Genomic DNA, 72,089 nt, shown 5'->3' with positions numbered 1-72,089 from the left:
GTAGGTGAAGGAGATGAAAAGTGAAGCCTTTGGGTCCAAGAATAAAGATCTTGAAGTGCTAAAGGAGAAGGTCCAAACGGCTCATCAAACCGATCAACGGAGCCCAAGGTATTGAAGGTTGAAGCTTTAGTGGTTTGCAGATTCTTGCCGGACAGGGCAGCGGGAGACAGATGGTCCAAGTTGAAATTGAAGTACAAATGTGTAGAGCTCAATTGACGGAGCCTATCCGTCTTTTCGGATTGCGGATCGAAGCCATGGTTTGCAAGATATTATCATTTAAAACTTTTCCGGGGGCCAAGTCCTAGCCCACTTGGCCGCATTGGAGAATGTTCCATCTGGCATCTTTTGAGCACCAAGGAAGTTCTGGAGCAGTGTGTGCATCATAAGGAGTTATCACAAGTCGACTCCACGTCAATCGCACACTTGGACGACCAGATGCGGGGAGATGAAGTTGGGAGCCGTGGGCAGTAAGAGGTGTCCAGATGATTTTCCAAGTTTTTGGTCGCCTTGGATTGCGGGCCTGGAAAAGTCGAGAAGCGGTGAGGACTATGTTGAAGCAAGTCGGCAATCAAAATTTCCATCCGGGCTTTGCGGCTCATCAATATGATCTTGGAGCAGAGAATGGAAGCCTCGTAAAGGCAGGCCAAAAAGAGCTTGTGTTAAAAAAGTAATGGGGTTTTTTCTTTGAAGCCTTTTAAGGCCGAGTTTTGTGGAGCCACCATGTGGCAGTGCTAAAATCCCACATGCTCAAGGGGATGTGCCGGGAGCGCGGTATATCATCAAGAGCGTGGGCTCATTGGGGGACACAAGAGAGGAGAGAGAGGGGAGCTCTCTGCCCATGGCAATGGCATGCGTGGGCTGGTGCTACGCGTGGCGCTAAATGGAATCCTGGTAAAGGCAGGCCAAAAAGAGCTTGTGTTAAAAAAGTAAAGGGGTTTTCTCTTTGAAGCCTTTTAAGGCCGGAGTTCTGTGGAGCCGCCATGTGGCAACGCTAAAATCCCACATGCGCAAGGGAATGTGCCGGGAGCGCGGTATATCATCAAGAGCGTGGGCTCATTAGGGGACACAAGAGGGGAGAGAGAGGGGAGATCTCCTCCCATGGCGATGGCGTGCGTGGGCTGGCGGCGATTTTGGCGCAGTCGGTGGTGAAGGGAAGTGGCGTGCCCGCGACCGCCTGGTGGTTGGCATTTGGTTGATGATGTGGTAGTCGGTAAGGGGTTGTGCCCGCGCCCGCAAAGGGCCAAAAATTTTGAGGAGAAGGGGTGTACCCCCCCCCCCCCCTCAATAGCAACATTGCTATTGCATCGACAGGGGAGGGTTCTCGGGGAGGGTTCTCGTTGTTAAGAGGTGCTGACAAGGGGGAGTTAAAGAGCAAGCCAAGGCAAGAGATGCCCAAGGGATATCCGGTCGGCCAAAGGGAAGGGACAAAAACCCAAGGTGTAGCATGCAAGTGTGTCCAAAAATAAAATATGCCAAGTAGTGGCAATGCAAGCAAATTCTAAATAGAGCTCCAAATGAAGTGCACGACATGGAAGCTCACCCCATTTTTCTTTTTTGGGTCTCCTAGACACACCCTTATAAAAGGAGGTTTATGTTCATTTTTTTGGGGTCTTTGGACCAAGTGGCTTTTTTGCCTGTGTGGGTGATTGGAAGCTTGAAGCTTGTGTGTTGTTAAGCTTGCCATTGAAGTTGCAGACATTGATTGTACTACTCCCTATGCAATAATACCACTCATTTTGCCCCAATCTCTTGTGTTGCTTCTCCCCATTCCCTCCTTTTCTCTCGCTCTTCGTGTGTTGTCCATTGCTTGTAGAGGGTTTGCCTGCAGCTTGAAAGGTGCTACCAAGAGGGCATATTTGGAGTGTTTTGTGAGTCAGAAAGGGTGAGTTGAGCGGTGTGGCTGCATTTGTGCTGTGGAGTGTTTTTTGCAAGGTGTGAGGTAGTTTTTTTGTATGCTAGAGTGGAGTTGTTAGTGAAAATTAGCCAGCTTGAAGGTGTTATTTGAGAGGTTAGGGGTGTTGTGGAATCCTTGGGCTATAGAGAGGAACATATTTTGTGTGTTGGGTGTGTTCCCTATTCCACTTCTCCATCTTATGGTGCCCCCAGTGAGGAGATGTCTGATGCTCCAATTTGCGGTTGAGAGTGGTGTTTTATTGCCAACAAAGCAGTTGGCTGACAGTCGAGACGTTTGATGGTCAGGTTTGGAGCTGATAGAGATGGTGGAGCAAGGTTTTGGCCCCATATTCATAGGCGTCAAAGATCCCGAGGATTGGTTAGCTCATTTTGAATTATGGTTGTTGTCGATGCGTATGTCGACGAATTCAGAAAGGTTGCAGACGGTGCCGTTGTTGATGCAAGGTGGAGCCAAGGTGTGGTTCGATGGCTTAGAGAGCAGTGATCGAGAATCATGGCAAAGGTTGTAGAGTCAGTTTCTGGAGCGGTTTTGAGAGGTGATTATGGTAGGAAAATCCAGTGCAAGGCTGAAGGCGGTACACCAGGATGTAAGTAAAGATTTATCTATTTTCATTGAGCAGTTTGAAGCTTGTTGAAAGCAGTTAGAGATTGCTACTGGGGTCAAAAGCAATAAATCTTTGAATCTGTCAAAGCTATTAGAGTGCTTGCATCCGAGGGTTAGAGAAAAGGTCGAAGATGGTGCAAATACCTATGAAGACATGGTCTATCTGGCAAAGATAAGAGCAGAAAGGTGAAGTGGAAGTTGGAGTTGGGAGTGTTAAAGGCAGTAGATTATATGCCTGTTGCGGAGGTAGAAAAATGCTCTTGGGTCCAACCAAAGGTGATTCCAGTTGTGCAAAATGCAAGGCTTGCGGAGGTAAGACCTACTATTGGTTATTTTCCTTGGAGGTTTCCAGTTTGTAAAGTGCATGTGCTGAGGGTGGAAGAGTTTTTCAACGAGGAGAAGCTCCATGTCGAGGTGAACCAAGATGCAAAAGTGGTAGCAGATGTGGAGGTTCCAGTACGGATTGAAGAGGTAAAACATGGTCTTGTTGAGAGTTTGTATGAAAAGGTAGTAAAATGCAATTGAGATGCAGATACCAAGGGTTCAGAAGCTGATGGAGAAAGTTTGCAAAATGATGAAGATGGTCAAGCTTTTGTGGAGCAGCAAGTGGATGCAGATGCTGATATGGAGTCGGTATATGGTGCCGATGCCGATGATGATACAAGCTTGATTTGCTGGGATACAAGCGAGGAGAATAGTGCCGATGAGTCCACATCCCAGGACGAAGAGATGGAATCTGATGAACCTGAATTGGTAAAGGTAAAGCTGCCCTCTTATATGTTTGATGATATGGTAATAGCCCATGTGCTAGAAGAGCAGGGAACAGAGTGAACCGAGATGCTTGATGAAAGACAAATGGTGCATTCTAGGCCTACAGATGATGATATGCAAGTAAAGGTAGTGTGTGGTGCCATGCTTATGGCTGTGCTGATGAAAGTAGAGATGGAAGGTGCCATGGTGGTGAAACATGTGCAAAATTTTTCCAGGAGAGATGAAACGGCCGTGTCTATGGATGAAATGGAGATGGATGTGGTAGAGAATGAGTTTCTCTCTTCCATAGAGGCAGCGGTAGAAGAGGTGATTGAAGAGCAGTTGGTTGAAGTTGATGAGAAGATGGTGTTGGTCAACCTTGAAGGGTTGGTTGACAAGGAAGGGCTCGATGATGCTAGAATTGAGTGTGTGACCAAAGAGGAGGTTGTGATGCCAAAGATGGAGGAGATTCCGATGCAGCGGACAATGTTGCAAAAAAGGGACGACACTTTCGGGAAGATTGTTTTAAAAATCCTTTAAACAAGGGTAAAACGGTAGTAAACGTAGTCCAAGTGATACCTAGAAGCTCATCCGAGAGTGAACCGATTGTTCCAATCAAGGTAATCACTAGAGCTCAGGATAAGAAAAAGAAACATAAATCCTCAAATGATTTGGAGAACACAAAAGCTGCATCTCAAAAGACAAAAAGAAGCAGAAGCAAAAGGTATGAGATGAGAAAACAGAAACAATGAGCTAAAATCAAGGAGAAAGCAAAAACGTTGTTCCAGGAAAAGGTGGAAGAACCTGGAAGTGAAATCAAAGAAACAACCGTGAAATTTGGAGGATAAACTTTGGTTGATAAAATTTTTGAGCCTATTAATGCAGCCTTGGAAGCTTACTAAGTAGGACTTAAAGCATGCCAAAACATGGAAAACAAATGGAAAAACTATCCCTCTCTAGACATAGAAGCATCTAAGCTTGAAGCTTATTAAAATTTGGTAAGAATCACGCAAGAAATGCTGGAAAAACAAAAACCCAAGCTTGAAAGTATCACAAAACTTGAAGAGCTTGTGTTAAGAGAAACTAAAGAAAAATCTGAAATGGTGGTAGAACCCCACCTAGAAACAAAAGAACGAAAACTTATAGTGTCGGACAGCAAAGATGCCTTAGACGGAATTCCATTCGTAGAGGAAGACTGGCCACGACACTTATGGGAAAAAGTTAGAGAGATCAATGATGGGATCTTAACTCTAAAGTCATCTCCTATAGAGGAAGTTTGATTAGACAACCTACCTCCTGATATGGACGTGGACGTACAATCCTTGTATGGGGATTGCGGATCTGAAGCTTCAAGAATGTCAAAACCATTGACCTTAAAAACATTACCCTCTTACTTGGGAGATAACAAAGATGAATCTATAGTGTGTAGGACCACTCAAGTAAAAAGATCAGAGTAGACCCTAGAAGTAGACAACATTCACTCAATCATGTCTACACCCATTCAATGCACTCTTACCTTGGGAGAATTGTTAAAACTCAGACCATATTTATCGAATGATCTATAGAAAACCCTAGAGAATGTGGGGATAACAGGGATAATCTCAAAAAAATTGAAAAAATTTAAATACGAAATGGACAACAAAGAGATTTGATATGTTCCAATGAACAAAGTCAAAGAATACTGTGAAGGGGAAGAAGGAAATACCACCCTTCCAGTGAAATATAATGACATTGAAACCATGGCAATACTGGATAGTGGAACAGGCATAGCCATAGCCACGAAAGCAGTATGGGAATCCTGGGGACAACCAGCCATTAGACAAAATCGAATGAAATTGCAATTGGCTGATGGACACATTGAAAGACCTTAGGACTGCTTGAAAAAGTGATAGTTAATTCTTGTGGGATTGAATATCAACACACTTTTTCCATAGTAGATTTTGGGAAGAAACTTAACTACGAAATCATATTGAGAAGACCTTTCATGCGACAGGTACAGCTTATCCAAGATTGGGGAAACAACTATCTGTACTTGAAGCAAGTGGGATCTATAACAAGGGTAAATCTAAAGGATCTCACTTATAGAGATGTCATGAAAACGCCCATACAAGAGTTTGATTCAGTCTCTTTGGATGAAACTAAGCTTCGATATTGGATAAACAAGGACACTCCTATTTGGATGTGCGGAGCTTCAGAAAACGGGAGCTTAAAATGAGAAGAACGTTTCTTAGAAAAGGGATTTCACAGACGAAGCCTATGTACCTGAACCCTTTCCATAGAATTTTTTTGAGCCATTTGAGTGGACTACAATTTTAGTGACAATGGATGTATGTGTGAGTACATCGATACCTATTCAATTTTGCAATGAGGACGGCTATGATATAATTTCGATACAAATGATCTCAACCCTCCACATTGAAGATGAAATTGAGGAACCCAAGGACTTGATGAAAGCTCAACAAGTCTTTTCAGACCTCTACTACGATGCAACAGATGAGCTAGACGAACACTCACATACCTCAGAAGATTCGTGGTCAGAAAAAGAACATGTGAGAGCTAAGTTACTTATGAAAGGAGGGGAGGAAAAGTTTTTTGACTTTCCTAACCAGAAACCTAGAAGAAAAAAATGGTATAGACACAAAAGAGACGCCAAAAGCGTGAAAGCTAGACCTATGCCATTAGTCTCCAGTAGAACACAATTCCTGATGCAGATAGAGGCACATGATTGTGTCAAAGACAAAATCACTAGTAGATATCCTTCAAATGAAAAACCAAAAATATTTAAAAAAACAAGAAAAATGAGGAAGGATACTCAAGCAAAACCAAAGAAACTAGAAAAGGAGCCAACCATGACAAGAGTTGAGCGGAAAAAGAAATATCAAGAGTTGAAAAAAGCTCTAAATGAGATATATACAACTAAAATGGAAACCACTGAAGAGGATAGTAAAGATGTAATGAGTGTTCCATCCCATTACAAGAAATGTACTCTCCAAGATAGAAAAATCATAGTCGAACAACCTACTAGGGAGTTACAAAAACAGGATGAGTCTTACGCAGGGCCTGAAAATGCTAAAAAGATAGATCTGGCTGAACCAAGAGAAGAGCCTAGACCTGCTTACATTGCAAATGACCTAACAGAAGAAGAAGAAGAGATTTTGCAAAGATTACTAAAACAATACCGTGATATCTTTGCTTGGTCATACCCATGAGAGATGATGCGAAACTAATTAGACAAAGGCCATACACATACAATGAAACATTTGCCAGGAAAATCAAAGAAGAGATTGAAAAACTAAAGGAATCCGAATTCATTTATAAAACTGAACACACAGATTGGGTGTCTCCAATTGTGGTAGTACCCAAGAAGAATGGAAAATTACGTGTTTGTGTCAATCTCAAAAAGTGAATGCAACTACCATTAGAGACAACTTTCCTCTTCCAATCACTGAGCATGTTCTAGAACGAGTTGTAGGAAAAGAAGCTTAGAGCTTATTAGATGGCTTTTCGTGATACAATCAACTTTTGGTTGACCAAAAGGATCAGCATAAAACTACTTTTGCAACAGAATGGGGTATTTTTGCCTATTGGGTCATGCCATTTGGGTTAACTAATGCTCCAGGAACTTTTTAAAGATTGATGAGCCATACTTTTAAGAATATCTTAGGAAATTCTTGGAAGTATATATGGATGATCTATGCGTACATTCATGAATCCAGGCTGATCATTTTGAACACCTCAAAAAGGTATTCGAAAAATGTAGACTTTATAGAGTTTGCCTAAATCCTGAATAAATCCTGAAAAGTGCACATTCATGGGTAGACAAGGAAAAATTCTGGGACATATAGTGTCTAAAAAGGCATAGCTACTGATATGGAGAAAATTCATGTCATTGCTAATTTTCCTAGACCAACAACAGTCAAGGGGGTACAAGCCTTCATGGGACATTGTGGATATTACAGACGGTTCATCTACATGTACACTATAATTGCAAAACCCATGTATAGCTTGATTACACACTTTGAGTGGACCGAGGTATGTGAAGAATCCTTCATGAAGATTAAGCAAGCTCCCACCTCTGTTCCAATATTTAAAGCACCAGCTTGGGATAAGGTATTCCACATCCATTGATGCTTCCAATTTGGTTGTACACTAGCTCAACCAGGAGACAGAAAAATTGACTTTCCTATTTCTTATGCTAGCCGACAGTTGAACATGGTAGAAAATAATTATACCATTACCAAAATGGAAGATTAGGAATGATCTATGCCATTAAAAAGCATAGAAATTATCTATTAGCCAACAAGTTTGTGTTCTTTGTAGACCATCAAGCTTTGTTGTACTTGGTCAACAAGCCATGCAACATAGGAAGAATAGTGAGATGGTTCATCATTCTTCTGGAATTTGATTTCACTGTGGTTGTAAAAAAAGGCACTACACATCAAAGAACAGATCATTTGTCAAGGATTGTTTCAAGAGAATCACCTAAAGGGGTACATGATGATCTACCAGATACCTATTTGTTCTTCGTGGAAATGATACCTCGATGGTCGGAAAACATAATGTCATTGATGACAATAGCTCAAGTGGATTCACAAATACCACTTTCTATTACGATTGGATTAATTGAGCAATTGGCTATGTATCAATTACAAGCTAGTACGCTATACAAAATAAATTTAGATGGAATATTTCTCTTATGCATTAATCCTGAAGAGAAAAACCAGTACCTAAGTCAAGCGCATGTTACCATAGTAGGACTTTACTTTGCGGAAGACCAAACTATGCAAATAATCTTAATACTTGCAGTTCTTTTGTAAAGGATTGTCCTCAATGTCAAAAACAAACACCCATACCTCATGTAACATTGTTTCAAATGTCGCCTCCTCCTAAGTGGAGTAACTATCTAATCAGTTACTTATCACGCCGAACATTTCCTGAGGATATGAGTAAACACCATCAAAGAGCAATTGAAACTGAAGCAAGAGACTATGCTCTTATTGAAAACCAAATGTATCAGAAAGGTAATGATCAGCATTTGCGTCTTTGTTGTGCAAGTGAAGACGAGTATATTCTGATTATAGAACAAGCACATGCTAGATTAGCTGCATGTCACTTTTCTAGTGTGACCACCGTAAGAGCAATCTTGATGGCATGCATATGGTGACCACCACTTTTTGTAGATGCCAAAGAATACGTTCGAAGGTGTGATGCTTGTCAACGAGAAAAAATGCCAACACGACTAGATAGCATGCCCTTAAGACCAATGATGGGGACAAGAGCTTTCGCAAAATGGGGTATAGATTTTTTTGGGCCAATACAACCACTTGCTTATAGAACCCAAGTTCAATATATCATTGTAGCTACGGATTACTTAACCAAGTGGGCTGAGGCTAAAGCAACTCAAAAGAATGATGCAAGAACCACTGCCGCATTCTTATATGAGTATGTATTCACGAGATATGGACTGCCAATAGAAATTTTCAGTGATCAGGGAACTCATTTCCTCAATGAGATAATCAAGTATTTGCTTAATGAGTTTATGGTTATCCATAACAAATCAACTCCCTATGACCCACAAGCAAATGGACAAGCTGAGCATATGAAAAAAATTCTTAGCTCGGTATTGACTAAAGTAGTTAGTTCAGGAAGGACACACTAGAAAATGAATCTCCATGCTGCTCTATGCGCTTATCGAGTTTCATTCAAAACAGCTTTACATGCTACACCCTTTAACATTGTTTATGGTCTTAATGCCATACTGCCAATATAATTTCTATTGCCGACACTAAGGGTAGCTAAAAATCTTGAGTGGACTGGACATGAATTTTCAGAAAGACTTGAAGATTTGGAAAAGCTAGATGAGCAAATGCTAATTGCCATAGCTCACATCTATGCACAAAAGAAAAAACAAAAACAGTTTTTTGATTCCCATCTAATTACAAAAATCTTCAAGAAAGGGAACCTAGTTTTAGTGTATTCCCTTAAGCAACACATTCCCAAGTTTAAGAAAAAGGGAAACGGACCATTTATCATTGAAGATGTATCTCCAAGTGGAGCAGTAAAGTTATCCACTCTAGATGGTGAACCAATGGCTAATTGGATTAATGGATGTCGTTTAAAGAAATACAATCTGTCACTAACCAATGAATTGCTAGAAAGAATGCATACAGCTAAGCAAAGGAGAATCAAACGACATCAAGTTATTAATGAAGCCCAAGAGGAAGCTTGGCTTCAGGTACTCAAACAAAAAGCTACTCTTAAGAATCAACAGATACCGATTCCCATCAACACTCTGGAAATGGATGACCGACAATGGTAATTGCCTAAAGATACCATATCAAAAGATGATGAATGGTTAGACGGAATGAACCTGCGCATCAAAGTAGAGCTCAACAATCATAGCACAAATTCTTTGGTCAACACAAGAGCTAGAGTAAATGCAATCAGTTATTTCACGTACAAGAAAGCAACAAGTCAAGCATTGACGACGGGAATAGCAACTATCAAAGGATGCAACAAGAACCCAACACCAACATTAGGAGTACTCAACTTGAACGTGATAGTACATGGATGTTCATGTCCTCATCAGTTTGTATTCTTACCGGATGAACACATGAATGAGACGATGATTCTTGGAATTCATTGGATGCGAACATACAAGGTAGTACTAGATTGGGATACAAATCAACTTAAGCTATCACCGAAAGGCGGACAACTCATTGTTCCAATTGCACCAAGCAAGGAGGAATGGAAAGGGAGTAATCAACAAAATAAAACCCAAAGCAATCAATCTTCTCCATCCTCTCAACAAGCATATGCTACAAGTAGCATGCAAGGAGTCACGCAAATTTGGGTACCAAAAGCACAGCTTAAGGACAAGCCGAATCAAGTTTGGGTGCCCAAAACATCACCGACAAAACCAAAGGAGGTTCCAAAGGTCAAAACACAAACAAGAGCATCTCCAAAGAAGGAACCTAACATGAAATGGGTTTGGAAGAAAAAGGAGCACTTATCTTCTCCACAAACATTAAAACCAATCAAGCAATGGAGAGTTAAGTCACAGAAGACTCCACCACACCATTCAACACCAAGCAAACCAACTTACCAATGGCGAGAAAAAGCTCGACAATAGTCAAAAGTGCTACCAAAAACTCAATCAATGAGTGTGCTGGAGAAACCTGATGGTACAATCAAGCAGAGAGCACATAAGCTACAAGATTTTCTCTTTGGAAGATAGCAGCAGCAAACCTCGACATTTGTAACCCTTGAGTTAATTACTCAAGACCCAACTCTTGCACATCATGATGGTTTGAACTACATTGATCTTCAAAGCATGGTAGAGCCAACCACGGCTATACATAAGACATGATTGTTCAACCCATGCATGCAGTCGTCCCGGAGTACGCCATCTAGGAGGGGTGGAAGGATACTAATGAATTAAGGGCAATGTTTGAAGAGGGAGGAAAAAAGTTTGATGTTAACGTGTGATTTTTTACAAAATTACCTAATAATACCCTTTTAATTCATTATCAAGGGAAAATTCACTGATAATATCTTTTCGATGAGTGTAAATAATATATATACTATCAGAAAATCATCAAAAAATAGTCCTTTTTAGTTATTTTTCATCATTTTTCTCGATATGGAGACTTAAAAATGGAGAAATCCAAAAAAAAACAACAAAGTTGTGTTTTTCAATGAATTTTCTTAATTATTGGATTTACACTTTACTTTTTTAGCGCATTTTGTTATTTTCTTTAATTTTTTTCAATAAACAAGTCAAAAATTACTCATAAATAGCAAAGAAGCTCAGATGAAAAAACAAAAGACACGATGATGCTCAGAAAGACAAGGCAGACAAGCACAAAAATTTTCAATGAAATCGGAAGATGGAAGCGGGAAGCCTAAATTAGGCGGCCAGACCTACTTTTGCAAGATTCTTGCAGAATGAGCTACAAGAATCCGATTTGACTCCACAGACAGCTTGCATACGAGGTTCATATACAATGTATATGATTGGTTAAGTGAAATCAATCAAGCAAAGCCCTCGAAAAGCAAAAAATGGCACGAAGGCTACAAAGCGTCAAATTCGACATACGGGGTCAAACTGATTCCAAATGGGCCAAAATTAGATGAGGTTCTTCACGACTATGTTATGGACAAGTCCAAAGCCTCAAAATTGACTGACCAACTCAACAGGTAGTGTAGTCACAGAAATCGGGAATTTCAGAGTCGACAAAGCACAAAGTGATTCCGGCAAGACCAAACTTGTCCAAATTCAATTTAGGACTTGTTTTAGGTGTATAGAATGTGTTTAGGTCAAAAATTTTAAGTTTTGCAAGAAAATTGTGACTGTTGAAAATAATCGCGATGTCGTGCAGCTCCGCTTCCATGCTAAGAAATATGCCAAGAAGATGCAGATCAAGCTTATTGAAAGCCTACTTGATTAATGGTCAGTGATGAGGGCTTGTTAACAGGCGAAGTTTAATGATTAATGTATGCTAGATGCGGATTAAAAGAGCATGCCTTAATGATGCCAAAAATGAGTATGCTTGAAGTGAACACAGATGGGATATTATGATCTAGAACTGCAATGCTTAAAGTGCTCTATCGGCCTGTCTTTACAGCTCGTTGATTGGAGCTACGGTCAAGAAGTTATGGCAGTTTGAAGTTCAAGTCGATTGCAAATCTGTACCAGATTGGGCAATTGCAGCTGAGGTGACAGAATTGAAGTGAATGCGTCGGGATGAAGTGCTCACTTTTTGGAGAGTGTCGGTCTTTTTAGATCAATGATTGGAGTTACGGTTGCCAAGTTATTGGCCATTAAAGATTCACCGGGGGCCGGTTCCATACTAGTCGGGTCGGCTCGGGCGGATTTCCATCTGGGAATTTTTGACTTCGACCAAGTTTGTGAATGATATTCTATGCAGAACAATGATTGCAAGATAGACCCAGCCTAGTTGCGGCAAGGAAGCTCTAGAGAAAATAATCATATGCAAAAGGAATGCCTTTCTCCAAAGCCACTCACCTGTACTTGCGTCTTGAGGGCAGGAGATATTGATGGGAAAAATGAAATCCCGATGATATTGTCAGATTAGGTCTAATGGGAGTCTTGATGCCGGCATGTAAGATAAATATGGTTATGTATGTACGAAAGCACAAAAAGTTTGTTGAGCTCTTTGTCCGGAATGTCGTCTCCTAGAGCATGTTGATTGCGGGATTTACCCAATAGGCAGTGGATGAGAGAATTTTGGATAAGATTATTGCCTTGGCCGGCATGTATGCCAAATGTGATTCCCTTAATATAACTCATATAGCCGCCCGCATGAGGTTCAATGGCCACCCTACTTTAAAAGGGTAGTGTGAACAAAATAGGGGAGAGCCCATGGCATAGAGAAGGGTCAACGGCGGCAGCGCGCAGGGAAGCAAAGGAGGGAAGGAAGAGTCGCTCCAGGCTGTAGAGAGATTGCCTTAGCACGGCCAAGAAGAGAAAATTGTCTAGCTCGCCATGGCGCTAAGTTGCGGCACCAGTCGAGGCGGATTTCACGCTGGTCCGAAAACGTCGAGTGCCACATCATAACGGTCATTCGCGTGCCACATCAGTGGCTCTGGCACTACTGAGATGAGTTATTAAAAGAGGGGTTTTTTAGGGAATAGCGGAAGGAGATAAAAAAAGAAGAGATTACAAGGAGATTCGAGAAAACAAAAGCCAAGGAGAAGGGAAGCTCGAGGGCACAAAGCCAAGGGGAGAGGAAGCTCGAGGGCACAAAATCCAAGGAGAAGGGGAGCTCGAAAAGAACCAAGGAGAAAGGAAGGAAAAGAGTAGGGTAACAAGAGGAGGGCAGGGCGATGTGGAGAAGAGAAGGCGAACAAGGGAAGGCTCTTTCTCTCTCTCGACCTTGGCTACCAAAGCAAGTAAGGAAGGATAAAGCCACTCTCTCTCTCGTCCTCCGAGAGCTAGCAAAGCAAGAGAATAAGCAAGGGAGGACTCAAGGATTGTTTTTGTTGGGAAAAAGGGGAAAGGAGGCATTCTCTCTCTCGATCTCCAATCAAAGCAAGAAGAAGAAGGTTGAACTAGAAAAGAGAAACTACCAAGGGCATACAGAGCCTGACGACAATCAAAGTAAATTGATTAGAGGAGACGATGAAATTTGTGAGCAAAAATTAAGCCAATGCAAAGCACACAGAGCAGAAAGCTACAGGACAGTTGGTAAGAATTGAAGCACGATGATCGACATAGTGAACTTAAATGATGTTTGCAGAATCTTGAATGTAGATGAGGCAGATAAAGCGATAGGAGGAAATTTCCATCATCGTCATCAGCTAAAGTTTGATTAATCATTATGTTAAGCTCGGTGTCATTAACGGCCCGGTTAATCTTGTAAAAGGGGAGCTTAAACTCCTAGTTATCAAATGATCCGAGTGACGGTGCTCCTAAAAACCTGCCTTGGCTAAGGATTAAGTTGTACTCAAGAGTTAATCAATTAATTGATGATTACGGTGATTTCCAGATTCAGTTGCATCTGATGTTCTTGTTCTCTCTCTTTCACACCTCCCACAGCCAGAGGCCCGGCGCCTACCCGGATCACGTAGCAAACACATATCCCCCGACATCTTTGGTGAACCCGACGCGAAACGAGCTGGGGTGGGAGGTAAAGATGGAGAATTTAGAGTAGATGATGAAGATGATTGCAGAATTAAGTGCAAATGGTTTTGATAATTCAACAGTTCCAGATTTTTCAAAGATCTCTTCTTGAAATAAAGACCGTGAAGAAGAAAAATCAATTTGATGAAGCTTTGGATGCAGCTTTAGATGCACTATACGACGAGAGACGACTCTTTGATGGATATGATCCAGAGGGCTACCTAGAGTGCTATGAACTGAAGACCAAGGTAAGAGGGATACTAGAAGAATTGATGATCAAATATTTTGAGCAGTTAGTGAGTTCAGATGTGAAGGAGAAGATTCAAGAGGTTACCAGAGCTTGCAACGATGATTGGGAGTATTTCAAAGAAGCTATTGTGCAAGTACGTTATGAACAGCATGAAAGCTATCAAGAACAGAGTTCAAGTCTACCAGACTACGCAGATATTTGAGGACAAGTACAATCAAAGTTGGAAGCTCTGATTGATGAGTTTATTGACCAGGATGCTACCTTCTTACAAGCTAACGATGAAGACATAGTTGAAGCTGTGTATGCAAAGTAGGGTTTTGCAGATGTTGTGCATGAAGTAGAAGTCTTTGAGGGTGAGGCTTTACAGCTTCAGGATATGCAGATTCAAATCGTGCTAACGAAAGATATGTCCTGCTACATTCTTTTCGACTTTAAGAACTTCAAAGACTAGTCCTATTACATTCTCCCCTTATCAAAATTAACTCTGTCCTCAGAGTTGGTTTAAAGAGAGGAAAATTCTCTTTGCAAAACACTAAGATCAACCCATGATGCATCCTCTACTGGATAGTTCTGCCACTTAACCAAAACTTCCACAATGTCTCTATTTCTCAGATGTTTAAAACGCCCATCTAGTACTAAGTCTGGTTCTACAGTAAATGGTCCGTCATCTTTCAACTTAGAGTTGTCCTCTAAAACATGATGCACATTAGGAACATACTTTTTCAATAAACTCACATAGAATACATGATGTGCTTTAACATGAGAAGGAAATTCCAATTTGTAAGCTAATGAACCAATGCGCTTCAAAATTTTAAATGGACCAACAAATCGTGGAGACAATCTTCTATCATTTCCAAGAATCAAATGAGACTTCTCAGGAATAACCTTTAAAAAACCATATCACCAGTTTCATACTCCACAACACGATGTTTCTTGTCATAATACAGTTTATGTCTCTTTTGAGATTCTCTAATATTCCCCCTGATTTTGGCCGACTCGCTATCCATTTTCTCAAGCATCTCACGTGACAGTTCTACCTTATTCCTCGAATTAAGAAAATGAATAGGTGTAGGATAGTTATAGCCATACATTGCTTCAAACGGAGTCATCCTAATAGATGAATGATATGAACTGTTGTATGCAAATTCAACCAAAGGCAAATATTCATTCCAATTAGATTGGTTTTCATTGACATACATTCGTAACATGTCTTCTAAAATACGATTCACTCTCTCCGTTTCCGCATCGGTTTGAGGATGGAAAGCATTAGACATACGTAACTGGGTACCTATAGAGTCAAAAGTCGCTCTCCAGAAATGAGAAGTGAACTTAGAATCTCTGTCAGACACTATGCTCTTGGGCATGCCATGCAAATGAAATATCTCTTTCATAAACAAGTATGCAATGGTCAATGCAGTATCAGTTATTTTTACAGGAAAGAAGTGAGCTTGTGTTGTGAGTCTATCTACCACCAAAAAGATCGAATCATACCCTCCACGAGTAGTAGGAAGTCTAATGATAAAGTCCATGGATATACACTCCCACTTCTGTAAAGGAATGTCTAAGGGTTGAAGGTCACCAGGCATCCTCTTATGCTCAATCTTAACTTGTTGACATTGAAAGCACTCACACACATAATTCTTAACATCCAATTTCATACGCGGCCAAAAGAATACGGTTTTAATCTTTTCATATGTCTTATTTAATCCAGGATGACCAGAAAAAAGGTGAATTATGACACTCATGCAGAATTTGACTCTTAAAAGAAGAATTTGCAGGAATACACAAGCGGTCATAACAATACAGATTTCCCTTATACAAGTGATATCTGTTTTCATACATCTCACCAATATTCTCACGCAAGAATTTCAAAATAGACATATAAAAGGAATCATTTTCAACTTCAGTATGTATCTCATCAATCAAATTGGATCGCACAACAGTCAACAAATTACACATGGGCCTACGACTCAATGCATCTGCAACTTTATTTTCTTTTTCACACAAATACTTCAAATCAAAGTCATACTCAGCCAGCAATTCAATCCATCTTCTTTGTTTGTTATTTAACAATGGCTGAGTGAAAATATACTTCAAGTTTTGATGATCAGTACACAATTCAAATTTTACACCAAACAAGAGATGACGCCAATGCTTCAATGCATGAACAACAGCAAGCAATTCTAGATCATGTGTTGCATAGTTCAATTCATGTCGTCTTAATTTCCTAAACTCATATGCAACCACTCTTCCTTCTTGTGTCAAAACACAACCTAATTGTTAACCACTAGCGTCACAGGACACAACAAATGGTTTGCCCATCTCAGGAACTTTTAAAACATAATTTTCCGCTATTTTAGCCTTCAAGGTCTCAAAAGCAGTCTCACAGCTAGAAGTCCACACAAAACCCTTGTCTTTCTTGGTCAATTCGGTCAAAGGACTTGCTATCTTAGAGAAATCTTTAATGTGTGCTCTCTCATATTGTGCTAGACCCATAAAGCTTCTTACATCTCTTACTAACATAGTCTTAACTTTATCAAGATCAATGTGAATCCCCTCTTTAGAAATCACTCTTCCCAAATGCACAATCTGATCCTTTGCAAAAGAATACTTACTTGCTTTGGCATACAATTTATGTTCACGCAAAACCTCAAATGTTTTCTTTAAGTGCAATGCATGATCTTCTTCATTCGTAGAATACACAAAAATATTATCCAAGAATACCAGAATGAAGTCCTCAAGATACGGATGAAAAATATTATTCATTCAGCACATGAAAGTTGTTGGTGCATTAGTCAAACCAAAAGCAAGAACTCTAAATTCATAATGTCCATAACGTGTACGAAAAGAAATCTTTGGAATGTCCTCGACCTTAATGCAGATTTGATGGTAGCCAGAACGAAGATCAACCTTTGAAAATATTGTGGCACCACTCAAATGACTAAGCAGTTCATCTATGTGAGGAAGAGGATATTTGTTCTTAATGGTCTTTTTGTTTAATCCCCTATAGTCGATGCATAACCTATATGTACCATCCTTTTTCTTTTGGAATAACACAGGACTACCCCAAGGAGATACACTAGGTTTAATGAAACCCTTTTTCAAAAGATCATCAAGTTGTATCTTGAGCTCTTTAAGCTCATCAATATTGAACCTGTATGGAGATATGGAATAAGGTGTCGGTCCTGGATATAGATCTATGGCATGGTCTACCGCTCTAGGCGGAGGTATACCAGGAAGATCGTCCGGAACACATCCTTAACTTCATGTAAGAGATCCTCTATAAATTCTCGATTTGTCTCTTTATGTTTATCCCCAGATTCTCTTTAATCTCATTAGCAAACACAAGCAACGTCTCACACTCTTATCTCAGTCACCTTATCAATTCCATTGCCAAAACTAGATTTAGAATCTCTTTCTTTCCACAAAGAGTGTGACTTATCATCATCAAATGATTAAAGATATATTTTTCTTTCTTAACAATCAGTCAAAACATGATTTTCAATGATCTAATTGATACCAATGATAACATCATGCATATCAATGTTTATGTTATAGAAATCATCTTTATGATTTCGACTCTTCAAAGAAAAAAAAAAAATTCTACTAACTCTTTCGTGGAACTATTATTACCACTAGTTAAGTCCACAAGTCTTTTAACTTCTCGATTTAATTTCAAGTTTAATTTCTCAATCAATTTAGACGATAAGAAGCAATGAATACTATCCAAATCAATTAAGAAATTCAAATTTTAATCTCAACTTCTACGCATAAATTCGATCTCACAGAAGCTTTCAAAGGACGTATCAAAGACATAAAACATCACAAAGAAGGGGTAGATGACTTACCTTTATCGTACGCATCGCCAAAAGTCTCCAATTGAGCCATCTTGGTACGTATTGTCTTATCGGTCACCTTCCTCGAGCATTCGAAAGTCTCGTGGTCGTGTTCTCGATATTGAAAGTATAATCCAAATCTTTGAGTTCTTCAATCCACGCTTCTAAATCTTCGCATATCTTTCTTATGCCATCAAACTCTTTAAGCTTAGCCTTCGTTAAGAATGGTTTGGTTGTCGCTTCTCCCATATCGTCATCGTTTCTTTGGGCGGTACCCCAACGCCGCCACGATGATTATTGTTTCCAGGTGGATTAGCATGGTTTTCACCTTCATGTTGGCCATCAAGGTCTACATAGATATCAAGCTCTTGTGCTGCTTTGCCCCGCAGAGCCTCAGCACGCTCCCGATTTGCAATTTTCATATCTTCTCATAGTCGCCGAATCAGGTCTTCTTGCTCCTTCATTCTCCTCTCGTATCCTTCCATGTCCAGAATCAACCGCTTGCTCTGCTACCAATTGTCACGGGAACCGAATAATAGAGATCGATAGCAAAAGATAGAGAAAGAGATCTTTGTATTGATGAATCTTTGTAGAGTTTTGATACAACAGAGGAGCAAATTATATGGGCGCACTCCGTTGTACGGAGCTTGAACCTCCTGACCACCCCCGAGCTTCAGTTCGCTTGCATACAGCGTCTCACTCGCACTCGCACTCGCACTCGCACTCTCACTCTCACTCGCACTCGCACTCGCAGAAGAAGAGATCGGTGAATGATCCCCAAACGCACCACCCGTCGTGCTTTTATCCTTCTTTTCCTCGAAAAGCCTCCACGATTTTCGTACCAAGTATACCTGCGAGAATAATATAAGAACGTGATCGCTAAGCGATCCGTAAAGGTTAGATTTCTATCATGACACTTTGCACAGATCCTGTTTCACACATTGATTTTTGCATCGCCATGAAGAAACAATCCACTTCTTGGTTGATAGCAGGGAGAACTGTATGATGTTGTATGTCTGTCTGTCCCTGTGTACACTACACTGTTGCTGCCTTCTGTTTGTTTTCATCATAACTTTTACAAACGAACTCAGAACAGAGAGATCCAGGTACTCAAAACGACGGGAATAGGTATGGTCTACAAGGTAGCGCAGACAGAATTGCGAAAAACATTTCTATTCGGCTAAAAACGCAACTTTTAGGTCGCGACTCATAAAACCTCTATTTTTGGGTCTCCACTACTATTACAACTTATTTTAAGCCTACCCATGCATTTTAAGCTAAAACTCATAAATATAAAACATTGATATTAATAAAAATCTCAATTTTACTGCTCATAGACAGACTATCTGTTATTCATTATCTTTATCAAATCCGTCTCTAGTGTATTATTTTAAAAAATATATATATGTTCTCTCTTAATATCTCAACTCATTCGTATAAGCTCTATTTAATAGACTATTCAACAATCTTTCAAATCGTGCTAACGAAAGATATGTCCTGCTACATTCTTTTCGACTTTAAGAACTTCAAAGACTAGTCCTATTACACAAATATATGCATGATCCTGGGCAATTGCCTTATGTGCCATATGATCCAGGCGGTTTTAATGAAGATTTGTGGCTTAATGTATGTTTATGCTATATTGATTGGAAATTCTTGTATTTTCCCTATGATCTTGGAGGATGGTGCAAAATTTTAAAAAGAAAGCTCAGAATGGGACAAATGATTGGTTTCCCGTTTGATCCCTGGGGCTACTGAAGTGCAAGTTCCAGACTTGAAGAGTACCAGTTATCTGTTGTGGCGGGTTTCATGGTACAAAGTTTGGTTTTCTAGATTTGCACTAAGTCAGGAGAGTTTTGATTATGCATTCAATAAGATTACATGGCTAGCTTCCAACTGACTTCTTTGGACAATTGATGAAGTGTCTTCACATCTTTTGAGTTGGTTCTGCTAACAGAACTTGAAGTAAAAGACTTGATGGCCATTCCGTGTGCAGATAGAGTAAGGCATACTTGAGCTTGATAGGGTTCCTTAAGGAGAGCTTAATGGTCAAGCCATGTGCATCATTAACTAGAGCACTTGAGTCTGGCGGGGTTCACTAAACATGTTATCCATAATTGAATGCTTTGAAGATACGGCAGATACAATTCAGAGATTTTTTATGGGCAGCTACATAATGATTAAGCTAGAACATTGACGATAGGGTATAAGCCTTATTTTATTTTTTTTGGTAATTTTATTAGTTACGTGAGTTTGATGATGGAAAAGAGCTTAAGTTACCTAAAGCAGATGCAGATTGAAGTGCAGTTGGCACAGACCGGAGGCTGTGCAGGTTCAAAGGGGGTGGATGTCGTGTAGCTCCGCTGCGATGTAGAGAAACAGAGCAGAAAAATGCAAGCTAAGCTTCTTTGAAGCCTACACATTAAGTGGGCGGTGATCAGGGCTTGATAACAGGCCAAGCTTAATGATTAATGTATGCCAGATGCGGCGTAGAAGGGCCAACAGATGCCTCAATGATGCCAAAAATGAGTATGTTTGTAGTGACCACATATGTGAGATTATGATCTAGAATTGTAGTGCTTGAAGTGCTCTACTGACCTGTCTTTACGGCTCGTCGATTGGAGCCACGGTGAAGAAGTTATGGCACTTTGAAGTTTAAGTCAATTGCAGATCCGTACCGGATTGGGCAACTACAACTGAGGTGACAGAAATGAAATGAATGCACGGGCCTAAAGTGCTCAATTTTTGGAGCCCATCGGCATTTTCAGATCCGTGATCGGGTTTACGATTGCCAAGATATTGGCCGGTAAATATTCAGCGGGGGGCGGTTCCGTACCACTCCGGTCAACCCAGTCAATGAGCTGCAGCCAGGATTTTGGAATGCAAAAGAGTAAGTGCTCAAGGAGAATTTGTCCAAAATGTTATCTTGTGCAGTGCATTGATAGCAGGGTATATTGCCGACAACGGTACTTGTATGCCAAATGTGGTGTACTTCTCCTAAAGTACAAAAAGTGCTTGAAGAGCTTCGTGTTCGGAATGTGGTCTCTTCGAATGCATTGACTGTGGGACTACTCAAGGAAGTTGTCGTGCTTGGCAGTGTGCTTTGTTCGACAAGTGCATGCAAAATGTGGTGCTGTTATGAAGGCACAAAAAGTTCTTGTTGAGTTCTTCAAAATGTTGTCTTTTGAAATGCCGTGGCCGCCCAATGGATAAGCTTGGTGGTGCCTTGGCCAATATGTATGACTAATGTGGAGCTCGAAGGCCGACCACCCAAGCTAGGCCACTAAGCAAAGCCGCCCAAGCCAACCAAGGAGCCCAAGGGCCATTGAACAGGGCTGCCCATTTGATCAAAGGGGAACCCCAATAATAACGAGTGTGAAGAGATGATGGGAGGCGAGCTGAGCTGTAGCGGCAGCGGCATCGAGGACATGAGAGCTTTTGCTCGCACTGGCTCGGATGAGCCCGCCACAAAGACCAACTATGCTCAAGGACCCCTCGCACTCATTTTCGGAGCTCTTCCTGCGCGATTCCATGAAGGTCAAGTCCGGCCACTGCCACTTTATTGGCACGACTCCCGCGCCACGTCAATGACGCCTGGCGCCACTGCTAAGGGAGGGCACATGCTAATAATAGGGGGCTTTTTTTGGCATGCGGAGATAGCAAGCATCAACAAAGAGAAGAAGGGAGAGGAAAGGCATCAACGGGTGCAAAAAGGAAGGAAGGGTTGCAGATTTGAGGGGCAGCGAGGAGAGTAGGAAGAAGGGAGAACGGGGAGGATGAAGCAAGGTCTCTGTCTCTTTCTCTCGTGCTTGAGAGCAAGTCGAGGAGGAGGAGGAGGGGAAGCTTTTCTCACTCGTTCTCGAAGCAAGAAGGAATCTCTCTCTCTCACTCTTGGCTCATCGTCGGCTACTACAAAGCAAGGCAAAGGATTTCCTCTCTCCCTTTCGAGTTTAAACATACAAAGCAAGGCTTTCTCTTCCTCTCGACCTCTCAAGTTTGAACATAGCAAGCAAGGCAAGCCTTCAGAGCTTGGAGCAAGTCGAACATGAAGGAAAATCGGGAAGCTTCGAAGGGGAAGGTAACAAAAGCTGAAGAAGAAGGTCCAAGGAGGGTCTAAAGCTAGATGAGTTTGAAGACGAAAAGAAGAAACAGGATAAAAAAGGGCAATAGGGATCGGACATAAGTAAGGGAGTTGAAAGTACATCAGCAAGCATAATCTTTGAGCCTACATAAGTCGAGAATTGAGCAAGTATAAGACAAGGGAGCAGAAGCAAAGGGATTTGAATTGAAAAGGAATCGAGGTTCGGGAGTCGAGGCAGTGCATGCAAGCTGCATATCATTTTTGAAGAGACAATGAGTCGAGATAAAGTTTGCAGAAGTTACTTCACCGTCATCAGCTAATGTTTAATTTATCATTCTGTTAAGCTCGGTGTCGTTAACGACCCGGTTAATTCTGTAAAGCGAGAGCTTAAACTCCTATTTAGCAGATGATATATCCAAGTGACGGTGCTATTAACAACCCGCCTTGGCTAAAGATTAAGTTGTAATCAAACATATTAATAGATTATTTGATGATTACGGTGATTGCCAGAGTCAGTTGCATCAATTGTTCTTGTTCTCTCTCTTTCTCACCTCCCACAACCAGAGGCCCGACGCCTGCCCGGCTCAAGTAGCGAACACATATCCCCTGACAACAATTATTTACTTTTGTACTATTTTTGCTTGGAAATTGTATCATCACCTCACCTATCATGTGTACACCCCTATTAGATGCCAAAAATCAAGTATGAGCCAAAATGAGCACCTATAACTTGGAAAATTGCCAGAAAACGCAAAGAAGTCTTTGCAAACCATTTTTTGGGTTATGGAACACATTTCTTGATCCAAATCACTATATATCTCATACACAGGGTCTATACAATGCCTAGAACCAAATTGTACAAAAATTTGTTAATTTTGATAAAAAAGTTAGTAATCGCAATTATTTACTTTCTAGCCAAAATGGAGGAATTTTGCTATTTTGCCATCATACATCCAAAGTACATAATGTGCCAAGCCCACTAGCCAAGTTTGAACCAATTTGGAGCTCAAAATCTCAAATTTCCTTTATATCTACTGTTTCAGAGATGTAAAGCCAAAATTGTTACCATTTTCATCCTATGTATCCAAACGAGCCCATATTTCACTCAAAGTATGTATTTGGTATATACTTCAAGCCTGTGATGCCAAGTTTGTAAAATCTTGAAAAAATTACTCAACTATAAATAATCACGATTATTTACTTTGGTTGCAAATTTTTGTGTGGACTTTACAATTTTGTTTCTTACATGTTTTTATGCACCTATGCTTGTTCAAAAATTGATTTGAAGTAAATTGGACCAAAATTGTCAGCATTTAGACTAAAAGACATTTTAGAGAAAAATCTGAAAAATCTGCCATTGAACAGGAGCCATTCAAGCAGCAAAGAGGTCCAAGAAGAAGCTCAACCACAAAGAAAATTTGCAAGAACTACCAACATACCAACTGGACCCAGATTCAATCAATGTCGCCAAGGCAGCCTATCTTTCATAAGAACAGATTGAAGAGAATCACACCACAGTATTCACCGGCAGATACAAGAGTAAGGAGGGACATCAGGTAGAGTTGCAACTCCTACCCAAAGAAGTGTATGATGTCGTTGCAAAACCTAAGACCAGAGAATCCAACCGCCGACTAGGACTCAGAGATTTTTATGAAAAGGAGCCGTGTGGCATGGACTTCCAAAAAGCTTATGAGAATGTTTCCACAATAAAAGGAGATGGAACTGCACAGATTTCTGACCCTCAAGGTAATAAAGTTGAAGTGGTGATCACCAAGGAAATAGTGGCAGAAGCACTCAGACTACCCACAGAACGAATGACAATGAGGGCAAGGGACATGAAAACGGCAGGTACTTTCACCAAAGAAACTGCGGCAGCCACCTTTGTTGACCTTATTCACAAATAGGTTGAAGAGCCAGCCAGGTAATACCACCAACACTTTCATTTCCTTGCCAAGATGCCACCAAGGTACACCACGCCAAATCATGCGGTTTCCACCACGTTCACGCAAGTTCTCAAGTCAACAACCAGGAAACCGGTGGACCATGCACAATACGTTTTGACCACTTTGAAAGGAACAAAGAAAGAAGGAAATATTACTTACCTGGGTGCACCACAGGTGCTGAAAAGAATTGCATACCATGCCATCGACATGGCCGACAACCTACCCCAGATGATAACACTTGGATAGTGTCAACTCAACCATCTCCTCGAGCTACAAGATCTGCCAAAAGATCATAGAAATCAGGTGAAGAGTGTCCTGAGAGCTCGCCAGAACGGCACAGTAGTAAGAGGTTGGATAACAAAGAAATGAGATCTCTCATTAAATAAATGAAGAGAAAAGCCATGCCAGCACACCAGGAGGAGCACGTTCAAAAGTAACCCTGGTTTGAAAGAGAGAAACACTCCTACCAATGTAGCCAACAAGCACAAGGAAAGGACCTGGAAAAGTGAGTGCCCGATGAACTTAAAGGCCCAAGAACCAAGCAACACACCAGAAAGCAGGTTGAAGAACCTACAGATGTGCTAGAAAAAATGTATCAAAAAGCCGAAGCTTTTCAATAAATAGATAAATTAAGAAATACCAAGCGTGCGGAACACTCTAGCTTCATGTTTTGGGGGGGCGGGAGGGAGGGAGAGAAGGGAAGGGAAGGGAAGGGAAGGGAGAGGGGGTTTGGGAAAAAGTTGGGAGGAGAAACCTACATACCCTATCAATCGCATCCATAATCTCTTTTCCCCAAAGCCTCCTCCACCTCTTCCGCCTACCTCAAACCCCCAATCTATGTCATGTAACAACCTCCAATCTACTTCCCATACTAACCATGTGCTTCATCTCAATCGTATCTCTTCTGTTTTGGGAAAAGGAAAAGGGAGGAGGTACTAGGGCAAAACCACCCAACTTCATGGGTGCATCTACCATCTACTTTTCAACAAGCCCCCCCTCCTCCCTACACTATGGAAGCTTAATACCTCTCCTTCAACTCCCTCAACTATGACTTTACCTAACTCAATGAACCTCCGATGCGACGTGACTGTGACATGCAGAAACTCAAGGAGAAGGAATAAATTTTGTCTCTGTCTTACAAACCCACACGAGTACAAGCTCAAAATTTTTGGTAAGAAACTGGCCTACTCTTTTGATAATAAGGTCTCTTTAAACTCTGTACATAACCTCACCACATGTCCCCTCACTTTTAATGAAAACAAATGCTTGAACTTGGGTCTCAAGTACATCCCACCTACACCCAAACACCTCCTAGCAGCACATGAAACCTTAGGATGAAGCTTACAACTTAAAGATTTCTTCAAAACCAAAGAAACCCCCTCCTTTTCGCAATTTAAATTACACAAACCCTATTGGAAACCACCCAAAGAAAATCCTTGTCTAGAAACTATCACAAAACTAAACAAACTTCATCTTTAACACTAGAATGGTAACAGGACACTTTTGTGTCCTGTTAAGTGACCATTTTTCTTGAATTATTTGAAGAGTATGAAAATGAACTTCTAGGTTCTATATATCCACAAAGTTGCCTTATGAGCTGAAAAAAACTTGACATTTTTTTTGGAGTATCGATCTCACCATTAACCTTACTCTTGCACAACATTTTTGAGCCTAAACTATGTGAAAAAACGGGTCCTGTTTTTTGTTTTTTTTCAAATTTTGGCAACTATACCACTCCAAACTTCATGTTTGTGAGGTTTAGATGGCTAAAGGTTAGGCCTTCATAGTTCTGAGCATGTTTTGATGCTTGTAAGGGAGAGATAAGTGTTAAAATTGAAAGTTATGACCAACTTACAAGAATTGCATAATCCTGTTTTTTGGCCAAAATTAGCACGTTTATGATTTTTTTGGTGGCTTTCTTGATATCCAAATTCAATTTTGATTGTGTAATTGTAATGTATAACATAAAGCTAATCTTCTTTGAGTTTTGGGGGACCTAATATGCTATATAACATAGTATATGATGATGGTTGAGTTTTTTGATTGCTGAAGAATACAATACATTTTAGAGTAGCAAGTATAACTTTCTCAATATTGCTATTTTCTTAGGCCAATTGTGTGTATTTTGTAGATAGTAACCATACCTAATCATAGACTACAAACTTGGCTAGATATTGAGTAGTTTCTATGGGTTTCTAGAGGTCATAATGTTAAATGGAGTTTTTTCATGTTTGCTGTATTAAGAACTTTATCATTGCCCCCAAGGTTCCACTTAGTAAGAGACCCATTATCCTTTTGACATGCTCCATGGATCCTTTTGAATCCAAAGGCCCAAAGGAAACTTAGAAAACATGTATATAGTATCCGTATTGAGCGTGACTAAGAAACTTTGATGATAGGTCCGCAGAATGACAAAAAAAGCAACCATATGTTTTGATCACCAACCCATTTAAGTTAACATGGCATTTTATCTCGTGTCCTACAAAAATCCCCACTCTTATTTATATGCGATCAACCGTAAGAAATTGTTGTTTTGGGCAAAATGCACTGGTCCATCAACTTTGGAGGCTTGTAGTGACCAAGGGATGAGAAAACTTACATGTTTCTCATTTTTCCATATGTAGTAGTTCTTGCACTATAAGCTCATGAAAGGATTTTTCAAAATAAGTGGATCTACTATGGTTTTGGAATTTTTTTCCAAAACCCTGAAAGGACACTTTTATGTCCAGTTAGGTTACCATTCTAGTGTTAACCATAAATTTGATAGCTACAACACTTCCTGCTCTAAAACTCCGAAGTTTGTACATCTAGCCCTCAAATCTCTCTCACAACATAACTCCATTATTATTAAACCCGCCGACAAAAACCTTGGTCTTACTATCCTCTCAAAGGAATGGTATGAGAATGAGACACTTAGACAAATCAATGACCCCATCCCATATCAACCAACCACACCACCTCCTCACAACTACCTGGCCTCTCTCCTCTCTACCATCATCCATAGATACACCCTCCTTCCCATGGAACAACGTATCTTCATCCTTGCACCCCTCTCAAAACTTTCAAACCCTGCCTAATCTACCTCCTCGCTAAATTACATAAACCATCCCTTGTGGCTAGACCTATTTGTGCTTACAATGGCTATTTTTTGGAAAATGCATCAAAATGGTTACACATAGAGCTATACCATATCCTGTTAAGTTACAAACAACATCTAAAAGATTCCCTGTCCCTAATCAAAGACCTACACCATACCCATTTTCCACCAAACTCCCTCCTCTTTACCTTTGATATAAACTTCCTCTATCCTAGCATCCCAATAGACCAAGGACTCCAGGCTCTTAAAACAACTATTTGTAAACACTTCGATCCTCCTAAGACCAACTTCATTATCTCTCTCTCTACCTCATCCTTACACAACACTACATTAGTTTCACAAATAGAGTTTTCAAGAAAATTAAACGCACAGCTATGGGATCCAATTTTTCCGTGGTCTATGCTTGTCTTTTCCTTTGCCACCTAGAATCCCAATCCCCACTTCTTAATGACCCAAACCTGGCATAATTCAAAAGATTCATAGATGATGCCTTTGGAGTATGGAGAGGCCCCACTGAATCTTTAACACTCGCCCTCAACACCTATGCGGGGACTTTGCTTGAACACATTAAAATCACCCCCTCCATTTGTACTAGTCAAGCCACAATCCTACTCTACTTGCTACCAATAACCTCTAAACTCTTTCCACTATATACCATGGATCTCTTGGCACCCTACCCAATAGAAAATAGCCTTCATCAAGTCAGAACTTAGGAGTTACATTATGAGAGAAAGCTCCTTCAAACACTACCTTTACACAAGGAACCTCTTTTTCATCAAACTCGGGAAAAGAGTCTTTCCTAGGCAAGTGCTTCTTAAAGTATTCAGCTCAATTTCTTATTTAGAAAGGAAATACCTCCTGAAAAAACCTTCCTCAATAAAAAACCACCCGTCCCCAACCATCTTTAAAATACCTTCTACCCTCAAAACTAGAAAACTTAAACCCTCCTTAGTAATTGGTAAACCTATCCATCAAGCCTGCCAAAAGTCTCCAAACCTCTCCCACCTAGATAAACCCATCACATGTTGGACGAACGGACCCAATCTACATACACTCCTAAAAAACAAACCTTATGCACAATGTTGACATTCAACCTACCCCAACCTACCCTCTTTTGTTTCTACCTTACTCTATGTACAGGTTGATCGATCATACTACTTCGGTGCATGTTATCACCACTTGCCTGCCATCAAAGTATACCCTTACTTTGTCACTATCTAGCCTGAGTTTGTACCCTACTTATGATCCTAGTTTTTTGTACCCAACTTATGAGCAAAACCATATTTTGTACCCCACTTATGAGCAAGAAAAGTTTTTTTTTTTTTTTGGAACCCCGCTTATGAGCAAAACCACCTATTGTACCGCACTTATGAGCAACACTTTTTGTACTCCACTTATGAGCAAAACAATTTTTTTTGCCCCACGTATGAGCAAAATCCCTCTTGTTGTACCCCACTTATAGGAAAAATCTTTTTTGCACCCCACTTACAGGCAAAACCTTTTTTGGTCACTACTCTAAACCTATTTTGTACCCCGCATACGGGCATAACCTATTTTGGTCACTACTCTAAACCTCCTCTGGCACTACTCTTAACCTTTGTTTTCAATACTTTACCATAAACATTTCCTTTATTACTACTTTACCGCCAGTATCGCACATATCCCTTAAAGGTTTATCAAATTCAAACCAATCTCCCGAATCCTTCCATAGGTATTACCTTTTTTTTGTAAAACTCCTTCACTCTAAATTTCTGTCTAAAACCCTCCCCACATTACTAACTCACCCTATTTGAGTCTCTTTTTTCTCCTTCTTAAAACCTATGCATGTCAAATAAGGCTCACCCTTAGCATTCAATCTCATGTCACTTTCATACTTTATCTATTCATTAAAAAGCCCATATTTCATTCAGAGTATGTATTTGGTATATACTTCAAGCCTGTGATGCCAAGTTTGCAAAATGTTGAAAAACTTACTCGGCTGTAAATAATTGCGATTCTTTACTTTGGTTGCAAATTTTTGTGTGGACTTTACAATTTTGTTTCTTACATGTTTTTATGCACCTATGCTTGTTCAAAAATTGTTTTGAAGAAAACTGGACCAAAATTGTCAACATTCAGAGTAAAAGACATTTCAGAGAAAAATCCAAAAATCCTACCAACTTTGACACTCTATTCACTGGACAGGAGCCATGCAAGCAGCAGAGAGGGCCAAGAAGAATTTCAACTAGAAAGAAAAGTTGCAAGAACTACCAACATACCAACTGGACCCAGATTCAGTCAAAGCCGCCAAGGCAGCCTGTCTTTCAAAAGAACATCTTGAAGAGCATCACACCATAGTGTTCATCGACAAATTCAAGAGTGGGGAGGGACACCAAGTAGAGTTGCAACTCCTACCCAAAGAAGTGTATGATGTCACCACAAAACCTGAGACCAAAGAAGCCAACCGACGACTTGGACTCATAGATTTTTATGAACAGGAGCTGTGCAGCGTGGACTTCCAAAAAGCTTATGAGCTTTTGTCCATGATCAAAGAAGATGGAACTGAGCCGATTTTTGACCCTCAAGGTAATAAAGTTGAAGTGGTGATCACCAAGGAAATAGTGGCAGAAGCACTCAGACTGTCCACAGAAGGAATGACAATGAGGGCAAGGGAGAGGAAAACCGCAAGTACTTTCACCAAAGAAACTGTCGCAGCCATTTTTGCTGACCTTATTCACAAACAGGTTGAAGAGTCAGCTAGGTTATACCACCAACACTTTCATTTCCTTGCCAAGAGGCCACCAAGGTACACCACGCCAAATCATGCGGTTTCCACCACGTTCACGCAAGTCCTACTTAAACAAACCCCTACTCCCTTCCCAAAACTTCTTTACAATCTCCAAATCTCCCTGTAAACATCACTCATGAGGTCTCTAAAGAGCGAAACGCGTTTGGTTTCTCCCCCCAACTTTTTCCCAACCCCCCTTACCCTTCCCCCCCCCCCCCCCCCCTCCCACCCCCCCCCAAAACATGAAGCTAGAGTGTTTCGCACACTTGGTCTTTCTTAATTTATCTATTTATTGAAAAGCTCTTATATGAAAATATAAGCGTTGCACACTCTATATTCTCATCCCCTCCAATCGAATCCACCATAGCTTAGCCTTCCTCCTATATCCCTTCCAAGCAGATTCATCACATCAAATCCTCTTTCCTACAAACATTAATGGAGCGCCATGGAGTTTAATCGTCATCTTTTATGCTTACAAACAATAAAGGGTTGCTCTCTAACACTAAGGGCTTAAAAACCTTTATTTAACGCCCCCTAACCCTTCTTTACTTTGTATGTGCTCATTAGTACCCCACATCACATCGCGGGGCTATAGATCCTCTTAATCCTACCCTCAAGTACAAACGGCCTCTTAAAACCACTTTATTTTTGCCTTAGTCTGACCAATTAACCCTACACGAATGCGCGTCCTACCCTGCTAGCATTAGACCGTTGGCGCACTCACACATGGTAGCGTCTCCCTCACAGCTTCGTTCGCACCCTCCAGCACTCCCGCCTTCATCTACCGCCCCCTCCCTCTACCAAACCTTCTCCCCACAATCCACTAAGTTCTCCTAACTAGCTCTACAAAGTCACGCTGCCCTAGCGTTCTGAGTTTGCATTGTCTATCATCGCATCCTTCTGCTCGCACGTTATACACACCCCTGCAATTGCAGGTGACGCACAACCCCACCAACTACACCTAGCTGCTTCACCTCATCTCTTGCTTCTCTTGCCGGTGCCCTCCACAATCGCAATGAATCCGCAACCTGTAGCACCCGTAGCCTCACAGTTTGAATTCGTTGCATTCCACAGGTTTTCTTTAGTGCTACTTAGCTGCTCGGAGCATTAACATCACATTATTATCTATCATATTGATCCTACTCACGCTTGCCTTACCTTTCCAGAGCAGCACTGTGACGGCTATACCTCCTCGCACTTCGACACAAACCTTAGCTTCGGCATCCTCAGCATCTCCCGGGTCACAGGACGCTAACCCACACCTGGGGTAATATCACCTCGGCACCTCCGGGCTCCACTGCATCTCCGGGCGGCTCAGGATTAAACCCACGCTGCTGCATAATCCGTGCTACTAGTGCTATTAGCACAACGGCTTACGTTGGTCACACAATTGCAATATCCATGCTACTGTATACGCTACGGAAGAAACTAGCGCCACTGCTCATGCGGGTCACACTACACAAATCTTAAACCTCCCTCCAACCCGGAGAGTCCACAGAAAGTAGGAAGTAAACCGCCAGCCAACCTGTAACTCAACTCTGCAACTCGACAGGGACGACTTCAACGACTCACCTCTGTAGCTCGACAACGACTACAACAACTAGGAGAAAAAAAACTCCGACCTCAAGCCTTTCTCAGCAGCTCGCCAACATCTCAACTACACGACCGGGAGCACACGCCATGGAGGACTATGCATTTGAAGATTTTGCAAGCAACGCGCAACGTCAAAATTCACCCTTGGCTGCCAGCTTGGAGACCACCTCCCCAACAGAGAGCCAACAAAGCTCCCAAGCCATTAATAATAACGGAGATTACCCTTGATGCCTCCAATACCTTTGACAATGACATTGTAAACCCTTACAAAATGATCACACAAGAGCTAGAACACCTCCATGAAGACTCTTTTAACTTTTCTCTCAACCCACAACAAGCTAGGATTCAAGAAGATGTTGAAGAAGAAGAAGAAGGTGAAGCAAACTCCCCCATCCGACTCAACCTTAGCCTCAGGATAACTGTACCCCACCCACCCCCACCAAACCTTACAAACAACCTCAATCTAATCGCCAAATATCCCTTAACACCATTAAACCTAACCCACTGAACCCAAGGCCCTTACCTTCCAGCTCTAAACTTGAACCCCCTCCCAACCTTGGTCATGTTTCTCCCCCTCCTTATATAGATCACACTAAAGAACCCCCCTCCCCTCCACTTGATAAACCGAAAGAGTTTGAGGAAATCCTTCCGTTCTCCCTCGTCGCATTTCAAAAGCTACACAAAAAGAGGTGCAAAGCTACAACTTTCATCACCTACTTAGAGGAGCTACATAAGCAACAATTGGTCCCTAATAGTCTCAACATGAAGCCACCCTCGTCTACAAATTGAGGACACACAAGCTCAAGCTCTTCTCAATGCTAAATTTACCACCCTCACCATCCAATACCAATTGGATTGCACCCAAGCCCTTATTGTAGCCAACAAACTTCTCCGCCAAAACCTCAACAACGAATTAAACAACTACCAAACTAGTGTTTCCAACCGCCTCTCTAGTCTCACAAAAAAACTCTCACTCATCTCTCTACCTCTGGTCTCTATATCTGATTGGCAATGTCACTTGAAAGAATGGAAGGACTCTACTCTACAACATTTCCTCTCTCTCATTGAGACACATATAGTAAACACCCACCTAACCACTATCAAGGATGAAGAAGCTAAGAAGGCTGAAAAACAAACCATCACCTCTACCCTTGAAGAATTAACCCCTTCTCCCCAAAGAATAATCCATAAAGGAGCTTGTTGAGCAGGAAGTATTCAAACAAATGAAATACCTTTCCTCCTCTAAAAATACCCCCAAACAATAACCCTTCAATCTCCAACTCCCATCTCACCCTATCCAAATCACCCCCTCCCCATCCCTCTTCCAAAGCCCCCGCTTCCAAAGTGCCCTTTTTTCCACCTAGAGCGTCTCTCCCAAACAAGCAACCAAGCTCGGTCCAACCATCAAACCTAACAAAACTCCCTCTCATCACCCCTTCTCCCAAACCAAAAAAACTAAGAATAACTCTCCCCCAAGCTCTCCCCCTTTCAAAAAACGTAAACTCCCTTTCCTAGACTACTCCAAAGAAACTACCATACCACCTAAATACCCTCTCAATCCCATCCATAATCTCTTTTTCCCAAAGCCTCCTCCACCTCTTCTGCCTACCTCAAACCCCCAATCTATGTCATGCAACAACCTCCAATCTACTTCCCATAATAACCATGTGCTTCATCTCAATCATATCTCTTTGGTTTCTGGAAAAGGAAAAGGGAGGAGGGAGTAGGGCAAACCCACCCAACTTCATGGGTGCATCTACTTTTCAACAAGCCCCCCCTCGTCCCTACACTATGGAAGCTTAATACCTCTCCTTCAACTCCCTCGACTATGAATTTTCCTAACTCGATGAACCTCCAATGCGACGTGACCACGACATGAAAAAACTCAAGGAGAAGAAATAAATTTTGGCTCCGTCTTACCAACCCACACGACTAAAAACTCAAAATTTTTGGTAAGCAAGCGGCCTACTCTTTTGATAATACTGTGTCCTTAAACTTTGTATATAACCTCACCACACATCCCCTCACCTTTAATGAAAAACAATGATTGAACTTGGGTCTCAAGTACATCCCACCTCCTCCCAATCCTACACCCAAATAGCTCCTAGCAGCACATGAAACCTTAGGAAGAAGCTTACAACTTAAAGATTTCTTCAAAACCAAGGAAACCCCCTCCAATTTTCCATTTAAATTACCCAACCCCTATTGGAAACCACCCAAAGAGAATCCCTCTCTAGAAACAATCACATAAATTAACAAGCTTCATCTTAAACATAAATTCGATAGCTACAACACTTCTTGCTCTAAACCTCCAAAGTTTGTACATCTAGCCCTCAAATATCTCTCACAAGATAACTCCATTATTATTAAACCCGCCGAAAAAAACCTTGGTCTTACTATCCTCTCAAAGGAATGGTATGACAATGAGGCACTTAGACAACTCAATTACCCCATCACATATCAACCAACCACCCCACCTCCTCACAACTACCTAGCCTCTCTCCTCTCTACCATCATCCATAGATACACCCTCCTCCTCATGGAACAACGTATCTACATCCTTGCACCCCTCTCAAAACCTTTCAAACCCTGCCTAATTTACTTCCTCCATAAATTACATAAACCATCCCTTGTGGCTAGACCTATTTGTGCTTGCAATGGCTATTCTTTTGGAAAATGCATCAAAATGTTTACACATAGAGCTATAACCTATCGTGTTAAGTTACAAACAACATCTAAAAGATTCCCTATCCCTAATCAAAGACATACACCATACCCATTTTCCACCAAACTTCCTCCTCTTTACCTTTGATATAAACTCCCTCTATCCTAGCATCCCAATAGACCAAGGACTCCAGGATCTTAAAACAACCATTTGTAAACACTTCGATTCTCCTAAGACCAACTTCATTATCTCTGTCTCTACCCTTATTCTTACACAACACTACATTAGTTTCAAAAATAGAGTTTTCAAGCAAATCAAAGGGACAAATGTGGGATCCAATTTTGCCATGCTCTATGCTTGTCTTTGCTTTTGTCACCTAGAATCCCAATCCCCCTTCTTAATGACCCAAACTTGACATACTTCAAAAGGTTCATAGATGATGCCTTTGGAGTATAGATAGGTCCCAGTGAATCTTTAACACTCACCCTCAACACCTATGTGGGGACTTTGCTTGAACACATTAAAATCACCCCCTCCATTTCTACCAATCAAGCCACAATCCTAGACATCCACTTCTTGAAGGGACCCAATTTTTTAACCGACGGCATCCTAGAGTCTAATTGCTATCAAAAACCTCAAACTCTTTCCACTATATACCATGGATCTCTTGGCACCCTACCCATTAGAAAATAGCCTTCATCAAGTCAAAACTTAGGAGGTACATTGTGAGAGAAAGCTCCTGCAAACACTACCTTTACACAAGGACCTCCTTTTCATCAAACTCAGGAAAAGAGGCTATCCTAGGCAAGTGCTTCTCAAAATATTGAGCTCAATCTCTTATTTGGAAAGGGAATACGTCGTGAAAAAACCTTCCTCAATAAAAACCACCCCTCCCCAACCATCTTTAAAATACCTTGTACCCCCAAAACTAGAAAACTTAAACCCTCCTTAGTAATTGGTAAACATATCCATCAAGCCTGCCAAAATTCTCCAAACCTCTCCCACCTAGATAAACCCATCACATGTTGAACCATCGGACCCAATCTACATACACTCCTCAAAAACAAACCTTATGCACAATGTTGACATTCAACCTACCTCAACTTACCTCTTTTGTTTCTACCTTACTCTCTGTACAGGTTGATCGATCATACTACTTCAGTGCATGTTATCACCGCTTACCCCCATCAAACTATACCCTTACATTGTGACTATCTAGCCCGAGTTTGTACCCTACTTATGATCCAAGTTTTTTGTACCCAACTTATGAGCAAAACCATCTTTTGTACCCCACTTATATGCAAAACCATTTTTTGTGCCCCACGTATGAGCAAAATCCTTCTTGTTGTACCCTACTTATAGACAAAATCTTTTTTGCAGCCCACTTACAGGCAAAACCTTTTTTGGTCACTAGTCTAAACCTGTTTTGTACCCCGCATACGGGCATAACCGGTTTTGGTCACTACTCTAAACCTCCTCTGGCACTACTCTTAACCTCTGTTTTCAATAGTTTACCATAAATTTTTCCTTTGTTACTACTTTACCACAAGTATCGCACATATCCCTTATTGTTCTACCCAAAGGTTTATCAAATTTAAACCAATCTCTCGAATCCTTCCATAGGTATATCTATTTTTTGTAAAACTCCTTCACTCTAAATTTCTGTCTAAAACCCTCCCCACATTACTAACTCACCCTATTTGAGTCTCTTTTTTCTCCCTCTTAAAACCTATGTCATATAAGGCTCACCCTTAGCATTCAATCTTATGTCATTTTCACACAAAACTAGACTTAAGCCTTTTTGAATTCCAAATTTCAAATTTCTAAACCTACTTTCCCTCCTTTTTTTTTTCAAACATCTTCCCTCCTAAACTCACCCTACTTAAACAAACCCCTACTCCCTTCCCAAAACTTCTTCACAATCTCCAAATCTCCCTAGTAACACCACTGATGAGCTCTCTAAAGAGCGAAACGTGATTGGTTTCTGCCCCAACTTTTTCCCACCCCCCCTTCCCCTTCCCTTCCCTCCCCATAACATGAAGCTAGATTGTTTTGCACGCTTGGTCTTACATAATTTATCTATTTATTGAAAAGCACATATTTCACTCAGAGTATGTATTTGGTATTAACGGGAGCAAAGCGAACCTCGAACCCCGACGGCCTCTTAAACGCCGGGGATCGAATGGCGCGCCTCGAGCCTATCACACGGTAAAGAGAACAAGGGGCACCACCTAGCTTTAAGCGGCTAGGATCCAGACAACGATGATATGAACACCACGAACTTACACACACACACACACACACACACACACACACACACACAGGGAGAGAGAGAGAGAGAGAGAGAGAGAGAGAGAGAGAGAGATTGACAAATGATGAAAACCCGCAAGGGTGTGAGGGAGAATTATTTCTGTAGTATTTACAATGACCTTCCTTCTAGCGAGGCGGCACACCGTGGTGATAGAGAGGTAGGGAGAAAAGATGGTGTAAACTACTTGGTGTGTTCTCTAAGACGACTCAATGATCGTGAAGCTTGCTACCAAGAGCGTGTATATGTGTGTGCATTGACCATTGGAGTCGAGAGGTGGACGTGGCTCCCTTCACATGGTGCAAATCCCAAGGCAAACCAATACACAAGCCTCCCTTCCCCGTGATGCCAATAGTGTCAACTCTTCCCACTACACTCTAGCAGGTGGTGACCTCTCGTGAGCTGCCCTCCCCCCGATAGTAACCTCTCAGTGCCAATTTATAGGTGTTGACTGCTTGGATTATGGTAATCCCGGTGTGATTAGGGTAAGCTAATCGGGGAGACAAAGCAAGTGGTGGGCCCGGTGTGGTTGAACCTTGCTTTGTTTTGGGAAGTTATTAAAACATGAGAATCTGTAGGTGGGCCTTTGTGACCATCACCTAGAGAGAGGGAATTTGCAACAATGGCTTGGGTGAAAACTGAAGAAATGATGAAAATAACCTATAAATTACTGAAAATGGCATCGTGAATGCGTGTTGTTGGTGAATGGTGTGTTGTCGGTGCGTCGGTGTAGTGCGTACATCTTTTTGGGGTCCGTCGAGGCATGCTTTCAATGCATTTCTCCTTTTTGTTGTTGGCGACGCGTGCTTTGGGTCCTCCTTTTTTGTTGTTGTCGTAGTCGTGTAATCCTTTGGTTTTATTGTATTTGTAGTGTGTATATGCGTGTTCGTGTGTATGTGCACGTGGGCGGATGTGTGTGTGTATGTGTGTACGGGTGTGTGAGTGTATTTATATATATGTGTGTGTGAGCAAGCGTGCATGGGAACCGGGATTATGTATATAATATATATATTATATATGTTTTTTTTCCAGCACTGTTGGCGGTCTCTTGCAGCCTACGCGATGCGGATGGGGGGGGGGGAGGAGATGTGTATGTGTGTAAGGGTGAATGTGTGTGTATATGTGTTGTGTTTATAGAGAGATAGAGTGAATTTCTATGCCGTTACAGGCTCACGAGGGGGAGAGAGAGAGAGAGTTTAATGGCGGGCGCCCACTGTGTGCAGAGCGCCAAAGAGTGAGAGAGATGGGGTGAGGGAGAGGATGAGGCGGGTGTGTGGGTGGATGAGGGTGAGAGTGTGTGTGTGTGTGGATGAGGGAGAGCCCCGTTATTTGTGCGCCTTCACAGGCTGGGACGAATGAGAGAGAGAGAGAGATAGAGTAGCGGCCTGCGAGGGTGAGGGCGTTAGAGTGAGAGAGAGGATGGGTAGGTGGGAGAGTGTGTGGTGCTGGAGCCTTCGGGCTGGGTCCCGGAGAAGGAGAGGGGAGGTGGCGGCATGGCGCCAGAGGGTGATGAGGGGGGTGGTTTAGTCAACGGGCATTGTGGGAGTTAGAGAGAGAGGGTGTATATAATAAAAGGCGGGTTCCCACGGGGGGGGGGGGGGGGGGAAGAGAGTGTGTGAGGGTGTGGGGTGGTGATAGGGAATGGGTGAGAGAGGATAGAGGGTGTGTTTTTGTGTGAATGAGAAGGGAATGGAGAGAGAGAGAGAGATATTCCTTCCATGGTCTGCGGGGCCACTCTCCCAAGAGACAGAGAGAGAGAGGATGGGTAGGTCTAGGTGGAGATAGGGGGGGGGAGGGTATAAAGCGGGTGGTCCGCCAGGGTTCGGGAAGAAAACAGGGGGGGGGGGGGGGGGGGGATATGGCCGCAGGGGTGTGGATGAGAGGAGGGGTAGGGGTAGCGGGCCAAGGGAGGGAGAATGAGGCCGAGGGAAGGGTGAGGCGAGCGGGTGGGGAAGAGAGAGGGAATATTTCCGGCTATCGGCTTGCATAGAGAGCGAGGGAGGGGGTGTGGGAGGGGCGTTGTGTGGATACAAATACGGGAGAGAGCAAGTTCGTGTGCGGCTATGGCTCGATACAGCGGGAGCGTGAGAGAGAAAGCAAGATAAGGGGGTAGGTGCTTGAGCCGCTCTTGGCCGAGGGTGGCCAGTATCACTACAACAAAAAACAGTGTCATTGACATATATAGCGACGCTTAACATCACTATCTGCGTCCCTCTGAAACTGTCAAAATCTGTGTCAATATACGCGTGGAAAGGCTTTATTTGCAACGCAGATAGCGATGCAGATATAGACGCAATTATAGACACAGTTAGCGACACAGATTCTGACAGAAGTATAGACGCGGATATAGACGCATATATCGACGACCATAACAGAAAAAAAAATTCTTGGTTAGAGGACACGTAGCCTGGCCTGTGCCAAGTGAAAAGATGACATAGCCACCATAGCCAGACTTCCTGCCCTCTACCCAAGAAAGCGAGCAGCACCAAAATCAACCGTGGTCCCACAGAAATTTCGGAAGAGCTCCTTTCGTTTTTACATAAATTTTTCAAAAAAAAACATATCATGTATATGCCTCCTACACGCTATCCATGTAGGATCTCACATGAGATTTAAGGCCAATGAAAGAAATGAATTGAACTTTGTGCAAAACCATAACTGTATCAACTTAAAAGCATAACCATAACGAACCATAACCATAACTTAAAACCATAACTGGCCATAACCACTTTGATCAAAACCATAATGCAGATAACCATAACCATAAACAAAATTAACAGTAACCATAAGCATAACCATAAATTTAAACATAACCATAAACAAAACCTAAACCATAACTATGTCTATACAAGAATAGGAGAAATAACCATGTCTATACATGGACAATGACAATAACCATAACCATAAGGAAAACAATAACTGTCTGAACAATAACCATAACCATATATGTCTGTACAAAAAAGAGACACATAAGTGTGTCTGTGTCTTACAAAGCATATATATGAAATCCGGTCCACTGATGACTATGCGTCACAACCTGCACATAGGACAACTCACAAAATTAGTATTGATATTACTTCACATATACTTACTTAATTAAATCAACTCACACATATTAATGTCTCACCTCAAGCGATCAGCGAGACTGTAAGGCCTCCCAGTCTACAGCCTCTCCTGAAGCATCAAGATCATTCAATACTTCATAGATACCTCTTCGATATCCATCTGACTCCTCCTCGCGTGTCGGGACTCGATGCATCGCAAGATTCTACGTTTATACAAAAGTCAAAGTAATAAGAATACATGATTCATCGCGTTTTAAAAAACGCCATAGTTAAGATTGGATTAGAAACTCACAAACTCATAGTGAACGGTGTCGAAGCCTCCGCTGCCAAGATGAGATGTCCCCCTGGTCATCTGTCATATTTGCGCAGCCTCACGCTGCTATCTGAACCGTGTGTCCGTTGTCCGCTCATCCTCCTTGATCTGCAGCCACATCTTGTGTGGGATGCCCGAAGGCTTTGGCGAGCCGGTCTTGAAAGCCTTCCGAGCTGCATCTCGTCGATGTTTCACGGTGTCCCGTGCAACACTCTTGATCCACCTCCTCGGAACAACGTTTGAACTCGGAGTAGGCTGGTACTCTCTCAGGATGTTCTCCACTATGTCACTGACTTTGTCCTTATCCTGCTCACCCCAAGATGTCAGAATGGTGGTCAGAAACTGCAGCTCCACGAGCTAGCGAATCTGCTGTCTCATCTCAGTCCCGACTCTATCCATGTCAACAGAACCATCTGCCTGTACAGTATAGAGCTTGGAGGCACTAGGATCGTGTTCACCCCAAGGTGTCTGAGGTGTGCCAAGAGGTGTGTTGAGAAGTGTGCCTGGGTAGGACGGGGGTTGTGAGCGAGGAGGGGTTGAAGCATCTGCGGACTCTCCTCCACAGCAACCACCACCTCCACCTGACGATCGCCGAGATCAGCGAGTGCGCCTGTGCTGCGGAGATGAGGATGTACTCGTCTTTGCCCCACCCCTAGGTGTCGAAGTGGCCGTGATGGGAGAAGTAGGTGTCGTACCCGTAGGTAGGGGTCCCCCCCCATAGGCATCCCCCACCCGCATAGGTGTCCCTCCCCTAGGCGTCGGACCCTCGGGTGTGAAGCACGGAGGTGTAGTAACCGTGCCTCTGGCTACCCAGTACTGAGAAGGCTCTCCCATCTGATCAGACGTCATCCGTGTGACGAAGCCCATGAATACATCTGCACTCATAGAAGTGGGATCTGGAAACTGGTCTGCCATACTAAACTCCTGCACAAAGAAAGTAAAATAAAGCGTTAGAACACAGTTGTTTAAATTAACTTTAAGCTTAATTTTAAATCAACGTCTTCACACAAACACTTAGAGGCCTAGGCCTCGACGAGTCAGGCATCATCGATAAGATCTTGCACCGTATCATCTTCTATCTCTAATTGCATACATAACTCTGCCCCAACTCGTTCTGGCAGATTGTCTTCATCTATTGCATTTTCATCTACAAGTTTCAATTCTGCCTCGTCTGCGTCATCCCTCGTATATCTGTCAGCTTCCTCTGCCATACCTTTGTCCATCTCATCTAATGTCAGAGTAGTATGGACGTCATCTGATTGACTTTCCTCTAGGAGCTCTTGCCCTTCACATACTTGTTTATTTCTTGGAGCAACCTGAACCACAAACCACCATTGTCGCTCTCGAGAGTCCGGTACAAAGACCACTTGCTCGCAATGTTTGGGGAGAGCAAATGTGTCTCTCGCATCTGTCCAAACCTTTGTAAAATCTGTTTGCACAAGTTTTTTTCCATCTCTGCGTACCGCTGCATTGCGACCAGAAGTAATCACCTTGAACCACTTCACATCCAACAACAACATCTCAAACCTCATGAAGCTTACTTTCAGAATATCTGACACTAGACCACAGTAATCCAGGTTGCTAGTGCTCTCATTCGTGTCTCTAGCACTGGCCCTGCTCTTTGCATGAAACTAACCATTATCCCACTGTCAAACGTGTTTCTTCTGCTGTCAATTTGTTCTATTCTGAAATGCTTTCCATGCGACCACAGTGCCATGTATGTATGATACTTCCAGTCACATCCAATAGCTAGCTCTTCCTCTTCTAGAAATATGGGTTCTCCGATCTGTCGAGCTGCTCTCACTGTCTTGTCAGACCATGCCATTGTAGGGAATTCAGGTAGAGGAGCGATATAGTATGGCAAGGGTAAGCCTCTAGTCGTTCGGCTTTGCCTGAAATCCTGTCGCTCCCTATTGAGTCTCTCTTTCTCTTCTTCGTACTTTTCAAGCCATTTTTGCATCGGTGCTGAATTTAGTATACAAAAATTCATGATCTTTTCTTGCATGGCGTCATTCATTTTCTTCAGCACTCCTTGCCCTTGCGGCTCCTCTCCCACCAGTCTTGCATCCTCCTCATCGCTCCACAGTCGAGGCATTTCTGGGTCAAAAACGGGTAGAAATCCGGTTGTCAATACAAGAGACTCTTGCACCAGCCATCTTTCTGCCATGCTCCCCTCTGGACGCGCTTTTTGGCGAACAAAACCCTTAAGTGTTTTCATGAACCGCTCTAGAAAGAACAGCCAACGGATGTGGACTGTACCTGCGACGCAACCTCATCTACTACATGGACAAGCAAGTGCATTTGGATAGTTAGCCAGCTCGTGGGTAGATACTTCTCAATCATGCAAACTGCCTCAATGGAGTTAGCCCTTGCGACTGCAATAGATTCCTCCCGTATCTCCTTGGAAGAGATCCACCGCACTAGCTCTGAAATCTTGTATATGCAGGTCCGCACTTCCTCCGTTAAACACCCCTTGATCGCAATTGGAAGAATGAATTGCAAGAGCTTATGCCAGTCGTGCAATTTCAGACTTGACAGTTGATCATCACGGGTGAATGTTGTCTTGAGACATCGCATATATCCTGTTGGCGTCCTGAACTCTGAAATCACCCTTTTAACTTGTCGCTCCTCGTTTTTTAGCAATACCCATGGCACTCTTGGAAGTTTTGTTTGGCTAGCTTCATTGGTGAAAGTCCGCATCTCCGGCATCTTTCCAACTGACTGCAAATCATCTCGTGAAGCTGGATTGTCTTTCATTCCCATGATTGTCTTCTAGAGGAGCTCTCGCACATTCTTGAATATATGCATTGGATCCAGCAAATGGTTAATTAGTAGATCACCCCAGTACGGCAACGTATGGAGAATGGATAAAGGTTTCATTCTTGGAACAGGTTTCCCCTCATGTTTCTCCCATCGGCGACGCCACTCTTGTACATGCATAGGATGACTTTTGACGTGAGCAAGCTGACCTTCGCGCAAGTGATGGCCATCTGGAAGATAACGGTGGTGGCCTTGATAAATTATCTTTTGAAGAGAGGCAGAATAACGCACATCCAAAGACTCCCCGCAAATTGGACATGCATTGTATCCCGAAGTTGTTAGCCCTGCATATATTAAAGCATGAATCAGGCCAAGGCAAAGTGCTTGAGAATGGCAAGAATTTTGTAAATCAAGAAACATTACCAGAAGCTTCTCTGTATCCTGGCCAGTCATGCATAGTCCACATAAGGAGTCCATGGATCCTTGCATGCTATTGTCCTACTAGTTCAACCGCATCTGCTATGTAGATCCCATGCCATAACTCCTGGAGCTCGTCAACTAGTGGAGCTAGATAAACATCCATGTTTTTTGCCTTGAACTTACCAGGTACAATCAAGCTTAATATCAAATGACCCTTCTTGATGGCCACAATGGGAGGTTGTAATTCATAAGGCACACACGCCAAGTGCTCCATGACGAGCTTCTCAAGCTAAATGGATTGACTCCATCCATTGCCATGCCCAAACGCAAATTGCGTGGTTCACTCTTAAAATGTGGCCATGTATCTTCAATGTGCCTCCAGGCCTTTGAATCAACGGGCACCCTAAATGTTGTGTCAGTGGATCTATTCGTAGAATGCCACCGCATCAACTTTGCAATGGAACCACAACGAAACATGCTTTTTATCCTACGAATAATGGGGAAATGCTGCAACACCTTAGCTGGAATTGTCTCGCCAACTGCATCTTGTTTGTAGCGCATTGCTCCGCACTTAGGACACAACATACAATCTGCGAATTCATTGTGAAAAAGAATGCAATCATTTGGACATTCATGAATCTTATTGTAGTCTAACCCAACTGAGGTCAATAGTTGCTTTGCGTCTGGGCTGGAGGGGGGCATTTCATTGCTAGCCGACAACCTGTTTAAGCTACATTAAATTAGAAATTATTCCAGGCACGTCACCGTTGCAATCGGAAAATCTCTTTTGTAAATTACGTACATAAACAAAGCAGTGACGCTTGCATCTGACCACCCGTACACTGACTGAAGATTCAAAAACGCCAGACAAGTACGAAGCGTCGATATTTTGGCACCTTCATAAATTGGTTGACGTGCCAACTTCCTCAACATGTCTTCAGGAGATAGGCGCACGGCTTCTAGTGATACTTCGTTAGCGTTCTCCTCGCTTGTCTGGAAGAAGGCATCCAGTATCTCCTCCATGCCGTCATCTTCTATCTGTAAGTCCTTTTCTGCTTCCATCCTTGGCTCTATATTGGTCGGACCTTCACACATAATCCTTTTTCTCTCTCTCTTAGATGTAGGTTCTATGTCACGAAAATCAATGCCCGTTCCATAGGAGTCATATCGTAGATTCTGTACGGTTTCTTTAGCAAACTCTCCGTACTTGTGCACATGCTCATTACATATCCTACGCTTGCGCAGGACTTGATACTTGTAGAGCGTGCACGAGCATGCAATCTTTTCCTCCATGTTAGTTGATGACGTTGCCATCTACAATGATTATGAAAGTTGTTTTAATATATATAATCCTCACAATGTAAACTACCTCGCACTCTCTAGTCTTTCCCAATCTCCGTACACCTCGGTCCTGAGGTGTACGGAGATCAGGACCACCGGGTCAAAATCTCATCTTTATTGGTCAAATCCTATATGGGTAGACACATACGTGCACTCCTAGGTGTACATGGCAATGCATGTAGCGAGCAAAACCCCTTTTCCTCTTTTAGTTCCATAGTTTCTTCTAGAGGGAGAGAGAGAGAGATAGAGAGAGTTTCTGTCCTTTTCACACATGCAATTGGTCAGTCAACCTAGCTCTTTCTCTCTCTCTTTCTCTATCTATTATCTCTCTCTCTATCTCTGTAGCTATCTCTAGTTAATTCTCTCTCTCTCTCTCTATATATATATATCCCTCTCTCTTTCTCTGTAGCTATCTCTAGTTAATTCTCTCTCTCTCTATATATATATATATCACTCTCTATCTCTTTATTTCTCTCTCTCTCTCTCTCTCTCTCTCTCTCTCTCTCTCTCTCTCTCTCTCTCTCTCTCTCTACGTACCCTATCTCTCATTCTTTCTCTCTCGATCTCGCTCTCGCTATCTCCCTCTCTCTCTCTCTCTCTCTCTCTCTCTCTCTCTCTCTCTCTCTCTCTCTCTCTCTCTCTCTCTCTCTCTCTCTCTCTCTCTCTCTCTACGTACCCTATCTCTCATTCTTTCTCTCTCGATCTCGCTCTCGCTATCTCCCTTTCTCTCTCTCTCTCTCTCTCTCTCTCTCTCTCTCTCTCTCTCTCTCTCTCTCTCTCTCTCTCTCTCGATCTCGATCTCGCTCTCCCTATCTCTCTTTCTCTCTCTATTTTCCTATTTCCCTATCTCTCTCTCTCTCTCTCTCTCTCTCTCTCTCTATATATATATATATATATATATATATATATATATATATATATACACACACACACACACACACACACATATATATATATATCACTCTCTTTCTCTCTCTCTCTCTCTCTCTCTCTCTCTCTCTCTCTCTCTCTCTCTCTCTCTCGCTCTCTCGCCCTCTACTTCCCTATCTCTCTCTCTCTCTCTCTTGCTGTCTACTTCCCTATCTCTCTACGTACTCATTGAACGAGCGACTGAGCTAGGGGGATCCAGACGCCCAGGACTACGGAGGCCTGACTACACAACATCGACAGAGGCTGCATCAGACGATCCATGTCACTTTGGCTCGACATGCACAATGCCCAGTCAGACTAGTGACCATGGAGGAGATTGATGAGGTGCGCCGTTTGAAGAGTTAATATAGCATTTCATTTCATTTATTTCTTTAATTTTAATTTTTTACGCAAACCATAATTCTCTCTCTCTCTCTCTCTTTAGTTTTAATTTCCTACGCACATTTTTCTCTCTCTATCTCTCTCTTTAATTTCCTACACACACACACTTCTCTCTCTCTCTCTCTCTTTCCTACACACACACACACACCTCTCTCTCTCTTTCCTACACACACACACACACTTCTCTCTCTCTCTCTCTCTCTCTCTCTCTCTCTCTCTCTCTCTTTCTACACACACACACCGCTCTCTTTCTCCCTCTCTCTATCTCTATCTCTCTCTCTCTCTCTCTCTCTCTCTCTCTCTCTTTCCTACACAAACACACACACACACACACACACACCGCTCTATCTCTCTCTCTCTCTCTCTCTCTCTCTCTCTCTCTCTCTCTCTCTCTCTCTCTCTCTCTCTCTCTCTCTATCTCTTTCCTACACACACACACACACACACGATGTGGAGAGAGAGAGAGAGAGAGAGAGAGGGGTTTGGGGGGGGGGGGGGGGGGGGGAAGAGTGCCATAATACCTGCTGCGCAGGTTTCCGCCAAGATCTGAGAACGCGAGCGTTGAGGGAGAAAATGGCCCCTGCATGCGGGTTCACCTTTTTTTCCCCCAAATTTTTAGCGTCGATATGTTCGTTGATAAGCGCGTCAATATACGCGTGGAAAATTTTACCTTTATATGCGTATTTCCACGTCCATATTGATGCAGTTATCGACGCACATATCAACGGAGTGCAAGAACGTCGATATGAACGTGGAAAGGGATATATAGGGCGTCGATAAATTTGGGTTATGTTGTAGTGAGTAAGGGGGGGTCATTGAGGGTCAACGGGGTGCGGGTAAGAGAGAGAGAGAGAATATTAGAGAGAGAGAGAGAGTGTGTGTGTGTGTGTGATCGGCCATTGGTAGGCAACGAGGAAGATAGAGCGAGAAAATGGTCAGGCCACCTGCATGGGCCGTGATGAACAGCGCCGGGCCGTGAGCGAGAGAGAGAGAGAGGGAGAGAAAAATGGAATGGATGGGGGAAGAGAGAGATGGAGGCCTGCGAGGCTGGGGTATGGACGAGTTAGGATCGCGAGGTTGGTCAGGGCATTGCTTAAACCTCCTGATGGTGTCGCTAAGGCTTCGGCAAGGGAAAAATATTTTTTTTCTTATTTTTTTTCTTTGATTTTCAAAAATCGTCCATCATTAGCCCTCTCCTTTTGGCTAGAGGCATTCATGCTTCTAGCCCTTCCTCTGCATCTTTAGGTGTGGAGTTAGAGGGTTCTCCCTCTTCTGGAATGTCTAACATGAATTCTGGATCAAACCTAAGAAAATACCTTTTCAGTTTCCATCCATTGACCCTAGCCTTGTGAATTATCCCATCTTCTTCCATTAGCTTATAGTTGCCTTTGTCATAGCGCTTCTTGATGATGAATGGTCCTTCCCATCTGGGTTGAAATTTTTTGTCCTTCCTGGTGTTGAATCTCTTGTCGTACCTGAGCACTAACATACCTTTTTCGAGTTCCTTTTATTTCACTCCTTGATTGAAAGTGAGCCGGCGTTGTTCTGCCTGTGTTGCATAGTGATTGATCGCTTCTTCCCTATCTAGTTGGAGTGTGCGCGTATGTCGCATGTGTCAATGCAAGAAACTTGCCGATACACCATGTGCAAGCCAATAATGGCTCCAAGCACACAACAAGCCTAAACTAGTAATCTCAAAGAAAGCGATGGTGTGTCACTCACCGCTCTACGCTTGCTTCGTGGAGGATTCCTCGCCGCGAAGAAGAAGGAGCCGCCGCTTCGCCGCGCTCAACCGCTTTGCCGTTGCCATGCCTTCGTAATGCTCGATCGCCCACTCTCTCTCTCTCTCTCTCTCTCTCTCTCTCTCTCTCTCTCACACACACACACACACACACACACACACACACACACACACACACACAAGGAGGTGAAGAAGAAGAAGATGGAGATGGAGATGGAGCAAGAGCACTCTTCTATTTCACAAATGAGAGAATGAGTGAATTTTAGGTTTAGTTGACTTTTATATGAGCTCGCCCCATTCACACTTGGGCGCCCATGCTTAGCCAACTAATCCCTTGAATGTTCCAGTTAGAGTGCGCCTCTCATCGGCGATCACTCTTACCCTTTTCCTATTAGACCGACAAGCCCGGTACCTAACTCTACCAAATAAATAATACAATGTCCGCCGTAGGTTACAACGTCCGTCTTGTAGGTGATAGGGTGTCCGTGAGCCATGAGGGTTAACAATGCCCCCCTTCCCGATGTAGATTCTGTCCTCGGAGGCTATTGAGTTGAAGATCGTTCGTCGAGGTGGAAGAGCGTTTGAGATGAATGTCCTTAGCCTTCTTCAGTCACTGCAAAATCAAACAACATTGTCACAGTAATTGCATTCTCATAAGCGATTAAAAAGCATATGCAGTTTTAGGCAGACAAACAAATTGGTTACAGAATTTTAAACAATTTTTCAACAATAAACATTAAATTGCAATATAATCAAATGCATAAACAGATGTAAAGGTAAAAAATTAAACAAGTATGGGGTCGCTAATTTAACGATCCAAAGGCACTAGAGATCGACTATTAATAACATGGGTAGCTTCTTAATTTTCTCTGGTCAATTACGTTTTTGAATCGCGAGAGCCAAGTATTTCATGTTCGAGGGCTGACTAGAGGCTATACCTAGAAGACCTTGTAGTTAAGCTACGATAAAAGGAATTTCTCATGAAATCATCGACTAACTGATTACCTTTTCTTTGAACCCCCAAAGCCTTTTCACAGTGATTCAATTTTGATGTGTGTGCTTATTTTGTATGCCTTGGGTTTTTTGCTTTTCAAGGAAAAGCGCCCACACTGGGAACCTCTAGGGCTCTAGTACCATAGGCGATACATGTGAGTGAAGTGCCCAATCAAGCTCAGATTTCTCTTCCAGCTTAAGATTTTACATTGTGGCACTTTGATTTTTTGTTTGTTTGTTTTCACCATTTTAATTTTGTAACTTTGGGGAGTCATATAACACTATTACCCTCCCCAGGCTCATCACATTAGTAAACTCCCTTTATAATACTTAAGCTAAAGGTCAATAGGTTCAAGCCCACTAGAAAACACTAGTACATTTCACACAATGCTGCCTAAATCGGATTAAGAACCTAAGTAATCATTGATTATTAGGAAGGCATTCCCCATGGTATTAAGAGAAGATCTCTAACACCTAACTTGGTCAAACTAGCTTAGTCGGACTGCTTGATTTTTAAATCTAGACAAGTGATTATGACAAAAATTTCATTGAATTTAATGTTTGGTACTAAACAAATGTGATGAATATTATGCTACAAATCACAATCAAAGCAGACAAACATGGATGCAAAAAGATAAGGGGCAATGCTAATGGACCATCAACACTTGTGTGTGTTGATGGTCGCGCTTGATCTGAAGTGTGAACGAGAGAAAGATTACATGAAGGTCCAAATCCTAACCACCACAACACGTTCCTGTACACACTAAGAAACACAAAGAATACCTCTAGGAGGCACATCAGTGGGAAAAGAAACTTTAATGCTAATCACTCAACTCTAAAACAAAAACACTCCTATTGTACTAATCTTACCTACCCTCCATCACGCGAGTGATGAGGATCAAAGGTGTTTAATGACATAGGTCTCTGTTTTAGTGTACCGGATGCGAATGTGTAGGTCTGAGTCAATGTTTTGACTTTTATTGTGCATACTCGTTTGCTAATTGCTCTTGCTCTTTATTTATTTTTTTGTTTTTTGTGAGTATAAGGCTTTATATGTACATTCCCTAAGATTGGGAGATTGAGAGGTCAGGGAGGAAGGTTGAGAGGGAAGCAAGTGAATGATGACTGTCAGCAAACACTCCCCCCTTCCTTGGGTAGATCATACCGTTTGAAATGATCTTGTCACCCTTTGAAACCAATCGTTCCAGTTGGTAATAGGTGAGGATTTTGTCCAGTAGTTTTCTCTTACCTTAGGTGCCTCATCGAGTTGCAAGGGTGGTAAGGTGCTTTCCCATGATCGAACTTGAAGTGGTTCATGAGGTGATTCTTGAACACTGGGAGGTGTGGAATCCTTTGTAGATTTATGGAGGTCCACTATTGGAGGTGGAGGCTGTGGAGAAGCTTTAACCTCTATGGATGCATTACACGAGGAGCTAGAAGCTTCATGGGACTCCCCCCTTCCTGAGCTAGATGGAACAAATCGTTCTTTCTTTGGTACCCAAACTAGCTCTGGAACAGGTGTGTAGCATTCTGTGATTTTTTCTTTCCGTGATTGTCGATTCGTTTTGAAGCTACGGGATTGGGCTTACATGGGTCAGGTGGCAAGTAAGAACACAATCTACGTTTTGGCACCCAGATTTGATCATTTCCTTGATAGTAACCTTGGGCTTCCAGTAGTCGTTTAGGAATCCAACGCAATGTTTCTTTACATTTCTTGGAGTGAGGGGAACGTTTCTTACGAGGCTTCCATTTTTTAGCATCAGCCATGGTTACTAAAGAAGCTTTAGGGACCCACTTGTATGTTTTCTTTGTTATATTGGGATGGGTCTTGTGAGAAGCTATATGCATTGCTTCTAGCATATTTAAGGGTACGAGTGGTGGCATTTCATCCCCATCAGGTGTTACCCAGGTCGTCCCCCTATTTCCCCAAGTGTCTATGGTTGTTGCTAGGTGGACCCAATCCACATTGTCTGACTCAGTCATCCCAGGTAGTACATCCATATAAGGAGAATCTTCCCCAACATCAGTGTCCGCTTTACACGTATAACAATACTGCAATGGGACCGAGTGAACTGTGGTGTCAGATCTGTGATCAATTATAAACCTGTTTCCTAGAGGATGTGCTCGACCCGTCACAAGATCCACTTGAATGACAAAATCTTGGAACTGCAAGTAGACATGGTTTTTAGACCAATCATGCACCATTTTTTCTTCCCTCATGAAAGGATGTCCTAAGATCATCTCCGATGCCATAGTGTGTTTGGAGAAATCCATAACAATGAAGGTAACTCTTATTTTATGTCCAAAAACCTTGATCTTGAGATCTTCTAGCATCCCAATAGGTTTAACAATAGACCGATTGGCCATCTTCACTACTATGGTTGTGGTCACAAGGTGAGGTCTTCCCATAGTTTCCCATCAATTTTTAGTCACAATGCTAACCCCAGCGCCACCATCAAGGATTCCCTTCACAGTTAATCCCTTAGTAGTGATTGGTATAGTCGCATTGGATTCATCACCCTCAAAGCATTGCCCCAACTTATTAACATGTATTTCTATAACAAGGTTCTCATCTAGGTTGGGTTGTGGATCTAAGTATTCCTCCTCTATTGGCATCTCCCCAGCTCCATCCATCTGTGCAAATTGTGGTAGCCCAAACTTCAACTCTCCATCGAGGAAGGCTCAAACGGCTGAAACTAGCTCGGGGTCTTTATATAGTTTGTACATGATGGTGGTTCTAACTTCTGAAGACATGAAATCCATCAATTTGGCAATATTTAACGGCACCTTTTGGCCTTGAGTCCCTTGACGTGGGGAAGATGGGATCTTCATTTCTTCGATAGGATTAGGTAGTCCCTCAGTAAACATTCTTTCCATCAAGAAGTGAGTACGCCCACTTTCCCATGACTTTAAGTCACTTTCTTCTTGGATGACACTAGGTATGTCCAAGGGTCTATGGACTTCGTGAGGTTGTTGTTGCGTAGGGAACACGATGTCTGTAAACTAGATCTTCCTAAGTGCTGGTTCTAGATCCCTTTGGGTATCTTCTACCAAACTCCTTAATTTCTTGACTCGCTCAATCTCCTCTGTAGGGTTTGGGTAAGTTCCTATCTTCTTTTTGGATCCTGGCCATTGTGGCTCATGAAGATTTTCCTTGTTGGTTTCTATATTAGTGGTCGTTTTGGTCTCCATGGTTTCACCTGAATCAGAATCTTCTTCAGCGTCGTTCATATATACGGGGTCATCACTAGTCCCTATGTTGGTCTTTGAACTAGGGTCTGACTTCGCTGCTTTTTGCGATCTTTTTATTTGTGTTTTCTTCTTTTTCTGAGATTGGGAAATTGATGCCGTGTCTCTTTCCTCAAGAATATAATTTTGTTTTTGGAGCATCGATCGTGTGAGTACATTTACTGGTACCATGGGTGTACTTGGTGATGGCTCCTCAATAACTTCAATCAAGTTTAATGGCGTGATCTTCGGTGCATTTGGATTATTTGGACATTGGGCAATCAAATGATCTATGCCACATCGATTACACATGAGTATCGGCATTGTAGACGTGCTCGCTTGATTGGTTTGCATTAGTGTGGTGTTTTTTTGTAGCCTAATAGGACACTCGGCTACACGATGTGGACCTCCACACTCATAGCATTAAAGAGGTGGTCTCTTAGCAGTGTAATTGATATTTTGGCCTCTCGCCGCAAGAGCAGATACTTGATATACAAGTTTGACTTGTCCCCAATAGTCCTCCATGTAGTATTGTGGACTTTCTTCAAGAACATCCCATAGGCGATATTAGGATCTATATCTTCCTCACTGCCTTCCCAACAAGTAGTAGATGACTCACAACCCACTTGATTCACATAAGTGATTCTGGGATGTGGTGGTTGCGGTCCTAGCACTGGAGGTAGTAAAGGTGTTGTTTGAACAACATTTTGGGCCCTAGGGACCATGTGTTGTGATGTTTGTTCAACAGGTGGGGCTGGCATCAATGCAGGCACTCGAGGTGGGTCTGTCCATGCTAAGGTTGGTCTATTGGCCATCGCGCGCTTAAATACTATGCAATCCTTAGCTTGATGACCATACCTCCCACAGGCATTGCAATTCCCATTGAATTTTACTCTAAACGTAGGGCATTCACACTATGTGATCCCTTCTTGGATACATATGATTGTTTTGTGGAGCACGGTTGTCTCTAAGACTCTCTTGAATAGCCTTGGTGAGATCTGCTAAAGTCATCTCAGATATCTTTGGCTCCTTAGCAATAGGCTTTAGGGTCATTGGCTGATGCCCCGATGCTTGTGAGCTAATAGATCTAGACTCAACAGACACTCTTTCTCCTTGAATCATTAAATTGTCCTCCAATTGGATCGCATTGGTGGTGACTGCTTCCCAAGTGGTGATACCTCTAATGACTAGGCCATTGTAGATATCCTCATGTCGTAACCCACTAATAAATCTATCAAGCAATTGGTTATTATTGAAGCGCTCATTTGGATTACATCAAGAATTCAAATGCTTCAAGCAACTTATAAAGTCTCTCACCGACTCTCCTTCCTCTCGTTGGGCTTTCTGGAGTTGAGAGGCTACACCCCAAAGTACTCCCTCTCGTATGTATTCTTTTAAGAACAGTCTCCTAATGTAGGGTAAATCGTTTTTTCTTCCACCCTTAGGGTTCTATACCAATCCCCAGCCTTCCCACTTAAGGTTAGGCTTAAAGCATTGCTCTTATGTAGGTCATTGTGTTCTCCTAGAGAATCACATATTTGTTCAAACACTTTGGTATGCTTTCTCACATCCCCGTCTCCACTAAATTTTTGTGTGAGCTTGGCTATTTGTAATGCCTTACTTCTAGGCTCTCTATCAGGCGTGTTACGCATATCATCAGCAATAGATCGACCAATAGCTTGAGCAAATGTTGCCAAGTCACCTAAGTGAGCAAGCACCGTGGGTGGAGGTGCTCCATAGACTACATGTGGAGTAGGTATTGGCATTGTCCTTGGCGCATAGGAAGCCCTTGGGTTCGACGTTGGGTACGATGTTGTGCCATGTGGTGGTCCATAGTTGATATGGGTGGCCCTAGGCATAACAGACGTCGGATGTGACATGCTAATGCTAGCCGGTATAGTCCCATGGAAATAAGAACTTGTGTATTGTGGTTGTGGAGCATAGGTAGTTGAAACAATGGGAGGGGTAGGGACTACATGAGTACGTGGACCCATAGGTGCATACAATTGGTACGCACTTGTAGGTACTATTGCAGGAATTAAGCTACCATGTAGCGGTGCTTTACTAACAAACGAGATCCATGGTGTGTTTCTTGGCATGCACATCATTGGGGTAGGCATGGTATCGGTGGTGTGATCCAGGGAAAGATGAGCTAGACTTGGAAAAGTAAAGCTTTCACTTCTGGGCTCAGATTGCATTGAGACCCCTGGCAAAACAACATATGGGGGATCGATGGGACTCACTGGGGGAGTCTCCATTTGTGATAGAGTGGGTTGTTTCCCTTTTCCTGTGTTTAAAAATCGCATAGGACCCGTCGAAGGTATGTTTATGCCTCTATTTTTCCTCTCGGACTGGATAATCCTATGGATGACATTGCAGATCATGTGTTGTTGTTCCTCTAGACTAGTGGCACTAGATGTGGATTGTACAACTTCTAAACAACCCACATGGTATGTGTAGCCCATGTATAGGTCGGTCAAATTCTCCGTGTGTAGCTCATATTCCCAATTTTCATTGAGAAATACCCCGTACAAACTTGGTGTACTAGAGGGTTGCCGGGAGGTGGATACAATTTTGCTTCCTGTGTTTTGACTTTTAGTCACCGCTACCTTAGAGGCGACTTTGGAAGGTGGTAGCTTGGTAGGGCCCTCATTAAATGAGATAGGTAGAATGTCCACGTGGACACTCTGAGGGAGTGTGGGGTCTACAGGAGATGTGAATGGTGATTCTACGTCCCCACCCCCTTCGTTTACTTCACTAGCCGCGGGGAGTGTGGGGTGTACAGGAGATGTGAATGGTGATTCTACTTCCCCACCCCCTTCGTTTACTTCACTAGCTGTAGGTTCAGAGCGCGTATCTACTAAAAGTTTCCATCAAACGGCTAAAAACACTAGTTCCAGGTTGTTGGGCCCAGCTAGGCACGGTTTCATTTGTTCCCCCAGGGCTTTGTGTAAGATGCTCTTCCATAATATCGTAGTCAGAGGAAGAGTCGCTAGCCGCTATAGATGGGTCTTGGGTCCCCGCCGAGGGCATAGACCCTAGCATGGAAGGATACTGAGTACCCCCGTAAATCGAAGCACTAGCTAGTTGTTCGGACTCTAGCACATGACCAGAGCGTAGATACATGTGCTTTGGGTGCCCTACAAGTGTCGGCAAGTACCCTCAATGGTTACTTGCTTTATTTTGTGGGTGTTTTGCACCCCGTTTTCTACTTGATTTTTTCTTGTTTTTGATATTTTTTGAATGTTTTTTAATGTTTGATTTTTTTGATTAAAGTGTGTGATAGCTCAAAACGAGCGTATCACTTAGAGGGTCACTGTGTGCTTTACAACACAATTTTCGGGCATCTGACGTTCCGTTGGTCCTCAAAAAATTGATTTTTAGCTACGTGTGAAGCTAAAATTCGTTTTTTTAAAAGGCGACTGAGGCATAGGCCTGAGCGTGAGCTTGGGCTTGGGTTTGGGAGATATTCCCGATCCCGGTCTTACCTTTGAAATTTTATTTTTTAATTTTTTAATTTTTTTTAAAAAGTCTTTTTTTTATATATTTTTATAAAGGATAAGGTAGTCGCGGCGTGCGCAAGAGCACACACACACACTCTATCTACCTACTTCTAACTAATACACTTACTCTTACACACTAACACACTCTATTAACTCTCACTAATCTACTTCCTACTTACTGTACACAGAAAACTAGCTACCTTAATACACAGAGAATAAACACAGAACCTTTGAAGTCTCCATTAACAAAGAAAACTAACTACCTTAATACAAAGAGAATAAACACAGTACCTTTGAAAACTCCATTAACAAGAAAAACACATAGTATAACACCAAATCCTTCTTGTCAACACACACACACACACACACACTCCTTCCTTACCTTTCCTACAATAGAAATTGCACCACGGAGAAGCACATAGTGCTACTCGAGCTTAATGCACGACATTCCCAGGCAACGACGCCAAAAATGTGCGTGTACGTCGCACGTGTCAATGCAAGGAACTTGCCGATACACCGTGTGCGAGCCACAAATGGCTCCAAGAACACAACAAGCCTAAACTAGTAAGCTCAAAGAAAGAGATGGTGTGTCACTCACCGCTCTACGCTTGCTTCGTGGAGGATTCCTCGTTGCGAAGAAGAAGGAGCCGCCGCTTCGCCACGCTCAACGGCTTCGCCGTCGCCGTGCCTTCGTAATGCTCGATTGCCCACACTCTCTCTCTCTCTCTCTCTCACACACACACACACACACACACACACACACACACAAGGAGGTGAAGAAGAAGAAGATGGAGATGGAGATGGAGCAAGAGCACTCTTCTATTGCACAAATGAGAGAATGAGTGAATTTTAGGTTTAGTTGACTTTTATATGAGCTCGCCCCATTCACACTTGGGCGCCCATGCTTAGCCAACTAATCCCTTGAATGTTCCAGTTAGAGTGCGCCTCTCATCGGCGATCACTCTTACCCTTTTTCTATTGGACCGACAAGCCCGGTACCTGACTCTACCAAATAAATAATACAATGTCCGCCGTAGGTTACAACGTCCGTCTCGTAGGTGATAGGGTGTCCGTGAGCCATGAGGGTTAACATGAGGTCTCTCCAGATCGAAGATATGGTTTCTGAGATTTACAATTGGACGTTGTATCTGGCTAGCCAAAACTCGTAAGCTGGCTATCTGTACCTCAATGGGTAGAATTGTCTCCTTTCCATAAACTAGATGGAAAGGGGTGAAACCTAATGATGTTCAGAATGTTGTTCGGTAAGCCCAAAGAGCTGCCGTGAGATGTTTATCCTAGTCCCCTGTGTGATTGTTCACCTGCTTTGTGATGATTTTGCAAATCATTTCGTTTACCTTCTCCACCAGACCATTGCATTCTGGATAGTATTGTGTGGAATGTCCGCATGTGATGCCTTACTTCTTCATCAGTTCTCCCACCAAATCACCTCTGAATCCTGGTCCTGTATCTGATATTATCTCAAGAGGAGTGCCAAAACGGCAACAAATATGCTCAAAAATGAACTTTGCTACCTCTTGGGCTGTAATGCGGGTGGTGGTTGTTGCTTCTGCCCATCGAGTCATATAGTCTACACTCACTACGATGTACAATTTACTTGATTGGGCCCTTGGTAGAGGACCGACTGCATCTATTCTCCATTTCTCAAATGGACCATATGAGATGATAGGAGTTTGTGGCTCGTAGGTTAATGTGTGATCACTCACCACTTGACATGCCTTGCATGTTTTACACCAATGGTGTACATCCCTGTTCAAACTAGGCCAAGAATATCCTGCCTGTAGAATCTTCCTACTGGTGATATCTAGAGCAAAATGACCACCGCAGACGCCATCATGGCAACTTGAAATCACCTTTGTGATCTCACTGGAGGTTGGCACCCGCCTGAGAATTTGATCCTTGCTCTTACAATACAAGTGGTCGTTTACAAGGCGGTACCTAGTAGCCTTCCTCACTAGCTATCACTGTTTCTGGCCTTTGGTGTATCCTTCCGGACATTCTCTTGTATCTTAAAAACTAACAACATCACACATAGCATCACTACCTTCAAAGAGGGGTAGCTTCAGCTTGATGGATCCTACGGGAATGTATTGTATTATTTCTTTGGCTAGAGCATCTGCCTCCTGATTTTTTGCTCTGGGGACATGAAATAGTTTCACTGCTTCAAACTTCCTTAGAAGATCCTTAATTTGGCATAGTTGACCAAGTAAAACCTAATTCTTACAAACCCAAGTGCCATTTATCTGCCTTATCAAAAGCAAAGCATCACCAAACACATTTAGGCGCTGAATTCCTAGTGAAATATATTGTTCCAACCCAAGAATTAGGGCTGCATATTCTGCTTCATTGTTGGAGTGGGAGTGTAATAACTGCCCGATGGAGAATACCCTTTCTTGTTGCTCGTTGAAAATGACTATGCCTGTTGCAGACTGGTCCATTGTTCCCTTGTATGATCCATCAAATAAAAGAGAGTGAGCTCTTTCCAGCCTAGGACTCTCTACCATTGGTGTTTCTTTCTCCCCTTCCGTGTTGACCTTCAGCTTCTTCTCATAATGGCGATGGGTGAGAATTCCCGCTAAACTAGCCTTGGTGGAGTTTTCTACTTGCATGGTGTAGTCAAACTCTTGTAATCTAATTAACCACTTTGAGATCCTAGATGATACATCCATGTTTCGAATTACATATGGGAAAACCTCTTCCATTGTCAGGATTACAAAGGGTCTAGGCAGGAGATAGGAGCGGAACTTTGTGGTGGCAAACATTAGTGCCAGAACCATGTGTTCTACTTCGGTAAATCATTTTTCTAATGGCATCATGACACGTTTAGAATAGTAAATAGGATGCATGAAAGAAGTTTGGGGGTCCTTTTGCATTAGCACGGCTCCGAGTGTATCACTTCCTACACTAGGGTTCACATAAAATGGCTCATCCCACTTAGGAGGTGAAATGGTGGGAAGCTTAGCTAGGATTTGCTTTACCTCAAAAAACTATTGTTCATTCTCTTGACTCCATGAGAAGACATCCCTCTCGGTGATTTGTTGTAGGGGAAGGACCACTTGAGATAGGAAGTGAATGAATCTGCTTAAGTATCTTACCTTCTGAAGGAAAGAAACCAACTGCGTAGCGGTGGTGGGTGACGACAAAGATACAAGGGAATAGATTTTGCTAGGGTCAGCCTCGCTCCCTTTTTCTGAAATTACATGGCCAAGGAGAGTGACTTTGCTTTCACCAATGTGACACTTATCCACGTTGAGCTGGCCACCCAAGGTTTGCAGCCTAGTTAAGCCATCATAGAATTTTCTTAAATGAAGGGCTCGTGAACTATAGATGAAAAAATCATCTATGAAAACCCGTATTGATGTTCCAAAGTAGGGTTGGAAAACAAAGGTCACATAGCGTTGAAATGTGGCCAGGGTGTTAGTGAGGCCAAACGGCATCACTCTATAGGCAAAGCATCCCCAAGGTGTGATGAAGGTTGTCTTTTTATGATCTTCTTTTGCAATGCTAATCTAGAAGTATCCTGAGTAGCCGTCGCACACTGTGTATCGTTCATGACCTTCCACTTCATTGAGAATTTCATCCTAGAATGGGAGGGGAAAGTGATCCCTCTTCGTGGCTGCATTGAGAGGTTTATAGTCCACGCAGACTCTCCACTTACCATTTTTTTTTGGGTGTGTCTACTACTAGGGAGACCCATTATGAGTCTTCGACAGGGTAGACGAAACCTTCTTGTAGAAAACTTCTCACTTCTTTAAGTAGTGCCTCTTGTTGGATTACTTCAAGTCTTCTGAGCTTTTGTACTACGGGTTTACTACCTTCCTTGATTTTTATGTGGTGTTACACTACTATAATTCCTGTGATCTTATCATAGCCATCAATGAACAAAGTATTGAAGTTACCTAGCATGGAGACATAGTCCTTCCTTTGGTCATTTGTTAACTTGTTTGAGAGCATTTTTGTAGCTTACTTGCATCCTCCAAGGATTGCATACCTGATGATTCCTCTTGGTTTGTCAGGGGTGTTTCAGATTGTGTCAATCTTTTTGGGTCTTTAAGAATGACCCCCATCACTTCAATGCTATTGTCACTTCCATTGGTGGTGGTTGTCTCTTCTCCTGAGGTAGACGAATAGTCACTAGTGGAATCATATTCTGAAGCCTACAAGATCATGTTGCGCTGCTATCAAGTCCTCATGTCGTAGAATATGGACTTCCCTTTAGCGTCCTTCATCCGAATCATTCCGGTGCTCCAATCTTGTTTAGCCTCCATAGCCATAAGCCAAGGCCTCCCAAGAATGATGGGGTAGCCCTCCCCTTTGTGTGGCATGACGAAGATGTCTACCTCCACTTCTGTATTGAATGATTTTACTTTGACCACATTTACAATGCCCACGCATTTCACTCATACATTGTTTGCATCTTGGCTCGACATGGTGCCGGCCTACTTACCTCTAGACCTAGATGGTGCATCATCTTTTTACTCATGACACATATTTGCGCGCCACCATCTATGTAGACATTTGAGATTCGTTGCCCCTTGATGTGAGCATCCATGGTCGGTAGGATGTCGTCGAGATCCCTTCTAGAGATAGCCCCAGCTATCCAGGGTCTGGATTTCCTAGTTCTTACCATTTTTGTCCATTGCCTCCTCATCCTTGATGCAAGGTGGAGTAATTGGGGCCCAATTATCTTCGGGCCCTGCATTAACACATCCTGAACTAAGTCATAGGGTTTTGCATACTCACCTAGTGAGAAGTCCACGATGTCTATTTTTCATCGCGGTTTAGCTGCTTGCTTGCTAGACTCGGCCTTCCCTTTCATCTTATCTTCTCTTTGAGAGGCTTCCTCGTGCCTGGCATGCTTCACTCCCATATCATCCACTTCTTCTACCTTCACTTTTCCTTTGTGATTCTCTCGAACTGATTCTTCTACCTTTGCCATCCCTTTAGCCTCCAAGCTAATAACACTCACCACTTGGTTCACAACAGGTGGTGGGGGTAGTGGTGGAATGAGAGGTTGGGGTGGTGGTTTCTGTTGTACACGTGGTCGAAGGATTTGGATCGGTGGGATCATCCCTGGGTGCCTAGGTGGTGGAAGTCTTGCTCTTTGTAGAGAGATCTGATTCTATCTCCCCCCTCTATTGAAATTCTGCCTCCTTGCGTGTGGGCAGTAGTACATTCCATGGCCATCTTCCCTACAGTTGTAACACTGGTACTCCTGGTTTTGCCTTTGTTGTCCACTTCCTTATTCTGGATTCGTGACGGGTGCATGCTCTTGCTGCGCCAGATGCACATATAAACTCTCTAGTTGGGTGGTGATGCGACTCAGCAGGTCTTGCTGCTCTTCTGATGCCTCTTGTTGTTGGGATCTATGATTGGTTGTTGTAGTTCACTGAGATTGGTTGGGCAGATCTTGTTTCCTCTAACTCGTTTACTCTTCCTTGCATGCGTAGCTTCTTGTCTTTAAGGCAGGCTACTTCAACTGCCAACTCATATGTTGCAGGAAACCTTCCCTTCACCTTCTCTCTAAGCGGTGACCATAGACTAGCAATGAAACGGTCCTTCTTTAGGAAATTAGGCGCTCCTTCTCCTTCCTCCGCTGAGGCAACCCATCTCTCCCATAAGTCCACAAATTTGGACTCGTAGGTGGCATACTCTAGCAAACCTCCTCGCTCCAATTCTGCCACTAGCTGCCATAGCTTCTCCGAGGTTGTGCTTCCACCAAACCTCTTTACAAAAGCAACCCTTAACACATCCCATGCATTCATGGTGGCCTGGGACAATGCATTATACGAGGACTTGGCCTCTACTTTCATCAGTAGAGGAAAAATTCTAAGTCGTGAAGCGTCGTCATCTTTGTTAGAGACGACACAAGCAATGTCGAAATCATCCAAAAAGTCGGTGGTGAGATCTTCTCCCTTATTTCCACTGAACGTGGGGAAAGAAACACTTGCCATGGTAGTGACTCAAAAAATTACAAACCTTTTGTTTTTAATAGATTAATACATTAACAACAGTAGCGGCTCATAGCGGCTTTTTATAGGGTTGGGTGGATAGGTTAAAACAGGATAAAGACAGAAACATTAAAGGAATGATGGTAATCCAATATGGGGAGAATGATAGGGTTTGGGGAATTAAGGATTTCTCCTAGTACCGCCGCACCAAATAGGTATAGAATCTTCTGTTGGTAGAAGACTTTCCTATCTACATAGATATTCACATGCATATGCTACAGGAATCTGAACGGGAATGCCGTTGGCCCGTTTTCCATCATGCATAGAGGGTGGAATACTTACTTATACTCTTACCATGCCAGTAATGATGAGTCGGCACATCCACAAGAGATCATCGCCTTTCATGGGCTCTACCTTTCCTTCGTTGCTCAGCACATATGGGGTGATGGCGATGCGTCTGACCACTCCCAGCCTCTTGGCGAGTAGCAATTGTAGGTAATTTCCATAGTCAGCTATCACTAGGTTTCACACGTGGTAGAAATCTTTTTCAAGATAAGTTATACAGAGAGAGGAGGAATATCCTCTACCCCTCTTCTTCAGGATTGTCAAAGTGGATTGGTAGTACTCGCATGCGTCGTGCAAATCGGTAGGTGACCTTCCGCCACTTAGCTTCGGATGACTTCCTCTTTGGCAAGCTGGGTACAACCCGGCTTTCTGATCTTGAAGCACTTTCTTGGCCAGATGCTTCTCCCTTTGGGGTCATGTGTTTCCAGACTGGCTTATCTTCTCCTTACCTTTGGCTCGAGCAGCCCCTTTAGGCTACTTTGGAGTAAAGATTATAACTTTGACTGCAGTTTCTTTAGGAAAAAGAGGCCTCACTGTTTTCTTTCCTTCTTTGATGTGAATGACTTCTTCGCGATGAATGTCGATGTAGACGATTTCAGCCCTTTCGCTGCCTTCATTTCCGGCACTCATTGACCGTGTGTCTTCGTTGACAACAGTGATGGCACTTTACCGACCTCCCACCTAATGCTCTCAATTTTTGGTTAGAATGAGCAACATGAGATGGAGAATTTACCTCTTGAATACTAACAACATTGCAGCCTGGCAGTAGTACTTCAATGAAGGCGGCTAGTGCCTCCTTCGTCTCCTCTTCTTCTGTCCTCCAATTAGAGAATTTCTTCAGCCATTCATCCATGATGGGCGTCACTTTCAACATTGTAAACCGAAGGGTCTTAGAATCCCTCCTCAGTGGGGCCACCAAATGACGGGAGCAAAACGAACCCCAAACCCCGACGGCCTCTAAAACGCCGCGGACTAAATGGCGCATCTCGAGCCTGTCACGGTAAAGCGAACAGGGGGCACCACCTAGATTTGAGTGGCTAGGACGCAGACCACGATGATATGAACACCGCCAACTTACACACAATGAGAGAGAGAGAGAGAGAGAGAGAGTGGCAAATGATGAAAACCCTCGGGGGTGTGAGGGAGAATTATTTCTGTAGTATTTACAATGACCTTCCTTCCAACGAGGCGACACACCGTGGTGATAGAGAGGTAGGGAGAAAAGATTGTGTAAACTACTTGGTGCATTTTCTAAGATGACTCAATGATTGTGAAGCTTGCTACCAAGAGCGTGTATACGTGTGTGCATCGACCATTGGAGTCGAAAGGTGGACGTGGCTCCCTTCGCATGGTGCAAATCCCAAGGAAAACCAACACACAAGGCCCCCTTCCCCGTGATGCCAATAGTGTCAACTCTTCCCACTACACTCTACCAAGTGCTGACCTCTCGTGAGCTGCCCCCCCCCCCCCCCCCGATAGTGACCTCTCATTGCCAATTTATAGGTGTTGGCTTCTTGGATTATGGTAATCCTGGTGTGATTAGGGTAGGCTAATCGGGGAGACAAAGCAAGTGGTGAGCCCGGTGTGGTTGACCCTTGCCTTTTTTTGGGAGGTTATTAAAAGATGAGAATATCTAGGTGGGCCTTTGTGACCATCACCTAGAGAGAGGGAATTTACAAAGTGGGAATTTTACAATGGCTTGGGTGAAACTGAAGAAATGACAAAAATAACCTATAAATTACTGAAAATAAAGAAGTTGCCAATGCGTTGGTGTAGTGCATATGTCTTTTCGGGACCGGCCAGGGCATGCCTTCGATGCATTTCTCCTTTTTGTTGTTGGCGGCGCGTGCTTTGGGTCCTCCTTCTTTCTTCATTGTCGTCGTAGTCGTGGAATCCTTTGGTTTTTTTTTGTATTTGTAGTGCGTATATGTGTGTGTGTGTGTGTGTGTGTGTGTGTGTGTGTATGTGCATGTGGACGGATGTGTGTGTGTATGTGTGTATATGTGTTTGAGTGTATGTATGTGTATATGTGTGTGTGAGTGTATGTATGTGTATTTGTAGTGCGTATATGTGTGTGTGTGTGTGTGTATGTATGTGCATGTGGACGGATGTGTGTGTGTATGTGTGTACGTATGTGCATGTCGACGGATGTGTGTGTGTATGTGTGTATGGGTGCGTGAGTGTATTTATATATATGTGTGTGTGTGCGCAAGCATGCGTGGGAACGGGGCTTATATATATAATATATATATTATATATGTTTTTTTTTAGTTTTTTCTTCATCTCTATTGGCGGTCTGTTGCTACTGCAGGCTACGCGATGCGGATGGAGGGGGAGGTGTGTGTGTAAGGGTGAATGTGTGTGCGTATGTGTTGTGTGTATAGAGAAAGAGAGAGAGTGAATTTCTGCGCCATTACAGGCTCGCGAGGGAGACAGAGACAGAGAGAGAGAGTTTAATGGTGGGCGCCCACTGTGTATAGAGTGCCAGAGAGTGAGAGAGATGGGGTGAGGGAGAGGATGACGTGGGTGTGTGGGTGGATGAGGTTGAGGGTGTGTGTGTGTGTGGATGAGGGAGAGCCCCCGTTATTTACCCGCCTTCACAGGCTGGGACGAACGAGAGAGAGAGAGAGAGAGAGAGAGAGAGAGAGAGAGAGAGAGAGAGAGAGAGAGAGAGAGAGAGAGAGAGAGAGAGAGAGAGAGAGAGTAGCGGCCTGCGAGGGTGAGGGCGTTAGAGTGAGAGAGAGGATGGGTAGGTGGGAGAGTGTGTGGCGTTGGAGCCTTTGGGATGGGTCCGAGAGAAGGAGAGGGGAGGTGGCGGCGTGGCGACAGAGGGTGATGAGGGGGTTGGTTTTAGTCAACGGGCATTGTGGGAGTTAGAGTATATAATAAAAGGCAGGTTCCCACTGGGGGGGGGGGGGGGGGGGGGAAGAGAGTGTGTGAGGGTCTGGGGTGGTGATAGGGAATGTGCGAGAGAGGATAGGGTGTGTGTGTGTGTGAATGAGAAGGGAATGGAGAGAGAGAGAGAGAGAGAGAGAGAGAGAGAGAGAGAGAGAGAGAGAGAGAGAGAGAGAGAGAGAGAGAGAGAGAGAGAGAGAGAGATTCCTTCCATGGTCTGCGGGGCCACTCTTCCAAGAGAGAGGGAGGATGGGTAGGTCTAGGTGGAGATAGGGGGGGGGGGATATGGCCGCAAGGGTGTGGACAAGAGGAGAGGTAGGGGTAGCGGGCCAAGGGAGGGAGAATGAGGCCGAGGGAAGAGTGAGGCGAGCGGGTGGGGAAGAGAGAGGAAATATTTCTAGTGAGGCATGCTTTTCCATGCATGGGAACCCCCCATTTTTTTTCTCTTTTACCAAAAATATCTCCTATTATATAAGTTACTTTTGATTTTTTCTTCCCTTTTTCACAAACATTTTAGCCTTTATTAAATAAATAAGACTTATGCTAATCAATCACGATGTAGCATAAATAAGTAAGCTTTCTTTGTTGATCTCTCTTTTGACCTTAAATATTAAATATATATATTCTAAATTACATTATATATTTTAGTATTTTCTAATATATTTTTCATGTATATATATAAATAATCCACCCTACCAAATATTTTATTCACTAGTTTTCATTTTCAAACCTCAACCCCACTTTCAAATTTCAATAATACCTCCATCTAGATGATTGCCAATCTTTTTAAAAACTCTAGGTCATGTTTTCATACACATGAAGGAGCTCACACTTGAAGGCAAGAGAGAATTCCACTCAAAGGGGACCACCAAAAGACCTTTGCAGCCACAAATAATACATTATTTGGCTGAATTTTTTAGGTAGAGAAGAACCCCGAATCTGAAGGAGCGTTCAACATGAAAGATGTAGTTCGTGATCTCAACTTTTAGCTCAAAGTTTTTTAGAGTTTTTGGAGTTATGAACACGTAGATATGATTTTTGTAGTGGACCCCAGTTTTCTCGTGTAATGGTGACACAGGCCATCCCCAATTTTCTTCCCTCTAGAATGGCTATGGTTCTACAAGTCTTCAAGCATGATTACAAGAGACAAGGCTCTTTTAATGAGGTCTTGGAAATTCTAGAGTGATTCTATCACCATTTTTGGAGGATCCATCCTCATCAACAACTATCCACCTTTGATAATCTCTCTTGTAAATTTCTTACCTCTCTCTTCTCTCCCTAATAAGCTTATGTCTAGCCAAAGCTAGACTATTGTAAATATCTCCTATCCTCTACATCCTACCCACATTCTCTCATCTTCTCTCTCTATTGACTCTGGTATTTTAAATAATGAGGAGACAAGATGGAAGCCACAGTCACATGCACCCCATTTTCCTAGTCACCAAAGTAGGACACTCACCTCAAATAGAAATATTGCTAAATCCTCCCCTCCTTCCCTATATAAGGAGGCCATGAGAGCTCACTAACACACACACACACACACACACACCTATCCATACACACTCATGTGCTACATGCTTGTAGCATGAACCCTAATCACATAATCACAACACCATCATCATCACCATCACCATGCACAAAAGATGAGCACCACACCACTTGTAATTAAGGGTTGAAGGCACAATTTCAAGAAGAAGAAGGGTGGACACACTCATGATATTCCTCGCCATCAACTCCCATCTCTCCATTATGCCTCCTACCATCTTGTCCCCTTCTCATTTTCCTGCCATACGCTACCTATTGTATTCATCTTTTGCAAGCAATCAACACACTCCATCTTGGTGAAATACTTTGCGTCGCTTTGGATACATCTCATTGTGAGTATGGTATATGCTTGTTCCTTGCCTTCTTTTCCTTCTTATGTAAAGGTGTGCGGATTCTCCACCATACACACACACACTCTCTCTCCCTCTCATATTCCTATCATCTTGCTACTTCCATCTTGAGGTGTGCGGATTCGCCACCTCTTGTATGATAAGTGAGCATACTCGCAAGTTTCCCCTACCTCATTATCTTCCTTACTAACATGCACGAGTAGCAAGCCCATTCTCACTCATTCACCACTCCTCTCACCTTATTCTCCGACCACCCCATTCCACATTTGGTCATGGATCTTGAAATTGTTTTCCATGGCATGCTTCATTGTGTATATGTATGCGTCCTAGCCGCATATCTTGCTAGGTGGTGCCCCTTGTGCGCTCCTTGCCGCACTGTCGAAGCAAGGGACTTGCCAATACACCGTGTGCGAGCCACAAACGGCTCCAAGCACACAACAAGCCTAAACTAGCAAGCTCAAGAAAACAAAGGGTGTGTCACTCACCGCTCTACGCTCGCCTTCGTGGTGGATTCCTCGCCGCGATGAAGAAGAAGCTGCAGTCGTGCCGCGCTCAACCGCTTCGCCGCCGTCGTGCCTTCGTAATGCTCGATCGCACACACACTCTCCCTCTCTCTCTCTCTCACACACACACACACAAGGAGGTGAAGAAGAAGAAGATGGAGATGGAGCAAGAGCACTCTTCAATTGCACAAATGAGAGAATGAGTAAAAATTAGGTTTAGTTGGCTTTTATAGAAGCTCACCCCATTCACACTTGGGCGCCTATGCTTAACCAACTAATCCCTTGAATGTCCAAGTTAAAGTGCGCCTCTCATCGACGATCACTCTACCTTTCCCTATTGGACCGACAAGCCCGGTACCTGACTCTACCAAATACATAATACGCGTCCATCGTAGGTGATAGGGTGTCCGTGAGCCGTGAGGGTTAACATGCCCCCCTTCCTGATGTAGATTCCGTCCTGGGAAGCTATTGAGTTGAAGCTGGTTCGTTGAGGTGGAAGAGCATTTGAGATGAATGTCCTTAGCCTTCTTCAGTCACTGCAAAATCAAACAACATTGGCACAGTAATGGCATTCTCATTAAAAATCATATGCAGTTTAGGTAGAAAAATTGATTGGTCAAACAATTTGTTAGCAATGAACATTAAATTGCAATGTAATCAAATGCATAAACAGATGTAAAGGTAAAAAATTAAACAAGTCTGGGGTCGCTAATTTGACGGTCGAAAGGCACTAGAGATCAAGTATTAATACCATGGATAAGCTTCTTAATTTTCTGTGGTCAATTAAGTTGTTTAATCGCGAGAGCCAAGTATTCATGTTCAAGGGCTGACTAGAGGCTATATCTAGAAGACTTTGTAGTTAAGCTACCATAAAAGGAATTTCTCTTGAAATCATCGCCTGACTGATTACTTTTTGTTTGACTCCCCAAAGTCTTTTCACATTGATTCAATTATGATGTGTGTGCTTATTTTGTATGCCTTGGGTTTTTTGCTTTTCAAGGAAAAGCGCCCACACTGGGAACCTCTAGGGCTCTAGTACCATAGGCGATACATGTGAGTGAAGTACCAAATCAAGCTGAGATTTCTCTTCCAGCTTAAAATTTTACATTGTGGCACTTTGATTTTTTGCTTGTTCATTTTCAGCATTTTAATTTTGTAACTTTGGGGGGCCATATAACACTGTTACCCTCCCCAGGCTCATCACATTAGTAAACTCCCTTTATAATACTTAAGCTAAAGGTCACTAGGGTTAAGCCCACTAGAAAGCCCTAGTACATTTCATACAATGCTGCCTAAATCGGATTAAGAACCTAAGTAACCATTGCTTATTAGGAAGGCATTCCCCATGGTATTAAGAGAAGATTTCTAATACCTAGCTTGGTCAAACTAGCTTAGTCGGACTGCTTGATTTTTAAACCTAGACAAGTGATTATGACAAAACATTACATTGAATTAAATGTTTGATACTAAGCAAATGCGCTGAGTATTATGCTACCAATCACAATCAAAGCAGACAAACATGGATGCAAAAAAGATAAGGGAAATGCTAATGGACAAGAAACACCTGTTTGTGTCGATGGTCGCGCTTGATTTGAAGGTGAACGAGAGAAAGGTTCCATGAAGGTCCAAATCCTATCAATAGCAACACGCTCCTGTACACACTAGGAAACAAAAGGAATACCTCCAGGAGGCACATTAGTGGGAAAAGAGAACTTTGCTAATCACTCAACTCTAAAACAGAAACACTCTATCGTACTAATCTTACCTACCCTCCATCACTCAAGTGATGAGGATCAAAGGTGTTTTATGGCATAGGTTTCTGCTTCACTGTACCAGATGTGACATGTATAGGTCTGAGTCAATGTTTTGACTTTAATGTGCATACTCGTTTGCTAATTGCTCTTGCTCTTTTTTTTTTTTTTTTTGTGAGTATAAAGCTTTATATGTACATTCCCTAAGATTGGAATTGAGAGGTCAGGGAAAAAGGTTGAGAGGGAAACAAATGAATGATGGCTGTCAGCAAACACTCCCCCCTTCCTTGGGTAGATCATACCGTTTGAAATGAGCTTGTCACCATTTGAAACCAATTGTTCCAGTTGGTAATAGGTGAGGATTTTTGCCAGTAGTTTTCTATTACCCTAGGTGCCTTGTCAAGTTGCAACGGTGGTCAGGTACTCTCCCAGGATTGAACTTGAAGTGGTTCATCAGGTGATTCTTGAACACTGGGAGGTGTGGATTCTTTTGTAGCTTCATGGAGGTCCACTACTATAGATGGAGGCTGTGTAGAAGCTTTTACCTCTATGGATGTATTACATGAGGAGCTAGAATCTTCATGGGACTCCCCCCTTCCTGAGCTAGGTGGAACAAATCGTTCTTTCTTTGGTACCCAAACTAGCTCGGGAGCGGGTGTGTAGCATTCTGTGATTTTTTCCTTTCCACAATCATTGATTCGTTTTGGAGCTACGGGATTGGGCTCACTTGGGTCAGGTGATAGGTAAGAGCACAATCTACGTTTTGGTACCCAGATTTGATCATTTCCTTGATAGTAGCCTTGGGCTTCCAATAGTCGTTTAGGGATCCATCGCAACATTTTCTTACTTTTCTTGGAGCGAGTGGTACGTTTCTTACAAGGCTTCTGTTTTTTAGCACTAGCTATGGTCACTAAAGAAGCTTTAGGGACCCACTTGTATGTTTTCTTCGTTACATTAGGATGAGTCTTGTCGGAAGCGATATGCATTGCTTGTAGCATATTTAAGGGTATAGGCATTTCATCCCCCTCAGGTGTTACCCAGGTCGTCCCCCTATTTCCCCAAGTGTCTATGGTTGATGCTAGGTGGACCCAATCCACATTGTCTGATTCCGTCATACCCGGTAACACATCCATGTAAGGAGAATCTTGGCCAATGTCTGTATCCTTCTTACAAGTGTAACAATATTGTAGTGGGGCCGAGTGAACTGTGGTGTCAGAGCGATGATCAATAATGGTTTTACTCCCTAAGGGGTGTACCTTACCAGTCACCAAATCCACTCTAAGAACAGAGTCTTGGAATTGCAAATAGACATGATTTTTAGACCAATCGTGAACCATTTGTGCTTCCCTCATGAATGGTCGTCCTAAAATCATTTCATATGACATAAGGTGTTTAGAGAAATCCATTACAATGAACGTATGTCGTACCTTGTGTCCTAGAACTTTGATCTTAAGATCCTTGAGCATCCCCATAGGTTTGGCTATGGTACCATTTGCCATCTTTACCACAATGTTAGTAACACTGAGGCGGGGTTTTCCCATGGATTCCCAACAATCTTTTGTAACGATGCTAACTCCCGCACCACCATCAAGAATTCCCTTTATAGTTAATCCCTTGGCAGTGATGGGTAGGGTCGCATTAGACTCGTCGCCTTCAAAATACTACCCTAATTCGTTAATGGGTACCTCGATCACAGACTCGTGTCCATCTAAGTCAAGTGATTGCACATGATTTTCCTCATCAACCATAATCGAGTCAGGCCTATTTGGTTGCGCAAACTGTGGTAATCCCGTTCGTAGCTCTCCGTTAAGGAATGCTCGAAGTGCAAGGAATAACTCAGGATCTCCATACAGCTTTTCTATGATCGTGGTTCGGACCTCAGAAGACATGAAGTCCACTAGTTTGGCAACATTCATTGGCGTTTTGCAGGGTGTAGGTCCTTGACTAGGAACTGGTGAGGATGGAGTCTCATATTCCTCAATGGGATCAGGTATTCCTTCGTTAAACATCTTTTCCAACAAGAAGGGTGTATGCTCACTTTCTGATGTCCTGTCCTCACTCCCTTCTTGGATGATACTAGATATGGCTAACGGTCTATGGTTCATGTGGGGTGGATGAACTTGCGTGGGAAACACTGTGTCATGAATTTTGACCTGCATGGGTTCTGGTTCTAGTTTCCTTTGAGTCTCCTCCACTAAACCTCTTAGATGTTTCACCTGCTCAATCTCGTCTACAGGGTTTGGGTACGTCCCAATCTTCTTTTTACGATTCTTCCCTTTTTGCCCCTGCGGTTTATCTTGGGGGTCTTGGATTGGATTTGGAAACACTTGTGGTGTTTTTAGAGGCTCTTTATGGTTTTCTCTCATTCGGTTTTCATTTGGTCCCATGTTACGGTTTTCCTTGTCGGTCTTTCCCTTTGTGGTATTGGTTCTAGTCTCCATTGTCTCGACTGAATCTGAATCATCCTCGAGGTCATTCATATACACGGGGTCATCTCCTGTTCCTATGTTTGTTTTGGAACTTGGCTTTGAATTTTCCGTATTCTGCGACTTCTTCCTTCGTGTCTTCTTTTTCTTTGCTTGGATAACTGAAATGGTATCTCTCTCTTCGAGGATATGGCCTGGCGCTTGTCTCTGGTGTTGTCATCAATCTAGCCATAAATCCCACATACTGTAAGAGGGCGACAGGGTGGAGAGGACTCCCCTGGCCTTAAGACAGTGATTGGGGTGGCTTTTCTAGTGATGTGTTGTGGTGAAATTTACGCAAGCTATGTTGATTTTTCATGTACTAATCTCACTTTGATTTTTCATGACAGATTTGTAAGAAGGTATTAATGCAACAAGCACCCCCTCCCCCTTTCTCTCTCTTTCTTAAATATATAGTTGTGTTTGCTTGATCATCGCCGATACGTTTCAAAGCAGCCCGAGCACTATCTCTCTCTCTCTGTCTATCTCTCTCTCTCGTGTTTTAGTGTGTGAGAGTATTTCATTGGTGTTAGGGTTAGTGTAATTCCTTGCTTGTTTGTTGGTTGCTCTAACGATTCTCCTCTTTTGCGTCCTAGTTCGCTCTTAAACTAGGTGGTGCCCCTTGTGTAGTTGGGATTTGGCGGTGGGTTTGTTGTTTTGGTTTGTGTTGTGTTGTGCCCCAGCCCCATTGAGCAGCACGGGAGCCTTGAAGGGTGTCTAGAGGCCACTCTTCTTGTTGCCCGCCCCGGACCGCCTCACTACATAGATCATAGACTCAAAAAACATAGTCATGAAAATTATTAGCATCATTAGTGAAATAAATACGTTCACAATGTCATAAGAGATGGTTCGAGACGCCACTCTTTTGACGACAACATATATGGACATAAAGTATGAACATAAAAAGTACAAGATGTATGATACGTAATGCAAATGACATGTGTACATACTACATAAAACGACATTTATCACCATAGTGATGTCAATGAGTATCATCAAAGTATTAACAATAACCATGGTATCAACAAAAATCACCCTGACCAAAGTACTAACAAAACATCATCATGGTACCATCAAAATCACTATGATATCAACAAGAAATTATCAATAAACCAACGTAAACTGTATCTCTAGACAA

At 42.8% G+C, this 72,089-nt stretch overlaps 1 pseudogene; it reads right to left on the bottom strand.

Annotated features, from left to right (window-relative positions):
* Positions 1–30,862: 30,862 nt before the first annotated feature.
* LOC147464595 (uncharacterized) lies at positions 30,863–56,711 on the bottom strand (annotated as a pseudogene).
* Between the last annotated feature and the right edge of the window lie 15,378 nt (positions 56,712–72,089).

The sequence above is a fragment of the Adiantum capillus-veneris genome, chromosome 1 (assembly GCF_014529385.1).
Source record: "Adiantum capillus-veneris isolate H3 chromosome 1, ASM1452938v2, whole genome shotgun sequence".
Lineage (NCBI taxonomy): Eukaryota > Viridiplantae > Streptophyta > Polypodiopsida > Polypodiales > Pteridaceae > Adiantum > Adiantum capillus-veneris.
Note: the sequence above shows the minus strand (reverse complement) of the source record. Positions and strands in the feature narration are given on the sequence as shown.